This window comes from Pleuronectes platessa, chromosome 6 (genome assembly GCF_947347685.1).
Source record: "Pleuronectes platessa chromosome 6, fPlePla1.1, whole genome shotgun sequence".
NCBI classification, from domain to species: Eukaryota; Metazoa; Chordata; class Actinopteri; order Pleuronectiformes; family Pleuronectidae; genus Pleuronectes; species Pleuronectes platessa.
The window spans coordinates 11,462,137-11,527,199 of NC_070631.1; the positions used below are offsets into that span (position 1 = coordinate 11,462,137).

The following is a 65,063-nucleotide window of genomic DNA, read 5'->3' on the forward strand; positions in this document are numbered from 1 at the left end:
GCAGAGGTGAGTGAAGAGCTCAGATGTACTGACTCTGAATCAGTGAATGGTGCTGCAAACTCAAATAGGATGCTTGACTCATTCTGTTTCGATAGAAGTGTGCCGCTCTTAAATCATACCAGTTTCTGACCTGCTCAAAGAAATTGTCATTGGTGCAGCCTGTATGGGTCCATCAGGTGCCACTGCCTCTGCGTGTGTGTGTGTGTGTGTGTGTGTGTGTGAGAGAGAGATAGAGAGAGTGTGAGAGAGAGAGAGTGTGTGTTTGAGACAATCAAATCAGCAGCCTTTTATGGGAAGCTGTGAGAAATTGGGTTAGTTCTTCCAACACATTGTCCTCTCTCGCAAGAGGGAACAGAAAGCTTGTGCGTCTAATTAACAAGCACAGAATCACAGGCACACAATGTTCCAAATGACAATACGTTTTAGAAAAGAGCAGTCACAAGAGAATCAGCCAATGTCTTTTTAAGTTGTATTACTGTAGAAAGAGAAATCTGTCCTCCGTTGCAGAACTAACGAAGCAGTGACAGCGAATGGTTTCTGCTGCCATTGGACTTCCTGGTGGTGAACACCAGTAATAACAGATTAAATTACATGGAACAAGTGATGAGTTTATCCTCCAGCAACACTCAAGTTGCATGAAAACTGTGTGACGAGGGAATTAACGGTAAAAAACGTCCCCCTCAGTTGGAAATACAATTTCCTCCAAAATTCCCCTTTTACTGTAATTAGTGCCAGACCTTCCTTCATCTTAATTTCCACTGTGGAATCACTTAAGAGCACGGCTCAGATTCGCCTGTCAGAGGACCCTCTCTCGTTACTGACTAGAAAACTTCCTCTTCCTCATAGAGAAGACTCTCTGTTCCTTTCTGACACATAACTCGTGTGATGTTTGGCAAGAACACGTTAATGTTCAATGCTGTTCAGTGATCTTTCCTGTTTCAGTCATGTACTTTCATTCGAAGGTCTACTGCACAGTCATTGGGTTTTGTGCTATTGACTCCTGAGTGTGAGCATTTTCTCTCATACCATTATGAAATAATCATAAAATAAAATATAAATATCAATTATTGGTTACAAGGACAATAATAAGAATATTGACTTCCATGGTTATATATTTCAAACTTTTTTTCACGGTGATAATGTCTCATGTTTGTCACAGGTTCTTGTAGGTTTCACTGCAGAAACCCCTTACAATGCAGATGTTGTCATTATCATTGGTCCGAGTTAAAAATAGATCTCAATTAAATATTGACATTCTTTCCAGCATGGTGTGATTTTAAATACAGTTTAGAAAACGCAGATGCCTTGACGTCAGGATTTATGTGACACGCACACATTTAAATATGTGTTCTCTGATCACAAGGGCAGAGATTTCTAAATGCCACAACTGAATAATTTATCAAGTCACCTTTCAGAGAGGTCAGGGATGGGGGTGAAGATGAGGAAAGGACAGCAGATGGGTGTGTTGAATGAATGACCGGCGAACAAGAGCAGAACCAAAATGGTGGTGGATAACAACGATAATGGACACACACACGCACAAATACACATCACAATAAAAACACTTTTTTCTTCATATGATGTCACAGTTGTATTGTTTTGTGACTCTGATTCAACACTAAACAAATTAAGTGACAGCTTAACTAATTACTGTTTTTGCAATTGTGCATTAAATAATTGACATAAAATGTAAAGGTAGTTAAAATGATCAATTAAAGAATATGAAAATCCCCCAAGTCATGACACACACAGATTATTTTGTTCTTCAGCCCAAATCAAACCATAACGATGATGGACTTGCAGATGAGTGAAACCTTAAGTGAGTCACCAAGAGTTCTGGGTCAGCATGAAGAGTCTTTAGAGTCTGTAGGGCTGCTGTGTGCCTGTTATCACACCAACTTACAAATTATCATTTTAATCTATAGCAAATGTCTTATTACAATTTGGATAATATTATAGTATATTACATATTTAAATTGTTATTATTAAAACATGCAGAGCCAGTTTAACAGATTGATATTATGTATTCATCTGTCCAACCTCATCATCAATACACTGGGCCTGTTTAACTGTCTTCATGAGCCAGAGAGGTATACTAAACAATGTCTGCCCACACTAACAGTAGCATAGTCAGCAGACATTTATGATTTTTATTGACCACAAATTATATCTATAAAAAGAAAAGCAATTCAAAGTTAATCAAATATTTATCCTCTTAATTTGCAGGCCTGAAAAGACCCAACATCTTTATTGAAAGGTAGCAGTTTATCACGTAAAATTACTGAAAGTCATTACACTCTTTTAATTACTAATACCATTAATCAACTTTTTCAGACTAGGAAAAAGTGTGTTCAAATGTGATGACTTGTAGTTTGCTGGTGTCAACACTTTCCTTTTTAAAACCTCAATAGGAAGTCATACGACATCCACCTTTTTAATTAAACACTTATTTGCATAAACAGTCATTAGAGTGGGTTTTACAAAGACCTTTGTCAGCTGTTTAGATGACAACAGGTCTCGGGTAACAAACTCCTCATGTGTCTTTTAATAAGTTAATGAAAGAAAGCGGCTGCTGAATCTGCACCATAGTCATGTTGACTGTGTGACCTTGCACTCAAGGGGGTTTACAATTGCCTCTGCACACAGACATACGTGCACATTTGTTGAGGTAGCGAGGTCTACTGCAGAGGGATGATTATTCAGGACTTGATCTTAATGTGACACAAAACATTTTAACAGGTGAAGAAAGAATAAGAATAAGAATAAACTCAAGGAGAAAAGTGAACGTTCGCTCGCTTGCTTGCTGTTGGCAAAGACAGGCTGGCCCACTTACCGTGGATCTGTGGCCTAAGAGAGAACACACGTGGAGGCCAGAGAGGCCACCAAGGAGCTCCAGCCACAAAGTGTGTGTGTGTGTGTGTGTGTGTGTGTGTGTGTGTGTTTATGTCTGTGTGTCTGTGTGTGTGTGTGTGTGTGTGTGTATGTGTGTGTGTGTGTGTCATCTTAGTTTTGCTAATGACTTATTGCCTCTGCCTCTGTGGGGTCCATGCAGGCTTTGAAAAGGTGTTGGACCTCCCACAGTACCATCACTCAAGCACACACACACACACAGACACGCACACTCACATTCTCGGGTGCGAGCACCTTCCTCTCCCTCTTTCATCTCTCTGTAAAACACAGCAGGAGAAATCCACAGAAGGGAAGTATGGAAAATGGGGATGATCAAGAGTTCATACTGGAGATGGATTCTGTCCATTCCAAATGATTCTTTATAACTAGACCGTTTCACATAATGATGTCATTACTGCAAAAAAAATGCTAAAGATAAAACTGACATAAATGCAGTCGGAGCAGATGGGATTTTGTCTCCATGCTCGTTCAATCGAGTGTCAGTCCTGCTATGGGTTTGTTGGATGAGAGTGAAATATCTCACCAAGTGCTGAATGGTCTCCAGAGGATGAATCCTGACCAATCAAAGTTTCTATTTTATGTGAAATATCTCGATATCTTCTCAGGGGATTTGAACAATATTTGGTACAGATATTCATGGTCCCCAGTGGATGAAGCCTAATGATTATATGGTGGTCCCTTGACTTTTTCTTTTGCGCCCCTGTGGGGTTGACATTTACATTTCAGTGTCTCAACGACTTTATGCCCAGAGTGTTGTTAAATTTAGTGCAAACATTCATGTCCCCCTTGGGGTGAACCGTCATAACTTATTCAATCAGGTTTATTTTATTTATCAGGTACGAATTTTAAATCTGGCCAACACTTTTTTTAACGAGCAAACATCTGCAGATCTGATGACGACCCCAGCAGCCTCAGCTTCTCAATGCAAATTAGCCAGCATTAACATCCTACCATACTAAATCACCATCATTAACACAGTGAACGTCACAAGACAACATTAGCGTGTTAGCATTGTCATTGTGAGCACGTTTAGCTCAAAGGTCGGGTCACAGAGCTGCTATAGAAACTTGTTTTGGTCCATCGTTGACTCAGCTGATGTCTCAAAGCTGAATCTGAAGTGGCACAATTGTATGGCTCCATCCTGCATCAGAAGGAAGTGGTTTTCATTTCCTGACATCATTATCTAAAGGTCATGTGACATCACTTAAACTGTGGACCTTCTGTTAATGTTTCGCAGTGGAAAACCGATCTCTTGAGGAAACGGTTTTGTGTTTCCCGCTGCCTCGACTCTACACGTTATTGATCCGGAAAACCAGGGTGATCCATCAGCATCTTAATTACAGGAGATGGCCTCATGTTCTTTTCTTGTTTTGACCACAATCGGTTATTTAGTCTGAGTAAGAATTTGCAAATACATACTGCGAATTAACCCTGTAAATCCTCTCGCCTCTAGCAAGACAAAACAAACAATTAATCCAAAAGCAATCGTATTAATCTGTGTCTGAAACGGTGTCACGTGGTCGCTGACAGAGGAAATCGACCCTGCAATGTGCAGGACAGTGTCTGGATGCACTGGAGCATATTGCATGGCGTGAAACCTACAACCATCTGGACCAACTGGGGACACGGTGGCTTTTCCTGAGCGAAGCCGGGAGAGTCAGACAGCAGAGCAGAGAGGAACGTGTCAAACAGAGATGAACTGTAAACACAGATGGGCACAAATACGTTCCCTTTATAAACACATTCCAACAACAGATGCATTAAAATACATAAACAACAGATTGCAACAGCCAAATCCAATTCAGGTAAAATTTATAACCAAGCTTTGATTTTGCTACATCAGTATACATATTGAAATATTGCATAATTTATCCTTTAAACACTATTTTTTCTTCTTTACAGATAATAAGGTGCTTCAGGCTCGGTACGAATTGCACCTACTTTTTCAAATTAGTGACAAAGAGATGGCAGAAAAGTGATTCCATTACTAATCCTAAAATATATCAGAAAAAATGTGAATTTCCATCGCCCGTCCTCTCCATGGCAGCAGCAGAAGAAAGATAAAGCCGTGGACACTTGCTGCAGGCAGAAAGGAAAAGAGATTAAATACTGCGCCCCTAAGGAGAGGGCTGAAATATTAAAAAGTTGGGAAGATGAGGAGGGACAAGATTAAGAGGTGTGGAAAGTGATGAGCGGAGGTGAGAGACATGGTGGGGGAGAAAAGCATGTGAAGATGAAGAGGAGGAGGAGGAGGAGGATGCAGGATGGAGGATGGAGGATGGAGGTAGGGCTCTCATACGTCATGGCCTCCCCACATCTCTACAGCCAGAGCTGCCACCGAGAGACAGAATACGCACCCTTCTTCATATTTAATGGACTGACATGTGAGGTAACACGTGATGCAATTATTCAGCAGCTGCTCTCGTGGCTGCGACTCTCCAGTTGTGAGAAAGATAATTTTTGTAAGTATGTTCTAACTAGGACAGAACCCAGAGACAAACACTAATTAATAGATCATTACAAGGCTTTATAATTCATCAGAGTCCTGCGTGGTCTCCAGAGCTCCGATATGTAGAACACAGTCCTCCGCCTCCATCAACCTTGCAGTGTTTTCTCCTGCAAAAGGGAAGTTGTTGTTTTTTCGGTTGCTGTCCTCATTCTGTTTTTTTAAATTGAACTGATGGTCGGCGTGCACGAAGCAGGGAAGCCCCGTCTCTCTCACTGCTGCAGCTGATATGCTGTGTCGGGACCACATCAATTATGCATACCTATCGCCTGCCTCTACATATTCATATTTATGACATTCCTGTCATGGTGGAACTCTCCGACAACTTACCGACTGAAAGCAATTCTACGTGAAAAGCAGATGTCTCGTTTTTTTATGGTGTTGGGAAAATAAGATGGAGCAAAGGTCGAATGGGTCATGTCTGCAAATATACTTGCTCTTTTTCCTTTTTTTTCCTTTTCACCACATGTGGTGGTGCACATGCATGAGTTGCCTGTATCCCCGCTGTGTGTGTCATCCAGGTTGCAGACTAGATCATCAGGCTCAGAGAACACTGGGTGTCAGACGTGTTCTCTCCTCTCCACTCGTACTCTTTCCACATCCCTCCTCGTTCTGTTGCCGGGGTTACAGCGGGACCTGATCCGGCTCCTGGCCAGACAGGCTTTGTTGTACAGATGGCCCCGTCTCTCTCTCTCTCTCTCTCTCTCTCTCTCTCTCTCTTTCTCTCTCTCTCTCTCTCTCTCTCTCTCCCTCTCTCTCTCTCTCTCTCTCTCCATCTCTGCCTCCTCTGTGCCTCTGTCATGTGCAGCTGCACCCTGGCCCCGATATGCTAATATAAGCAGTTGATTAATTAGTACACACACACACACACACACATTGTCTATTGGGCCTCCTCTAAATTTGTTAATAGTACATTCAGCACCCCTGTGTGCTTTTACTGTTCATGTGTGAGTGGAGAGTAAGGGGATGTTGGATGTGGGGGGGTATAGAAGACCCTGCTTGTAAAGGTGGAAGACTATGGTTGTCAAAGTATCTTCGAATGACAGATCACTGCATTACATGGCAGTGAAACCTTCACAAGGTTTTCAGTTGGACTCCCAGGTCTGTCTGTGTTTGCATGCTCTCGGGTCTGCCTGGGTTTTCTCTTGGTTTTCTCCTTCGGCTTTTTCCGAAATGAACTGACCTCTACAATCCTACATATTTTCTCCGGAGGCCGTGCATGTGTGAATGCAAATGTCTGAGTGGGAGGCTTAGGATTATCTGCGGACCTTCTCCACCTGGCCTCTTAGTAGAGAGTCGGTGGAAAATCATGAGAATCAGATGTGTGAATCACTGTGAGTGAGTTGGCGGCATTGATGAAGCGTCTGTTACGCGAGAAACTCCGGCGAAGATGTGAAAGGAGTTTGTGGTGATAAGAGTCAACAACAACGTTGTCTAGAAAATGATGTGACTTCCCCAGCGGAAACAATAGGTCACTTCCTGCCTCTGTCTGCTGCACCCGGCTGCTCCACCTCTCGCCAGATTAATACGAAAGATTTGTTGCTGATTTGAGCGCGTCTCTGATGAGAACCTCCCCCTGTGTTGTGCATATGTGAAAAACAAACTGCAGGTAAACCCGAGACCCAATACTTCAGATTTTCTAGATAATGGCAGGAAGTGGAGACTTGTCAGATATCTTTATATACCGTCATTGAGCTGGACTATAGACTAGGTGTCATTCCCTAACGTTCTCTCCCTAATTGAAGAGCACTTGGTTTGGCCAGTAAAATAATGGATCACCCTTATGAATCACTGCTTGTAAAGATATGGTACAGACCTAATATGTGTACAGTAGTGTAGCCTACATGGGTAGGTCTTATGATCATAGCCTGAAAATGACACTATAAATGTTTTTATGGGAAATTTAGGATTTACTTTCTCTCAAGTATACTCTAACATAACTTAAACATGTTATTATAACATTTCCAATTTTGTAATAATAACATTTTATCATATGCATGCAATGAAACCTTATAATTAAGGTCTAACTCCCTGTTGAGTACAAAGTGGTTACCATGCACCTCATTCCCAGTCTTCTTCATGAATATTTGTCCTTGTATTGGAACCGGTTTGATGTGAGAGCTGTGATCAAAACCATTACCCCTTAATCAGTGGGATGAGGGGTAATGGGTTAAATTTTCCGTTATAGCTGTACTGGCAACATTGTGGTTGTTTGGCAGATGTTAGTATTTCCTGATAAGATGAGGGTGCATTTTTTTAGGGAAACTAATGCTGGTGTAATCTACTTGTGAGGTCAGCGTGTGCAACCACAATAAAGGCTGACCTGTAGGCGCTGGGGCAGGTTGTCTGATACATCATCCCAATCCTAAATTTTCGCTTAAGGACATCAGCGTCACCCTTTTTCCAGGAACTGTGTGAATGGAGGCCGCTGTGCATCCATCACAGACAGATCCAAACCAGCCTATTTTCTCAAGTGCAACCAGATGTCCATGATCTCAGCCAGCTGAGCTGTTCATCCTGCAAAATGACCCATTTCCCCCTCACTCTCTGGACGTGTTTCAATGCCTTTCAGTCAGCCACCTTCCAGTTCGAGACATTCAAGTGCAGTGCGCAAGGTAACCTAATTCTGTAGGTTAATAAGGGAGTTGGGGTGGTCCTATATTTAACATGGAGAGTGGAAACCACATTAGAAGGCCCTTTGGCCGTCCCTGAGCTTTTCCTCACAGGACTGGCTGGCCCTTTTATTACAAGACAGCTTCAATGTGGCCTCAATAGAAAAACAGACTCAAGATTGTCATGAGTCACAGACACCCTCAGTTATTATATGAATAAAGAAACCCTATACCGATGACAAGGGTGTAATTGTAAATACTGCCTTTCCATATTGAAACTCATTTCACTTTCTTCTCAGTGTTGCCTCTGTAAAAGGGACAATACGTATTTTATTTCAAAGATAAACAAAAATAATGAACAGAAAGTGAAGAAAATACGGTTTTGACATTATGTAAAATACTTCTTTATATTATGTAGTGAAGTTAGCATGCTAACCAGCTAGCTCAAGCCATCAAGCCCATCCCATCTTGTAATATTACCTCAAAAGTTGATGGTTAGTCACTGTTGTGTTCAGTCTTTCCTTGGTGCATTAAGTGAGTCCAAATACACTAAAAACACAATTTGCTCCCATCTTCCCTCAGCATCATTCCTCCACTCTTTCCTGAAGCTACTATTTCTGCTGCTCCATCTGCTCCCCCTCTTCCATCTTGACCCTGTGTGGCTCCGCCTCTACTCCTGCCAACGTCTTCCCAGTCTCTCTTTAGACATGACCTCTGGGTAAAATCCAAAGAATTTGAGGCGAGAGGTGGAGCAGCCGGTCGCAGAAGACAAAGGCAGGAAGTGACGTTTTAACTCCCCTGCGTAGATCACGTGATTTTCACCACAAACTCTCCAGACATCTTCGTCTGTGACTTCTATGTGTCTTCTGTTGCATGCTAGAAGCGTCATCACTGGCTCACTAGCTGGAACCACTGTTTTGAGGTTCCACCATTACAAACTCTTAAACAATCGCGAGTCAGTCCCCAATATCATTCATGAAGTTTAATCACGAATTTAAAGCATCGAATAACTAATTAAAGCCAAACTTATATGAAAACATATTTCATGATTATATATCCATCAGTATTTGACATGTGTTTTGACTTTTTAGTTTGGTCCATGTCCCATCAGCTAAAATTGAGGATATGGGGTCTCTGGAGTATACTGAAGCCGACCACCAGGAGGCAAATAAGACACTTTGGCTTCACTTTGGGGGAGCTATCATGTCTTCCATCTTCATATACAGAATAGAAACAAGTAGAAGTAGAAGCTAACTTTAATAACCTTAAACTCATGATATTTTTTCTGCTACTGGGAATATAATACATTTTCTAAAATATAAATTATTCTTAATAATTGGCACAGTGCAAAACACCACCCACACTATGAAACATTTTGTTAGAATAACTGTTTGGGCCCTCTAGTTGTAATAGTTAAAAAAATCCTTTGTGACCACAATTAGCATTTCACCTTAAAGTTAGTGCATCAGTAATGCTGCATTGAAGTTAAGGCCTGAAGGATGCCAATGTGATATCCTCAATACTTACAGTGCATCAACAATAATCCTGCTTGTGTGTGTGAGGGTGGGGCTGCATGTGTTAGGTTGGGTTTTGCTACATGATGAGGGGAAACCTCTCAGATGAGTCCAGCCGTCTGAGGCTCATTTAATTTAATCTGGAGGAAGCAGATGTTCATGTGCCGTAAACACAGTCATCCCTCACAATTAGCCCACGGCCTCTTTCCTCCCTTCTAAGTTTTGTTCCTTCCACTTGTTGATATGTTGTCTGAGACTGTGTGTGCACGTCTGACCGTAATGTAAAGAGTGTGAAGGTAAAAGTAGTGAGTCGTAACTTCTGTTTAAGACATTAAAGGGAAAGACTGAGTGATTTTTTAGAGCCCTCTTTTTTTTTGTTCTTTTCTTTGTTGGGCCGATTCAGTTTTAGTCAACAGTCAAATTTTTCTCTCGCATTTTATTCTCAGCACACACCGCTCACACACGCACACACAGAGAGAGAGAGAGAGAGAGAGAGAGAGAGAGACATTCCATATCTCCCCAAACCCACAAGTACACCTGTCCTGACCTCGGTGTATTGTTCCTGTTTCTTCTGACTTTGTTAGGAAGTTTCAACTTATAAGGATTCTGGGAGATTCAAAACTAAAATTTCCAGTAGTTTTGAGAAGCCCTGGTTCAGGAAAGTACAGGGGACATTAAGTGTACGTGGTATTTGCCGATTTAGTCAGAGCAGTTTCACTGATGCTGCCCTTTCAGAACGCTGTCACTCCAGCTGTGTCGAGTCTTTATAGGTTAAAGGTCATCAGTTAGCATATCAGAGTTGTTTTGGCACGGCTTAGTGACAGGGCTGCTCCTATAGGTTTGTTAAGCTTGATTAGTAAATACATAATTTGGAATGAATTTTGAGACATTGAGGAATTTATTACTGGAAGTTTCAAAGGATTCTTCGCTGTGTGTGATCACCTTGTAAGAAAAAAATAAACGTTTGGCCTCAGGGAACTTTCGCTTTTTTTCATTTCAGCACCTCGGACAGCAGCCTCCACCAGCATAGCTCAGAAAATCCCTCCAACTCATCAAGAAAATCATAAATAAAAAATGTAACCAAAGAGCAACTACTCTTTGCAAAGAACACATTTCTGGTGCCTATTTGGCACCAGGGAAATCTAATTTAATTACCTGAATGCATGCACCTAAACCATAAAGTTCCACACACAATGTGTCACTTTTATTGTCTATCAATCTATCTATCTGTCTGTCTATCTATCTATCTATCTATCTATCTATCTATCTATCTATCTATCTATCTATCTATCTATCTATCTATCTATCTATCTATCTATCTATCTATCTATCTATCTATCTATCTATCTATCTATCTACCTACCTACCTACCTACCTACCTACCTACCTACCTACCTACCTACCTACCTTTCTATCTATCTATCTATCTATCTATCTATCTATCTATCTATCTATCTATCTATCTATCTATCTATCTATCTATCTATCTATCTACCTACCTACCTATCTATCTATCTATCTATCGATCTGTCTATCTATCTATCTATCTATCTATCTATCTATCTATCTATCTATCTGTCAGTCTTTCTGTCTACAGTTGCCCTTTTGACATTCACAATATTAACCTTTAAATATAACATGGGACTGGTGTGTGTGTGTGTGTGTGTGTGAGGGGGGGGGGGGGGTGTCCATCTCCATCCTTTCCTCCCTCCCCTCCCTCCCTGTTTGCTCCTCTTCACTTTAACACGTACCATCGCCACTTTGGGACGCAGGCATCACTTAGGATCTCAGCCAGCATGCAAATCTGTGTCTATCACAGTTTCTCCCTGCATTTCAGTCATGATAGAATTGTGTTAAGTGTTCAACTTCAAAATGCATTCCATTTTACAATGCCACACCCATGTGTGTCCTCCGGATGAACACAAGATGTGACCAAGGGTGGCGCGTAATGTCCGTGCGTCCTGCAAGAGTGAGAGTGAAAAGTGAAGCTCTGATACCTTCTATATTTATAAGAAGCCTATCCATATGAAATACCCATATTTCTCTGTGCAATGACCTTGTTTCAAAAGGATATTGTTGGGACTGGTAAGTGTGTGTGTGCAGGAGCGCGTCTCTACAAGACGGAGGGGGGGCAGAGGGAGGCGGACACGCCCAGACCCTGGTGTTGAATGACGCCCGTCTGTTGCTTCTTGTGTACATCGGTGCGTCCTGTGATTGGCTGAGGACAGTGGAAGGCATATAAATATGGTGGAAGGTACCCAGCGCCGGAGCGCCAGGGGCGGGAGGAAGGCCTGTTTATAAACCCAGATCTCCTCCCGTGGGCGGGAACAGCAACAGCGGGGAGAGTGAAAGTGAAGCACAAGGAGAGAGTGAGAGAGGGGGGGGGGAGAGAGAGAGAGACGGTGGAAGAGACGAGGCTGTGGCGGCGGCTGAGGTTCACCGGGGTTCGCGGAGGGGGCGAGGCGGCCGCCCCTGTTTGCTCTCCTCAGCCGCGCATGGACGACCACCTCAGCCTCCTGCAATCACCCCCGCCGAGCGTGACCAAAACTCGGGGTGACAACCTCGTGAATCACGGGTACACGGAGACAGAGACCGACGTGATGACGGTCGTGGCGTGCGACAACATGCTGGAGGAGTCGGCGGCTCTCCCGGGCCACCACTCTCTGGACAGATACGAGCCGGATCACGAGTGCTGCGAGAGGTTGGTCATCAACATCTCCGGGTTGCGCTTCGAGACGCAGCTCAAGACTCTTTCCCAGTTTCCAGAGACACTACTTGGGGACCCCAAAAAAGAGGATGAGGTACTTCGACCCTCTCAGGAACGAGTACTTCTTCGATCGGAACCGACCCAGCTTTGATGCCATCCTCTACTACTACCAGTCTGGCGGGCGCATCAGAAGACCCGTGAATGTGCCCATTGACATTTTCTCCGAGGAGATACGCTTCTACGAGCTGGGCGAGGAGGCTATGGAAAAGTTCAGGGAGGATGAGGGCTTCATAAGGGAGGAGGAGCGGCCGCTACCAGAGAATGAATTTCAAAGACAGGTGTGGCTACTGTTTGAATACCCGGAGAGCTCGGGTCCCGCCCGGGGGATCGCGATAGTGTCTGTTCTGGTCATCCTCATCTCCATTGTCATCTTCTGCTTGGAGACTTTGCCGGAGTTCAGGGACGACCACCGGGATCCGATCCCCATTGACCCCTCGATAAATGGCACACTCACGTATTTCATCAGCCCCTTCTCTGACCCGTTCTTTGTGGTGGAGACGCTTTGCATCATCTGGTTCTCCTTCGAGCTGCTGGTGCGCTTCTTCGCTTGCCCGAGTAAAGCCACGTTCTCCAAAAACATCATGAACATCATAGACATTGTGGCCATCATCCCGTACTTTATCACCCTGGGCACGGAGCTGGCGGAGAGGCAGGGGAACGGGCAGCAGGCCATGTCATTAGCTATTCTGCGCGTAATACGGCTGGTTCGCGTATTTCGCATCTTTAAGCTCTCGCGTCACTCCAAGGGGCTTCAGATTTTAGGACAGACTCTAAAGGCCAGTATGCGTGAACTGGGCCTGCTCATATTCTTTTTGTTCATTGGTGTCATCCTCTTCTCCAGTGCTGTTTATTTTGCCGAGGCAGACGACCCAGATTCGGGGTTCAGCAGCATCCCAGACGCCTTCTGGTGGGCTGTTGTCACCATGACCACTGTGGGTTATGGGGACATGCACCCCGTGACAATCGGGGGAAAGATCGTTGGATCTCTGTGCGCAATAGCCGGTGTGCTTACCATTGCCCTGCCCGTGCCCGTCATCGTCTCCAACTTCAACTACTTCTACCACAGAGAGACGGAGGGCGAGGAGCAGGCACAATACCTACACGTGGGCAGCTGCCAGCCCCTGACGGACACGGAGGATCTGGGGAAGACTCGCTCCTCTTCCTCACTCAGCAAAAGCGAATATATGGTGATAGAAGAGCATGGGATCAACAGCGCGTTCAAACAACAGCCCAACTTCCCCACCACTTTGCACAACAACTCGCAGAATTGTGTGAACATAAACCAAAAGATTTTCACCGACGTGTAGCCAGTTTTTAAGAGTTATGGCATCTGTATGGACACAGGCGGGGGGGGGGGGGGGGGGGGGGGGGGGTGATGTGTCAACACAGCCGGTTCTGTTGTTGGAATCCCCGGTTTAGAGAGAGGGAGCGAGGAAAAGAAAGAACAAACCCTGTCTGTTCAGATCCGCGGCTTTGTGCTCCATTTAATCCAGAGATAATTTAACATCAGTGATCTGAACTCATAACTCTGTATGTATCCATGCGCAATTGGAGAGAAAAGCTCCTTGAAGTATTAAGCCTATACTATTCCTTTCTTAGGGAGGGGGAGGGGGGGGGGGTACCTGTTCTGCGGTGTGCAAAAGCCAATATATGATCACAACATTCCTAGACATAGAAGCCGTAACTGTGAACGAAGAGCGCAGATGTATGCTGCTCTGAGAACACTCACATTGTATTAACATGCGTTATGAGTGGTGATTCGTCAGTTATATCCTGTGTATATTATTCAGAATCATTTAAGTGTGCGTAATGTCTGAAAACACAGTTCAGGATATATAATCTCAATTAGACCGTGCTGTGCTATTTGCCTTTATCGTGCGTTAAAGTCCAGTCCGGGTGCTACTGTCTGGCACCCGGTCTAAACCCTCTTTGTTTCCCGATAGGCTGTTTAATGCGTAAACGGCCCGATGTAAACACAGGGGCCATGCAGCCAAGTGTCAGTGTGTCGTCATCGGTGCAAGACGCACGTGAGAGAGGAAAACCACAGACAACACACTCAGTCGCGCACGCACACAGCGATCAGAGATGGAGCGTGCCTCTAATAGAGCCCGCTGTGATGTAGTCTCCATGGCGACGTTCGTTTCCGCGGTAACCCCTAATCGCCGTTGCCATGGCACCACTTGTTTCCACAGTAACCTCGGAGATGGCTGGGGAGCTTCCCGTGGAAGATTCACATCTGAACAGCTGATCTCCGGTCTGTAATAAGATCATCTTATTACAGTCATCTTTGCCATCGAGCCCCTCAGACGTGCTCGCTCCAGAGCCAGGAGAAAACAAAGAACAACAAATTGGAGTAAAGGAGGTCTGTTTACAAGTTGCAACCACGAACCTTCCCCTAAACATCACCGCTACACCAGGAGACAGCGTGTGAGGAATTATGAATGGGACTGGGATGCACGATATCCACGAGTGCGCTACTGCGGGTGCTCACCAGAGGCCGCTGTTGTCCAACTGATTGAAATGGTAAGTTGTGGTTACAGTCGTGCCCCTGTCTCTTTGTGGAATATTGATTTGTCTTTGTGTACTGTTTCAAGATTTACACAAGTGTGTCATACACGAATCACCTCAGGAAATTCAGAATGACTCTTTGAAGAATTGCACTTATTGAAAATGACACGATCTCTGCAAAGATGTGTAGTAGATCCAAATACTTTGACTTGCAGAGACACACATGTGTGTGTATGTAGTCTGTCCTCCTTTGTGCACTGGGCGTGATGCTCCTGCTGTGAGCCCAGGTCGACTTTCACCTTCATCTGACTTTGTCACATGAAATAAGGGCACCAACAGCATGCCCATCCAGCTTGTCTCACTGCTGCTCTCTGGTGGCCAATAAAGCAGACGACTCACGCCTACATTGTGAACTATGCCCTCCTTTGGCATCGACCTCCTACCAACCCAGTGTTTCAAATAACAGGGGAATACCAGGTAGCTAGAGTAAACGTAGATCTGCTGGATTGTCAATGCTTTGATCTGTTTCTCATACAGATGATTAATTCTGTATTTATATTAATATTAATAAATAGTATATTTTCTGTCATAAACATTGGGTTGAAAATGGTTTTACAGGCCACAGGATAACCCTATACTGGATTCCTATCTGCTACTCTGCTATTCTCACAGATTTATGTTTAGATTTATGTTCAGTGTCTTCTCTCCCTGTGATTACTCCAAACTGAACTGAAACACAGGCGATGGTGTGAAGGAAACAACTTTAAAAAAAGGCAGGAAGGGGAATCTACCAAGCAGCTGGGCTCTGAATCTTTTTAATGTTGCACTGTGTCCATCTGCATGTGTGCTTTTGAGCATGTGTATGTGAGTAGACTGATAACATGTATACCTCTGCAGTTACAGTTATAGGGCAGGCTCATTACCCATGGTGCTCTAAAGTGGGACATCCCAGTGAAGGACTTCTTTATTGATTATTCCTTCCCATGTTGACCCTGAACCTTGACTTCGTACAATTTAGGTGAAAATCTCCATATTTGTCATCAGTTAAATCCCCCCCGCTCCTTTCTCAGGTCGCGTAAAAGTCCAAGTGACGAGAAACACAGGCCTATTGATCAGGAAGCCAGATACATTGTCGAGGACATGGGAGCCGCTCGTTCATCATCTAATAAGATTGGTCAGTCTGGGAGCTGCTCTCGTTGGCCCTGGCAGGATGGATTGTCAGAGACAAAAGCATGGACGTAATGCAGGATCATGCAGAGTCATCTTTTCAATTCCTACTCTGTCCACCTCTCTCTGCTACTGCGACTCCCTGCAGCTCCTTTGAATTTTACAATTATTTATCTCGGACTGTAATCGCATCTCTTTACCTCTGCTCCTCTCGGTTTAGGTTTGCCACAGTGTAGTTGATGCAAGCATGTGTGTAGCTCTGAAGTTCGTGAACTGGACATTATCCAGGACCCCACCCTCTCATTGCATCCCAGTCTGTCACCAAAACATCCTTTCAGCACCTCCAAAACATCTCCAGACTCTGACCTTCACTTTCAGACTCTGTGGCTGAGATTCTAATCCCTGGAACACTGCAATTGAGTCCTCTCTGGGGTCCCCAACAAAGCCCTGGACAGACTCCAGACTTTTGGGGACAGGGCTTTCAGCATGGTGGCCCCCACCCTCTGGAATGCTCTGCCAATGGAGATTCCCAATGACACACCCCCTCTGGACATTCCAAACTCATCTTAAAAAAATAGCAAAAGACCAGATTTGATTCCACCTGTACTTGTCTTTATCGCTGTCACCTTAAATATGTCCTCTCCTGTCCTGTCCTCTCCTCTCCTCTCCTCCTTCCTGAACTGACAGTGTTTACAGTTTGACTTTTGCATGAGCGGTAATTAGACAGCAGGGAGAAGAGGAGCAGCCTTGCATTGTTAATAAGACCACAGAGCTGTGTGATGGGGATGTCTGCTTTGGCTGGCTCTAACACTTTTTTTTTATCTCCCATCTCTCTCTCTTTGTCTCTCTCTCTCAGGTAAAGCTTGTTCTGTTTTTCTGCTCAGAACTCCTGGAGCCCCTGACGACCCCAATTAGACTACATCCCATACAGGTAAATGGACTATATTTGATAAGGAGGTTGAATCTAGGTGAACTTCAACTGACATCCACTGATAATTACTCTAAGAAGTTTCCTCATTTTAAAGCTGTATCCATTAACCTGCAGTGACCCTGGTCTTTTCTGTAGGGGTGCAATGAGTCTTCCTGTTGGGCCGGATTGGCCAAAATTAAGAGCTGAGACCGAACACGAACTGGATCTGATTTTCTTCCCCCAGTCCTCGTCCTCCTGACTCTTCAAACCTTCTAACAAGTGGTGCCTCGCATTTCTCCTCCTCCAGTGGACCCCCATTCGATCCAAAATGGAAAAAGAAAAATGCAATCACAACAACGACAGATGAATAACATATTCCACTTACAGCTTTGTAGCTGCAGCTTTATGACTGTTTCTGTTGTTGAGTTGACACAGTGTGAGTGTAACCATCACCGGATCAGAAGTGGTTGAGACAGTGACAGAATTCAGAGGGAAGTGTTACGGACTCTGACGTTTCTCCAAACTGCTTCTGTGGAACAAATCAAAAAGGACTGCTTCAGGATAACAGCCAGCAGTTTTGCAAAGCACATTTGCATTTCTGGACTTTCTACTTTCTGTTTCCATGTTTCTGGCACTTGATGATCATTACAGACGAAAACTGTCAAACAGCTTTTGCTTCAAGTCAAAAAGTGGCAAAAAATGAAGCCAAATCGTGATTTGCTGATATGAAACTGTGATACAAATCAAAGACTGTTAGCCATATGCCTTTGTTAGCTCTGTGTGCCCCGTATATTGCTAACATGTGAAAAACATACTGTACGTGTGCTGGTTGCTGCTACTCCCCTGTCCTACACATGAAGAACAAAACCAAGGAGTGCACATACACACACACACGCACACACACACAGACTGGCTGTTTCTTCAATCCCAGAGTGCACTGGTGTTTTTCTGGGACGGGGCAGAATGTTTTTATGGGGAAGGCAGTATTTGTTCCATGTTATTCTGTGCTGTCTTAAACATGACCCACATAAAGAGAACGTGAGTTGTACTGTCCTTATTTAAGAAGAGCTTTGGTAAGCTTCACTTTTCTTGGAGAATATCTCGGCCCAATCGCAGACCTACACTATATATAAATTACAGAAAACATGACAAGAGGAAGTTTGAAACAATAATACAGTGTTAAAAAGTTAAAAACTTATTTTATTAAATCTATATAAATTTTGGGGTAAAAATATTACTTTACATGATAAAGGTGAAATAAAGGCAGGGCGACAACACATTGAATGGTTCAGCGCATTTGAATAAGTAATCCCATGCAAATAAGTAATTATGTAAACCTTGTACTTTATAAAAATGTGATTCTGCTGCTTAATCAGAGAATTATATAAATGCTGTTAACACACAGGAAATGTCACTGTATAATAAGTGTTCCCCAAGCAGAGCATTGCACAGCTGCAGCTTTTCAGAAGTGAATAGCAGCGTCTGGCTCGCAGCCCTTTAGAAAAATCCTCATACAACACAAGTCTTTTTAATGCTGCTGTGCATGAACAGAAAGAACATCCTGACCATCACAGGGTGATCAGGGTCAGCCCTTTTAATAAGAGAATACTTCATTCACGTAAACATCAGCGAAAATTGTCAAACCAAAAAGACAAACATCTAAAGTACCACTGATTTCACACATTCATTCTGTGAGAGAGTGATACAGCAAACTACACGATTAGCTGCTCCCTGGTCTGGGCCTCAGAGGGAACTGAGCAGCGACCGAGTTCAGTGGAAAACTTCTGATCATCTCTGGTCTGAGGAGGTAAATATTAACATTCTAACAGGGTTTTACAGCCATCACAGTGTCACGCTGTGTATGAGCAAGTGTGCTTTATTGTTCCAGTAAGCCCACCAGCTCGCTAATAGCTCTGCCACCATTGTGTAACTACCAAGCAGCCTTTCTATTGTTCTACTAAAAATGTGGGGAGAGACCTCTATTTTGTTTGTGTCTAGATTTACGAGATGTTAGTGAAGGTATATTACTGCCTTTGTGATCCCTTAAAAATACCTATGATGTCATCGAACCTCGCAATCAGCCATGGTGCGACAGCAGGAAATCTCCATAGCAACAAGGAGGGTTGTTGGTAAGACACAGAGCCTTAAAGAACAGATCCAGCTCTCTGCAGGTGCACTGGAGAGATGGCCACTTGAGCCGTCAGTATCGCCTGCTGCAGCATTAACGTGGCTGTGCGTGATTTTGCCGGTGCCAGTGTGTTTATGTGTTTTGTTTATGTGTGTTTTAGTGTCTCTGGCAGAGGGATCAGTGTAGCGCCCCACAGCGCAGATTGAGTCTCAGGGACTCCATTTGGATGGCAGGTCTAAGTGAGAGTAGAGACGATGCCAACAGCCATTCATGAGCCAGAAAACCAGATTATAAGAACACACCAATACCAGTTGAGGCTAAATGACAACAACAGCTATAGATTCAAGGGAATCCCAGCATCTCCAGGCAGATGGAATTATTGAAACTTCCAAGAACTGATTCTTCTGTGCCACTTGAGGGCAGCAGAAATAAGTTTGAACACTGTTTGAGTTGTTTCTCTGACCATCCCGCAACTTTTAGGCCATAGGCTTTGTTATTGGTCTCTGACATCTCCTCAGGCTAATACGATTCTTTAGTTTCTTCTGTATATGTCTTCCGTTTGTCATTAAGCAGTTGGACTATACCGCTAAACATTCTGAAGCCAGGATCAAGGCCCGTTCTGTGAGACCAGGGTTGAAGGAGGGATTCACCTGTCTGTGCCAGGGGAGGAGTTTTGAAGGGGAAGTTATTTAAGGTCTCTAGTGTATCCGGCAAAATCCCTTTGTTTGAGACCATGTGACCGTTGCACCAGTCAGTGTAAGTTTCTATCCCTTGTATTACATCCGTCTATCATACATATCATCTCATTTTATGTTTTTAATGTTTGTAATGGTCCCTAATCTGGTGATTTATGTGAGAAATTTCTGTTCCTGACCAAGAACTCAGCTGCTTTGATACAGACTGCAGAACGTATTTAAGTAACTTTATGTTTTTGTTATTCATTGTATTATTGTTTTTTAGAACTTGCTGTCTATGTAAATGAGGTAAATCATGATGTTTATTATCCAGAAAAATAATCATTCATCCTCCATTTATTCATCCATTCCTCCATCAACCTATTGTGACCTCAATAAATGGTTGAATCCAAGGATGTAAAAGATGTTTAATGTTGTTCAGGGTGTAAAGCCTGGTGAGACATTTTTCTGATTAAATTCAATCTTGAAATATACTAAAAAAATGACCCAGCATACATTGCATGACATAAAGAATGATACGTCATTTATTCTTCACACCTGCCTCCTATAGAGGATCACCTTTTCCTTGTCACTTTCAGTTATGTGATATTTCCGTGTGTCACCAGCAGTCTCACCACTGGCCGTGCAGCGAAGGGTGGTTGCTAAGGCGGATGATGCTGTTGCTAGTGCTTTGGCAAAAATCTGATTATTTCTTGCTGCTGATTGGCTAACCAGCTCCAGTTTCTAGACACAGGCACAGCATACAGGTGGGACTCCCGATCCACATGCACAGGGTGCCCCACATGCACAAACAGAAAACACTCACATATACTCTGATGCATATTTACTCACACAGGCACATACAAACACACAGTATGAATTATGGATGTATCATATTCAGACGCAGACTTGAGGCACCTTTTTTTCCAGCTGTTTGAAGAGGTGATCTGCTGCCTGTCAAAACAAAGAAACACATGTTGGAGAGGGTGAAGGGGATAAACGTGGAAATGGACGGAGCGAGTGGTGCTGCTGTGCTCTAACGGATGACTCATCAATCTGTCAGTGCGACCTTTCTCCTCTACCTTCTCCACCTCTATTGTTTTTCATTTTCTAACCACCTCTCTCTAGCAGCATTTCTTGATGATCTTACTCTTCTTACTCTCCCTCCTCTACTCGCCTCTCATTCTCTGTGCCGCAGATCTGTTCTTCCCGAACGAATTTCCACCCGTTCCTCCCTTTTCTTAACCTTTCCGCCCCCTCTGATCCCATCAGCATCAATGTGTGCTGGCTCTGACCCAGCGGTGCTACATGTGGACTGTCATACAAGACAAACAAACTACGGACAACGCGATAGCCGATACGTGTGGCTGCCAGACTGTGGTATTATACATTAACTGCTGATTTGATTTGAACTGACTAGACAGGAGCACTTAACTGTTGCCTGCAGTGTGGGATGAAAACATTTGCAGGTGGAGATTTCCTTTGTCGGTGCAGTGCACATTCATAGGATATTGCAAAGTCAGGCCAAGCTTAGCATATACCATACGTGTTCAGTCTTGCATATATACTCATGCAGTGTTGATATCATTAATATCAACCCTCAGATTTCCTCTCTTAGCTGCACCACACCCCCAAATCAGTTAAGCCATTGATTTTTCCTTGTTTTTCTATGGCGGAGAAAAACAACAGAAAGTGAAACCACATCCAGAATCAATACGCACAGTACTCTACTCTGAATGTTAGGACATATCTCATCATACAATTAGGGATCATCGTCTGCCTGGCAGCTCTCAACAGGCAGGTAGAGATCTTCCAAGGTCAATCTCTAAGTAAAGGAGGGCAGGGGGAGAGTGTAGGACATGTGGGGGAAAAGTGGGACGAAGGGTGAAAATAAGCTGCTAATGGCAATGAAGTTCCTTGGCTTGTTGTCATAGTTGAAGATGTGTGCTGTGGAGAGTTATTATGATGCCTGCATGACATGATTATGCGGATGAGGAATAGATGGATTTTGTTCTGGTCGCGGGGGAAGGAAAGGTTATGAGGGCATGTGGTGCTGTCATTCAGGAACTTATGGACATCAGTGGAAGAAACAAAGCAGCTGTGTGTGTGTGTGTGTTTGTGTGTGTGTGTGTATGTGTGTGTGTGTGTGTGTGTGTGTGTGTGTGTGGGGGTTTGTGTGTGTGTGTGTGTGGTTGTGCATTATGTTTTATAGGGGCGTGATCACCTCCAGCAGAGGTCATTCAGGTCACCTCTCCTCTCCTCTCCTGCAGTCTGCTGTCAAAAGTTGCATCAACACCCTCCTCCACCCTGCCTTGTCCTCGCTCTCCTCCTCCCTCTCTCCCTGCTCCACATGGCCTGCTGCATAGAAAAGGGTGGGGATCTGAGGTGTAGGTCTGCTGACTCACTCACTCATGCACAAATCAGCCGTCATATCTCTCGATATATCATCTTAACTGAACAATCTGTGTTGGACTGCATTGAAATGGCTGAATATGAGGATTTAAAGCTAATTTAAAGAGCGTATTAACTGAGAAAGTTGCTATCAAGAGAGGGTTTCACACAGAGAACAGAGGTTTCTGTCTTTCTGACAAATGTTCGGAGGGGCCCTAATTGAAGGGCACAGCTGCCATAGTGCACCAATGAGTCACAATCAAGAAATGTCAAAGAGGTTTTGTTCAGTGAACAATGCACTGACATGGTTAACACAGTCATGTTGTGTCATGAGTTTGAAAGCATTCTTGTGTTTCTCCATGAGGTTCCATCTGGTCTGCTCGCCTGAACACAAACCAGAATCAATCCTCCCGTGCTGCCGAGACTTGGCACAGCCATGAAGGTGACAAGGAACTGGAGACGGAACGGGAGATCCTAAAAGCTGGGGTGTTAGTTGGCCTCAAACCTGTGAATCTATTCTCCTATACTTTAAAAGTCTTTATCGTATAGAATCCTCAAAGTCTTACAATTTGTCCCCTTATTCAAGTTTGTGAGGATTGTTTCTTATATGATTTATCAATAGCTCCATTCACAAAAAATGTTGCAACATAATCACATCATTGGAAAGTATCGCCAGTATGGTTTCTGATATTCAACTCCTACAGGTTAGATGACAGTAAGAAAATTATTGAAGTCAGTCTCATAAATAGTGAGTTTTAACAGGAAATAATGTGTGCATGCTAAATGAAATAAAACATAAATCAATAGAGGAAATGACCCCACCCTGTTCCCCCAATTCCAACAAACTCAATCTCATATCCCGTCATCTAAGTGCCCTCTTCTCAGCCTACTAGTAAAACTGTTAGGGATAATTGCTGTGAATGTGGCAGTGGATGATGAATTGTTACACTGCTGACATCGAGCATTGGATATCGGTTGTTTCATGGGCTCTCAGCCGCCCTGCCTTTGGAAATGGGGCTTCCTCATTTACATTCATGGACGAGGGGGATTTAAGAGTTCCTGGCCATCAATCAGGCTGCTTATGCACAAGTGCCCATGTGCTCCTCGTCGAGACATTTAGCCGGAGAGGAAAAACAGTTGCACTCTCTGCAGAGGATGAGCCATTGTTTGCACTCATTTTATGCAGAGTGATCTGCTGTAATCCCAGTGGTCCGATGTCGTCATCTCAAATCGTGCTTTACACTTTATTGGAAGAGGATGGCAGTGTTTCACCTTGGACTGTGGCAAGGCAAGGAGAATGCACGGGGGTGCATAGGGGCAGTTGGGGGTATTCCTCGTGTATTTCATTAATTTAGTCTCTTTTTTCTTACATATGCAATTCTCGCTCTCTGCCTTTAGACAAAGCTGGATTTTTCACCTGGCCCACTTTCAGTCAGTAGGAGGAAAGGAGGCCATAGGGAAACACCGTCTGCGAGAGAATTTCAATGCACCAGTCAATTTCACCGCATGTGATCACCAAAATGTAAATTGGTTGCGATTGTATTACCAGCATCAGTGCAATCTTGAGTATGGATGCATGCCTGTCTTAGGTGTGTCCAGTTATTAGTGCATGTGATATACAGTGCAGGTCTGTAAATGGTCAGAATCAAATCAGCAACTCAAGGAACGATATTTGAGTATCTCTGTATTTGGCCAAGATTTAAGACCTAACAGGTGGCAGACACATTTCAAGGTACTATCCCAGAGTTGGTAGGGTTGTATTTGTACAGATAAAACATAAAGTAAGCACATAGAAGCACACAAACAGATTATTCCAACGCAGGCACAGGGGTTTAGAAACCTGCACTCACATCATAAAACATGATAGAATTATGATAGGAATGACTCATTGGTTTCCAAAATACAGCTCTGGCATGAAGACTCGGGACTTTCTTGTTTTGTTCTCACAGTGTATGAACACATATTGAATAATCTGCCTCAACAACCCTTCAATTCAGTCTCCTTATTTCAGCTCAAGGAAAAAAATGTCCCTGTTGTAATGTTCCCCTGCTATTCTTCTACACCATGAAAACAATACTGCACGCGCACTGTCTATCTTTGGACCAGAACTAATTTGCTTTATTACTGGCACTGACAGTATTTATGCTGTAAAGTGTAAACGCAGCCCACGATTCCTATTAGAACCATTTAGGAAACGCTCTTTGCTCATTCGGTCGCAAGGCGCGTCCCCCACATGCCATTTTCTCGCGTATCCTCTCCAGACGCACACGCTTATGTTGAGACCCAGTGGTGGGCGATGCTTCCCCTTTAAAGTGGAGCGGTGTTGGACAGTAAGTGTCGGGGGGGGGGGGTGGGGGGGGGGGGGGGGGGCGCACGGACGGGGCGAGGCGCGCAAAAAGGAGCTGTTAGTATGCGCCGCGATGTCCAACTGCAGCCCACGCACCTCAACTCTGCAGAATCATGGCGAGATATGATCTATCCGTGGGAAGAGCCGGCAGCTAATGGACGGGCGGTCGTGATGAGATGACACAGCCGCTGGACACATCAGTCAAACGGGGGAAGCGGGACAGAGATGAGGGACTCACGACCTCACGGCACCTTTTAGGAGGAGACCGGGAGAAACGGGGTGAATGCCTGCATGCCGTTTATCTGAAATTGTGCGTTATGCTCCGACGGATGATGCTTCTGTTTAGTTTAGTGCATGGAGTGTAGCGTGGCTGTCCACGACCCACGAGCATGTCTGGCACCTGTCACTCCAAACTAACCCAATAACGCGCAACTATACAGCCCTGCCATTAAACATGTGAATAACCCAGTGCATGGAACTTGGCTGCTTTGCCTCCCCCCCCCCCCCCCCCCCTCACCACCACCTTTATTATCAGCGACCACCAAAGGACTGCGTGATTATTCATCCACGTAATGTGTCGTGAAGATAACAGCCGCTGTGCATCATTGGTGTGTGTTCATATGGAATAACGGAGAAAAAAAGATGGTGGTTTGTAATATTAGAATCATACGGACCTGCGTGGATCAAACAGGTGATTCCGCCTCAAAGATCCGCTGAAGCATCTTGAGAGCGTCAACTCAGTTTTTGTTTGCACATGGCGGAATATTTGTGAGAATAAGCCCCCGTCAACACCACCATGGATCCATCATCACAACATGCATCTGCCGGTCACTGAGGGTAGGGAGGTAACCCCTGCGTCCTCACGCCTTGTCCCCCTCTCCCACTGATGCGTGGCAGCAGAGCCGGAGCCGCGGGTGGTGATGTATGGTGGGCACAGGGGAGCTGCTTTGACCTGTGGGGACTGACTCTGGATCGGGGGCAACTTTCTGCTCAATGGGCACCTGCAGTCACACATACAGGACAGAGCGTAAACAAGCCCAATGCCAGTGAGAATAGGTAGGACTTCTCCACGTCGCTGCTTTTATTAGCAAATTCCTCTGTGGTTGTGTCTCTTAGGTCAAATTAATATTCCTTTTATAGCTTGTATGCAATGGCTTGTGAAGTTTAAAGGTTACAGCTCTGCAGTATCACAGTTTAAATAACCGGCTGTGACAAATATCCCTGAATATAATCGGCTGATAAACTATTAATCTGTGACTTGATGACATGTTTCTTCTTTTTGGGACCCCACCAAGAAAAGAGGACATTTATCACAGAGATTGTATGGAGCACTCAGCATATAATCAGATTTGTTTGTTGTAATTGCACCCTGCGAGAGCTGATACAGTATTACTGCTGAGCATATTGATCCTGCAGTGAGCTGAAATGAGAGGGAACTCATAACCTAATACAGATAGACACAGTGGAGCCAATGTGCTGAAATGGCTCGGCCACTCCTGCCTGTTATTTTCAACTGCCCTGCTTGTGCTTGTTTGTAAGAAGGTCGTAAAAACATCACAGCGTTTCTGTGAATTACTGACAATTTAGAACGGTGAATTGTATTTGAAGGAATGAACAGACAAGAAATACGTGCTAAAGAATCCAAGTTGTTGAAAGACTTAGTTTTCTTGCTTGTTGCATATTAAATAGAACAAAACATATGTTGATGATATTAATATGTGCAGTCTTCCCTTGCTTTCTCTCCTGTTCCTGCAGCTCCCCACTGGCTAATATCCCCGAACCCACAAGTTTGGGGAATCGTTGTCTCCTTGAGCCCTGACGTGGCCCCACCCTGTCTGAAAGCTGCAGGTCCCACCTCCCTCCATCATGACGGTTGCGACCAGTGACCCCTCGGATGAAGCAGCAGCGCACCCGGGCGGGCCTCACGACCACTATGACCCTGAGCCGGACCACGATTGCTGCGAGAGAGTTGTCATCAACATCTCTGGCTTGCGCTTCGAGACGCAGCTCAAGACCCTCTCACAGTTTCCAGAGACGCTACTGGGTGATCCCAAAAAACGGATGAGGTATTTTGATCCTCTCCGGAACGAGTACTTTTTTGACCGCAATCGACCAAGTTTTGACGCCATTCTGTATTATTACCAATCAGGAGGGAGGCTGCGCCGGCCCGTTAATGTCACCTTGGACATTTTTTCTGAGGAGATCCGGTTTTATGAGTTAGGCGAGGAGGCGATGGAAATCTTCAGAGAGGATGAAGGTTTCATAAAGGAAGAGGAGCGACCTCTGCCAGAGAATGAGTTTCAGAGACAAGTGTGGCTGCTGTTCGAGTATCCAGAGAGCTCAGGTCCTGCTCGCATCATTGCCATAATCTCCGTCATGGTGATTCTGATCTCCATTGTCAGCTTCTGCCTAGAGACACTGCCAGTTTTCCGAAATGAGGATGAGGACATGTACAAATATCCATCCCAGTCCATGGACAATACCACCTACATCTATACTGGCTCTTCATATTTCACAGATCCCTTCTTCATTGTGGAGACCCTTTGCATCATCTGGTTCTCTTTTGAGTTCCTCGTCAGGTTCTTTGCCTGTCCCAGTAAAGCTGGGTTTTTTGGCAACATCATGAACATCATCGACATTGTGGCAATCATCCCGTACTTCATCACACTTGGCACGGAGCTAGCAGAGAGGCCAGAGGACGGCCAGGCCGGTTCGCAGGCCATGTCTCTCGCTATTCTCCGTGTCATCCGTCTAGTCAGGGTGTTTCGTATCTTCAAACTCTCACGTCACTCCAAGGGGCTCCAGATCTTGGGACAGACTCTGAAGGCCAGTATGCGTGAGCTTGGCCTCCTCATCTTTTTCCTGTTTATCGGTGTGATCCTCTTCTCCAGCGCCGTCTACTTTGCAGAGGCAGACGAGCCACAATCCCAGTTCAGCAGCATCCCTGAGGCCTTTTGGTGGGCCGTGGTCTCCATGACCACTGTAGGCTATGGAGACATGGTGCCAACAACCATCGGAGGAAAAATCGTCGGGTCTCTCTGCGCAATCGCAGGTGTGCTGACTATTGCCCTGCCTGTACCTGTCATCGTGTCAAACTTCAACTACTTCTACCACAGAGAGACGGAGGGCGAGGAGCAGGCACAGTATTTGAATACGCCGAGCGTGCCTAAAGAAAGCTCAGCTGACGATCTGAAGAAGAGTGGTCGGAGCGGCAGTGGGTCCACTCTGAGCAAATCTGATTACGTGGAGATCCAGGAGGCTGTGAACCACAGCACCGAGGACTTCAGACCCGAGGGCATGAAAACAGGAAATTGCACACTTGCCAACACGAACTATGTAAACATCACTAAGATGCGTACCGATGTATAATGTGAGCTACTAGGGATGGTTAACTTCTGTGAGAGTCTACAGGGATTGTGACAGGAATGTCGGTCCCTGCGTTGACCAATGTATGGAGCCCAGTGTGGGAGTCCAGAGCAGATGAGTGAGATTATCTTGGAGAAAAGGTCAGTAGAAAGACCTCCTATTCTCCCATTATCCTATAAGGACCTATCATTGCATATCATAGAACTGCTCCCTCTCGCATTTAGGACATTGTCAGTGTCTGCATGGAGTTAGTCGTACCTATATGAAGTAGTGGTCGTGCTCGTAACAGTAGCCAAATAGTAGCCTAACCAGTAATAATCAATATTAACAGTGTAAAGGGACCACAAGTTTCTACCTTCTCGCTCAAGCTGCCGCCTGGAGAAGATGCAAGATGACAATAATTCAAATGAGCTTAAAGTTTGTTTATAAATGTTATTAACTCACTTCTGATTTAAAGGAAAAAAAACAGGCCATACTATCGGCATACATAAGCGACTTTCATCGGCTGCTCAAACTGCCAAGGTCGTGACTCTGAGAAAATCCAAATCTCTGAGATCACCGCTGTTCTGTCAGGGGAAAACCAAGAGATGGAAAGAGAGCATTTGTTGCTTTCTCTGTGGGAGAAACAATCTGAGTGCACTAGCTTTACTCTCATACCCCTCACTAGATATTCTAGTCTAGTCAATAGTACAAGCTAGGGGCCTCTGTGGAGATATATTAGGATTCTGTTGTGTAATTCAGGACCACAAGAGCACACCACCCTCTTTTTCCTGCCAGTTATTCCATCTTGACGAAACTCAAGTAGATTTATCGTACATATGTACTCTCTTGCCAAGACTCTGCCTTGTTTTTCCAGTAAATGCAGGCTAGGGGGTGGACAGAAGAAACGTTCCTCTGAACAAAGTTTATGTCTGATGTATTGTTGAATGTTTCATTTGATTTCTGGAAATGTGTGCTTTTTTTAATCAACATGATGAATGTGTGCGTCTTACCAACTTTTTTTAATGGTTAAAACGTCTGATGTAGAAGGAAAGACTGAATAGATAGTGTTCTGAGTGAGTGCCTGTTTCTCCATCCTCTTGACTGTACCTTCAAATGTCTCTCTGACTGCCACCTGCTCCACTGTCACAGTGAGCACTAGTTTAGTTCGACTACACTGCCCAGCATTAACGTTGCTCTCCTTGACTTCACAGCATTCCATGTTTGTACCAACAGCTCAGACGAGATTTTTGGACCAAATTTGGTTTTAGATGTTTATTTAACCCAGACCAAATGTAAGCAATTTAAGGAAGAGCTCATTGATCAACCCAAATGAAAATGTCCAATCATTTTAAACCAGCGATGTCGGCCACTGCAAGTCTTCTTACGATATCCAGAGTCTCACTAGCAATACTTGAAAATGATTGATCTTGCCCAATCAAACTGAGAGCTCAACACACTACCTTTTAAGAAAGCATATGCAAATAGACCCAATATATACAACGGAGAATCATATCCATCAATTTGGTAGCACATGCATGGCAAATGGAAAACATACTGCTACTCTGCCAATTCTGAAAAAATACACTAACATCATGTTAGTTAGCTATTTAACATGCTAGCTCTGTCGTTTTCAGATCAACATATCTTTACTGTGGCGTTGTTGATCTGGTTTTGGTTTTGTTGTCAGTATTTGATTGTGTTGTGAGCATAGGGTTGCGTTGTGAGTGGTTGCAGCACATACTTTATTTGCCGCACATGTGTTTTCAAATTGATGACGATTTTTCTCCATGAACATGTGATGTGACCATTTGCATATGTTTTTTTTAGGTTACTGTACGTTGAGCTCTCGGCCGTCATATTGAAAAGTCATTCCATTGGGGCATTTTGCCCAAATAATGCAGGACCTAGCGTAAGTGCTAAGATGCTATTCTGCTATCGTAGAGCTGCATGTCCTGAGTATTCATCATAGCATGCATTAGTATGAATAGTATTAAAAGGGCAAATCTCCTTAAATATATACATATTTATAGATACTTGCGCTTTACGCGATATAAGGGAGATAGGTGTCTCGTTTAAGAAGTCTGAGTGATGCTTCGCATATATGCATCTTTCTACCATTGCTATTTGAAATGTTGTTGAATCCATGTGAAGTATGTACCCAATGAGGCTTGTGTGTCCATTAGAAGATTTAACTATATCTAATCGGGGGGAAAGGGAACAGGTTACATGTACGGAAACAAGGAAGATATGATAGATTCAAAAAAGACATGAGGATTGCCAAACTGACAGAATGATTCACAGCCCAGATGTTAACTAATGTCCCGCCCCAGCTTTATAGTCTTTACCATCTGTTGCAGTCACAACCCACTAACTGTGTGTCATAGTGAAAGCACAACAACAGCTACTACTCTGTATGAGCTGCCAAACCCAGTGGACGCGGACAGACTCAAGCAGTTGGTCAGTGAGACTTTATGCTCAGCCAAGTGTATCATAATGCTCAGAGGGACTGTCTCTGACATGCAGGTCCATCATGCTAAGTGTTGTCTGTGTGTGTGTGTGTGTGTGTGAGAGAGAGAATGAGAGAGACAAGGAGATTGTGAGAAAGATCATTTAGATACAAGCTGCTAGTGTAGCTTTTATAGACAATGTGGCAGCAGTTATCCAAAACACTGCTCTCCTCGACTCCAGGCCTGTGCTTCTCTGTATGTTCGACACCATCTCAGCACAGTGTTTACAGAGCGTGTTCATACTCAACACATGCATCTAGTATATTAAACGAGGAAAACTGAAGGGAATGTCCCGCTACACTCGCCAAAGGTGAGATCTACGAGCATTTGTTTTCGAGATACACTGTGGTATCAGCTACTGGGACTTGAAGAGAGGAAATAGAGGGAAAGTGAGGAATGATTTGGAAGGAAAATATGATGATGGAAGTAAATCAAGCACTGCCCACACCCTCCTCTTTACCAGGGTCGGGTCTAGACAGGCATGTATGAGGGGGCAGCCACAAATCTTGAGGGGGCATTGTGCCTAACCCTAACCCTAACCCTATTTAGTTTGAGGGGGCACAACATTTATTTGAGGTGGCCAGGCCCCCTCTTGCCCCTGCCTAGACCCGGCCCTGCTCTTTACTCTGGTGTATTCTTGTATTTCTCCACATTGTACTGGAAGACCTATGTGACTTTATGTGAATCTTCTGGACCTCCGTCTTTTCCTCTATTGTTACCAAGCACAAGGTTGAAGTGACGCGCTCTGTCGAGACAGGGAAGTTCTCTCAGAGAAACCAACACGATCGCACATCAGGATTTGAACCAAGGAAAACACATCTTTGCTGTAATTTATTACACACAGCTATTGTACACGTGTGTACACACACTGCCTGTGTGGTGACTTCTGCTGTCAGGAAAGACATGTTCCTGTGGTTATATCATACTTCAATACACACAAACTGACTGGACTTAAAGGCCACAGGTGGTGGTGAACACACATAGCCATGTAAACAATGTATTTAACAGTTATATAAAACGGCTGCTTTCAGTGATGTCTTAAAATGCCTAAAGCTTCTGCTTTAAAACGAGCTCCTGCCATGTACAGATCCCTATGTAGCAGGGAATCGAAGTGTATGCCTGCTGAACTAATCCAAGAAGCTAACGTTTCATAGATGATGAATTAGCTCTTAGGTTTGTATGCTCCAAGGACAACGAATGGAAATATGTTAAGAATTCACAAAGGGAATATTATTTCTATGAGAGCTTTAATTTATTTGTGTTGTCAGATGTGTAACTGATCTTTTGTTTGATTCCTCCATGGTTACGTATTGATTGTCATTATTAGCTCTTCTTTGAGCCTCACACGTTGCATGGGCAGAGGATTAACTGAAATCCATATGCAGGTTTTATTCTGTCTGTACTGTCTCAACACATATTTACCTCCAGACTACTGATCTCAATTACTCTAAATCATCTGCCTTCGGTCAGAAATAAGTTTGAATGTGCTTTACATAATCCACAGTATTCACTGTATTATTATTCTTAAGGTGGATTCTGCTCAGCTCCATGTGTTTGTTTACAACCTGTTGTTTTTCTCTACCATTGTAAAGAAAAAGACTGAACCATGATGCAAACTGTACGATGTAACATGCAAAGGAAAAATGGACCTGAACGCTTGCCATGCCGGTTACAAGGACTTACAGTGACTATAAACTGAAAGAGGCACTTTTGTCATTGAAAACCATTGTAAATGATAAAACTGTTATGAATAATAATACTACTAATGGTCTGATGATACTAATGGTCTGATGATTATATCAATAATAACATCTTTACAATAAGCTTCTCTTTTGCTTCTTCTTGTGGTTTATGAAATTGGAGTTGGCTTAGATCAGTTTGTCCCATCCATCCATCCGTCCATTATCTACACGTCTATGTTCCTTTGAGGGTCGCAGGGGCAGCTACAGCCAAGCTTGTTGCATGTTCATTTAAATGTGTGTCCAAATCTGCTCTTTGAATCAGTGACATTCAACTACAATGTTGTTTATCCTAACCATATACTTAACGCTTGATGTTCGGAATCCTCAGTATTGAGCAAAAATGTTTTCCTTATATCTCAGTCAGAGATTATTTATAGTGTGTGACAGATTAATTTCCTCTTCCATGATCTTAAAGCAAAGAACATGGTCATCCCGAGAAAGAAAAACGAAATATTTCATCTATCATTCAGTATAAATGAATGAAAAGCGGCCGCTCTCTGGTCCATTACAGACGATGTCTTTAAATCGACAATCGACCCTCACCTCCTGGATGTGTCCTGCTCCGCCCCCGTGAGTGAATCTTACGAACATTGTGGTTTACTGAGAAAGCAAAGTGGTCTATTTATAAAGCCGGCGAGGGGCAGTGGCAGAGAGGACGAGGCAGACAGAGGAGAGCAAAACGCTCTTGATTCGCAGTTCAACATATTGTGGGACAAGCACAGACACTTTGAGTATCTTGTTTTCGAGTCGAACACCTCTCCCCAGTTGCTGGAAATGTTTGCCTCTCCTCTTGTTCCCTGAAACGCTGCTGCTTGAGTTTGTTCTCACTTTCCCTCTCTGTCATTTGCCCTTCTCACATTTCCTTTCCCACACATTTCCCCTTGTGTTCATCTCTCTTCCCCTCCAGCAGCAAAGTGATGCACAGTGAGTGATCTGACTCTCCCCTCAGACGTACATTAGCAGGAGTATAATGCTCCCTCTGACCATCTCAGCTCACCATGGTTCTGGTACATCAGCTGAGCTCAGATTCGAGGCAGCCCTTCAGCTAACTGATTGTCATTGAATTGCATATTGACGTTTGCGATGTATTAAACATGAGCTTCAAGTTTTCCACTAGGCCAGCCAGACGTCCAATATTTATTTATTAGATTACCTAAAGTGGCCATGAGAAAATAATGAAATTCATATGTTACCGATGTCTTTTACGACCCAGTTTCTGCCATAACTCCTGTCATTTTGATGGACAAGAGTGTACTTGTGACTGTCGTATGAGGCAATGCCCAATGGGCCAAGTGCATAGCCGATTGCAGTATGAGATGATTTACAACCTAATATACAGCCCAGTTCATGGCTTGTCATCCTGAACTTTCTTTATAGCGTGCCGAGTTTCACAAGGGAAAACTTGTGTTCATATTGTGTGCAAATTTTTTTATGAATGTCTGTGGTGGAGGGGGAGCGCTTTCTATATCGTCCTGTTCACCCAGTGGAGGCTCCTTACCTATTCTATTAATAGCAATAGGTTTCCTTTCTGGTTGAAGGGAATGCCTGCTTCTGGCTGTAAATACTCAAACAGCCGGTGGATTCTGTATATTCCACGGTTGATTTTATTGGATTTGTAGTAAATCTTGAACACAACTGAAAAAAAAGGTTATTTTTAAATCAGTATATTAGATGCGGGGATGAGGTGACCGAAATGGAAGGTGGATAATAGGATGGGTGGACTGGGAGCTGGGTTGGATTTTGAGTAGATGAGAAGGTGGACGTATCAGTAAAGAATGTCACTGGGGAGCTCCGGCCTGTCAATGAGTTTAATGAGCTGAATTGATTTATGGGTTTGGCCCACATTCTGTCGGCTGCTGTCCATCATAAACCTTTACTTACAGCAAAACACAGCAATGCAACAGTCTTAAATATTGTCTTGAAATATATTTATAGTAAAAGAAATAGCTGTTTATAAAATGATACATTTTTTTAATCATATTATTTGGTATGTGGTTACACAAATATTACATTTAAAAAGATTTGGAGTGAGGCTCAGACAGTCGTTACAGCTACAGTATATACATACATATATATATGTATGGGTATGTTTATGCATAGAGAAGTTTGCAATTCACAAAATTCTTTATTTCATCTGATCGTTGCAGGTGTTGTAGACACACATTCATACAGAAAATAATAAAAAATATAAGAGAAAGGAGGCATTCCCCCTAAACATAAAAGAAACCTATAGCTCATAATCTTTTCTGCAATTTTTGTTTCTTGCCTTTATGTATCAGTAGGATCCTGAGAGGCATAAACAGGTGATTTGCATACAGCTGTTTACTTAGCGCTGCTGTGAGCTTAACAGGCTAAAACAGTGTCAAAGATTGTGTACATGTCTTTTCAGCAGGTTTTATAATGTGTGACGGAAACAGACCGCACCTTTCTCAGCTAATGGGTATTAATAAAGAAAAGAGCAATGATGATATATCTACAAATATAATAAAGCTTTAGCAAGTCAGCCTGGACTGACATCTGCAGAGATGAAACTGAACCCTGTGCATGTACGTTGCTTCACAGTAAAGACAGATATGAGGGCTTCTTTACTCTCTAAGTCTAAACAGTTTATAGAATCATCTGAACGGAGGTAAACCTGCAGTCCCCTCCATCAAACAGCTGCACAAGGATCTCTAGTGGAAGGGTGAGCAGATGGAGGACCTCCTTAAAAGTTTCCACTTCACTGTCGGTCTTTATGGAACTTTCTGGTCTGACAGGTCAGTCTTGCAGGAGCCATATATTTGATTTGTATTTTCCAATTCTTTTTCCTCCTGAGCTTGAGGTGTGTTTGTGTTGAAGGCCAGAGGACGTTTAAGATCATCCTGGTTATCACAGACTTACGGCTGAGGTAGAGCAGAAACAGTTGTTGACCATGTTCTAAAAGCCTTTACATTTGTTCCATTCAATTGAATTGAATTTTATTTTATTTTATTTTATTATCAAGGCACTTAACATAGTAGGGTGAAGACCTTAGAAATTGTAGTTTATAGTCTCTGCGGAAAGCATATTGGGAGTGACGGACACCAAAGAAAATAAATGCAGTGTTTTATAAATCAGCTAAATGAACCTGCAGGTTCTGGTGTTTCACATCAGCAGACACCTGGCAGCGCCACAGACAACTGATTGGTATCGATTCACATTTTGCTGTTAGATTGTAGGGCAAGGTCTGTAATTATATCTCACTTTTCTCTTCTTGTTAACCAACCCCGCTCTCTCTCCTGATCCAGAGCAGCAAACAGAGCTCATTCAGCAACCAGTGGCCTTCCAGTATTATTGAATCCTCATTCATGAATCCACAAATCCACTTGCTCTTAGCCTTTCTGCCACCTAGTGTCCACGTAGAGACATGATTATATCTGCAGATTCTGAACTGGAATAAGTTTCTCACCCTCCTCGTGTGATACTGTGCAGCAGGATCTGAACCTTGATTCTGTGTTTTTCAACAAACAAAATTAACCCAATTCTTATGCAGTAAAGGCTGAACTGTGACTGCTGCATTATACAGTTTATAATTGGTACACTGTGATATTCAAACTTTGAAAAGCTCATCTTACAAAATTTCTTATTTTGCTTTTTGTAGAAAGACAATGGTTTTGGTTATTATGCTTTATCACAGTAAAAAAAGAGCCCAGAGCCCAAACATAGGACGTGTCACTACCAAAAAAGATAAACTGTTCCCGTAATGCATTCACAAGCAGCCGGACAGGCCGTGTCCTCTGATGGTAAAACGTGCTGATGAATACTAAGGATTCTTCTACTGCCGACTGACTGAGATAATGTGGAGAGGCAGGGTTGTGTGTGCGTGAGTGTGCATGAGGCTGAGTACGATAATGGTCACCTCTGTGAGGACGCAAGCAGATGATATCCACTTCCTCTCCCCCTCTCCCCCTCTCCATACCTCCACCCACTCATTTCTCACAGACATGAAATTGGGGGCTTAAAATATCTCATCCGTATAAATAATTCATAAACTCAAAAAGAAACCCACATTCTACAATCCATTCTAGTTTCCTGTTCTCTTTCCCATCTTTCCCCTGCAGGTGGGATTTTACTCCTCTGTTTTGCAGCTTCATTCTTTGTTGAATGAATGATTTTCTACCTAAATGTTGCTTTAAAATGGTAAATACACAGATTTGCATATGCGCTCACACAGACACACTAGACAAACACACACACACACACTCTCTCTCCCCTGCAGATTTGCTCTTAGCTTTATTCCTCTCAGCGTATTGATCAAGAATGCATCAGAGGTGAATTAATGGGTGGTGATTGGAGAGCATTAGCAGTCAATGGTTACTTAGCTAAAGGTTGCATTTACTTTCCCTCCATCTGCCTGGTATCCTGTGTTCAATCCCAACCAAGGAAGAATATAACTTTTTTTTTTTTAAGAATAATTATGTTACGGCATCTTTTTATTATATCACTAAATCTGTGATACATTTAAAGCATGTAATATCGAATTACCCATTCAATCTCAACCTTTTGGATTCCACCGTAGAGTAGAGTTCACGTAAGGTTCACATAGAGCAACAAAGGAAAATAAATGCAAAACGAATTTAGCAGATTTACAAACGAAAATCTTTCAGATATTATCTTTGTTGTCGTCTCCCTTGTCATCTCGACAGCTTTGTCTCTGAAGATGCAAAGCCGCCGTTCTCTCTTTGGCATGTATTTTGTGACTCTAATGGGAAAGAAGAGTAGACACAGAGTGTTGGCAGTACAACAGCTTTGGGAGGAATTGGAAAAACAGAGAAGATGAGAGAAGAGCAGGAGATCAGGCCTGTGTAGTGGAGGATTCCTGGAAGGAGACAGCGCAACTTATGAATATGGATGGAGGTGGAAACACAATCAGAAAACACAGTGAGAAATATGCAGACTTGTGTGGCTGCTTAAACTGGGAAATAGCAGTGCGATACATGGGGAGGAACAGATGTGGAGGTGAACGACTTAACAGCAGTCACCTCCACCAAGGCCGGACAGTGGCCTCATGAAACCACATTTACTGTAAATCAGCTAGAGCTTGATTCTTATTTGGATCCATACCAAATTGCTTGCATTCATCCGCATCAGTCCACAATTCAAATGATTATGTTCATAAATATTCATTATTAATATTCTCTAAGTAATCTGTGAAAATGTCTTTGTCCAGATCTGTGTCAATATTGACAGCCATCTTTCTTGGCCCATGTCCCGTCCAATGCCATCTACATTTTATGGAAATCTGTTTTGGATGGCAATGTTTTGGAGTTTTTGGATAACGTTCATGTGAATGGCATCAAACAATTGATATAAAGAAATTTTGACTTTTTTTTTTCTGATTTTAACCAAATTAATAAAACCTGTGTGTTAGATAGAGAAAACAATTGGTGGCAGTGCAGCTTCAATCTAAATCAGTGGAAATATCCTTGCACAAAATGAAGGGGGATATATCACAATCAGTCAGTGATTCATTTGTTCTTTCTTTTACCTGGCAAAAATTATTTTATACCAAACACAACTTAAATAAGTCAGACAAACAAACAATCTTAACAAAAGCCTTCTGGAATTAAGGCCTGGAGAGTGAATTTTAAAAATGCAGTGCCACCATTAGCCTACAGAGGGAGACCTATCCACATTCTAAAGTCATCTCCATGTGGCTTTGTAATGATCCAGGTTCCGGAGCATCTCAACCCCCAAGAGGCTGGATGCAGGTCCAGGGGTCAGGGGGTCATGGTCAAGGGGAAACCTTGATGCCGTTTAAAACAGCGATGATGGGAGATGAATATATAAGCAAGGCAGCGTATTGATCTTCTTCAACCACAGAGAGTTTGACCTGCACTTACTTAATAATACACAATAGATGATAAAGTGGTGCAGGTAGAACTGTCAGTAGATGAAGGGTTGATGGCTCGCAAGAGTATTAATCTTAAAACCACACTACCATTCCCACTGTGCCCACTGTGAGACTTTCTGGTTACTTAAATCACCCCTGGCCCTGAAGTAATGGATGTGGGGAGGCACAATCCACAATTCTGCACAGTTCAGCATTAAAGAAAAATGATCATCATCCATAGGGTCTTTTAAGCAGGAATTTTATTGATTTAACAAATCAATAGCGTTCACAGGTCTTTGGGGAAGAGTTTCTGTGTTTGAGTCCGCATGCCTCTGATATGCACCTCTGGAGCCGCGATCGCATCTGGATCACAGCGGATATTTAGGCTAAAAACTTGGTGTAAATTACCTCGTTCTGACTCAGATTTGAATACCGGGTCTAACGGGCACTTGGGTGACACCATGAGAGCAGAATGGAGGCATTTCATGTGTATTTCTGTTGTTTTTTGACGTTTGCAGAATCGGCCACCATTTAGACCTATTTTGGATTTGGCAGCATCGCCGTTTACCCCTGCAACAAAAAGTAATTAGATAATGAGTGCATTTTTATTTTTCGGTGAACTATCCATTTAAAGTCCATATTGTTGTAAGATGGAAATTGTGAATGTGTCCTTCGAGCATTGTGATGAAAAATGAAAGGATATATTGAAAGATAGCATCTCTCTCTCTCTCTCTCTCTCTCTCTCTCTCTCTCTCTCTTCTCTCTCCTCTCTCTCCTCCCCTCCCTGGGGATAAACAGATATCCACAGGCTGCAGCTTTGGTTGGAGGACGAAGAAAACCAAAATAGACCAACAGGGCTTTTGCCAGCGGGGAATTGGCCAAATTAAAACGTAAGCATGCAGTGGTTATATCATTGTCACATCTGGCCGGGCCACCTCCACCGCGCCTGCTGTCGGTGCGGTCAACCCGGGGGCGACAGGAAGTACGTGGGGGTCAGTGGATCCGGTGCGCACTGACCATGCCTCCGGCCCGGCCCGGAGCGCACACAACTTTCGCCAGCCAAACCCGGGCATGTGCGGGGATCGTGACGGGACTGAAGGTAGGTTCCTTTTTTCCCACTTCTCCTCCGTGCGTCCGTCCCTGACTTCTCATGTGTGAGCCGTCACCACCGTGCGCGTTGTCTTTCATACAACCAGCTGTTGCACGGTCGCGCTACTTAAGTGTGTGGCTGGAGCAACAGAGAAAGCACACCCGCCTTCTTTCACTGCAGAATAAAGGATGGAAACTTTATTCTTTATAAAAAACAGACCAGAGGAAATAGGGGCTGCTCTTTCCTTAAAAACAATTAAGGAATTATTCTTCCATCAATCTGGACAAAGCTCTCATGTTTCCCCTCCCTGATTTAAGGAGGTGCTGAAAACAAATCAAACCCTCCTCAGTGAAGTATTTAGCCTAAATCATAGTTCTTTAATTGGTAAATTGTACCTGTGCAGTTCTCTGTTAATGTTTCTCAATAATAATTCAATTTAAGAACATGTATAAAGAAACAATGAATGAAACCGTATGAAGTTATTAAGGATCATTCATTTTATGAAGTTGGCTTTTTATTAACGGATAGTAAATTTGTTATATGTGATTTTTGAAAAGAAAGGAAATCAAAAAAGTTATGACCATATATATTTATGTTACACTCAAAATATAATTATGCCTCTAACGTTGACTTTGTGTAAGTCAATTACATGTTAAATCTCCATTTAACTTTATAACATTAGTTCAATGTTAAGGGCCACTTGTTTTCTATCATGTTGAGTTAGTGTGGTTAAATCAAATAATTCGAGAACTTCTACACAAAACATATGGAAATGTAATAAATGTTATAAATTGACATGAAGCCAACTATTAAGGCATAATTATGTTGTTATTAAGAGGATGATTGTTTTCGATTTTTTTCTTCCTGCTCATTTTTTGTCTATAAGTGTGTATGTGTAAAGGTTTTATTTGTATAATTGATTTGGACAACACTGAAATGGACGATATAAACTAATATCACGTAGGCTGCAGGACAGGCATATAGCTTCCTCTCCTCTGATACTGAATTAGTATCAAGCACCTCGGCTTGATTTCTTTCTCAAAAAACCGGCCTTCTTAAAAAGTAAAATACAGCTGTTACAGAAACAAGTAAGAAATAGTTGAATTGTCGGCTCTGTGATGGAGACCGAAAAGTGAAGAGCTCCTCTAATACCTACCTGAGATGACGTGGCCCTGCAGAAAGTGCAACTGCTCTTTGTTCAATGTGTGCTTGTCGAAATTAATGGAATTTACAGTAAATATCCCATTATGTTGCTATGAGTCTGTCCATGTCAGTAAGCTGATACTGTGAGGGGGAAAATTCGTCTTGAGGGTTCAAAAGTGCACAGTGTGTGTCATTTATAAGCAGATGTGGAGCTTCACTCAATGTGCACCGTGTATTTTGGAATCTGTGTGTGTGTGTGTGTGTGTGTGTGTGTGTGTGTGTGTGTGTGTGTGTGTTTGCTCACGTACATCACTTGTTAGTATGCTACCTGGGATTAGTGACATGTGGAGAGTCAGACCAGATGGCCATATTTTATCTGTCTGGATCTGGCACCAAAAAAGCTTCTAAAAAAACATAACGTCATATTTTTGTAAATAAGACCGGCTTAATCCTCACTGGGAGAGAGGAATGCCAGGGTGTGTGTCTGTGTGTGTGTCTCTGTGTGTGTGTGTGTGTGTGTGTGTGTGTGTGACCTAGGTAAGCAGTGGAAGGGATAACACTGCGTGAGTGTACTTCATTGCTTTTGAGGTAAAATGAAATGTTCGTTTCATTTAATTCAACCTGCTGCAAAACACCTAGTGACTTTCAAATCCCCTCTGACGGACCTATGACCTTTTGAATTTCATTTAGCAGTTAAAATAATAAAAAGCCTGTGTGTATTTGATTGATAACTTTGCTCTGATAGTTGCTGGCCACAGCTGCATGTGTGGCGTGTAACACTTTCATCCAGACAGACTCACACTGGCACATCAATCTTTTTGTCATGGCCAGTAATGTGACATGTCTTCATTTTTCTTTTTTTTGACCAGACACATTAACTAGGAGCGTTCAGTCTTTGTCCACATTTGGAAGTGATGCACTTTAAATGACCTGCTCCTCAAGATATAATATACCTGCATTTAGATTTGATTTAAACCAGAACATCAGCAGTCGTCTGTTTGTCTGTCTGATTCCATCAAACTGCGTTTTTATTTATCCCTCTGCCTGAGTACATAACACAAGTCGCACCTTCAGCCTTATCAGTTTCATTGCCTCCAGTTAAGTCTCTGTGCTGTTTTTAGCTGCTCCACTGGAAGTTTTTAATTCATCAGGAGGATTTTTGGCTGTACTGGGCTCATGCTGTTGTTGCCGTTGTTGTGTGCGTGCGTGCGTGCAAGCGTGCGACCGTGAGTATGTGCGTTTGTGTGTGTTGTCAAAAAGCCAGGGGAGGATTTTGGTCCCAGCTGCTGTGCACTGGGACTTGGCCTGGAGCCTGCAGACACCCATGTCAGCATCAGCAGCAACGAGAGTGCACGTAGACAACAAATCTCCTCCAGACAGACATATGGAGGAGGCATGGGTGATATGAGCAAACTTATATTAAGATGTTTTATTTTACATTTTTGGGCAGGATATTGAATATCAGCCATGTTTAATTTAGTTTCACCACATTTAAATTGACTAGACGTGGATTTTTAATCTGCACTAACATTTTATGGTTTATTCCATGGTTTAAGTATATTGGAAAACTGTCAAGTACTTTTTTTTTGCGATTCTGCTAAATGACAGACAATCTAACAAACCATGACGAAAAACACAACCTCTTCTGTGGAGACAGAAGAGATCTGAAAGTCAGGTAACAAAGACAGTTGTAGTTCGCATCAAAAAAACAACTTTTATCCACTTGAGTCCCTGGGGCCTGGTCTGTATTGTTGCACTATTTTAATGTGTTTAATGTGTGTGTTTGTGTGTTGTGTCTGCACTTGCTCTACTCTGTAATTGACCTGTCCATCAAACAGTCTCCATCACAGCATCATCAAAAGTTATTCAGCAAATTAGTGAAGCAATAAAGGACATGATCATTTTCAGGCTGTAGAATTCACACACGCACACACACACACACACACACACAAATAAACACACACATGCAATAAAACTACAATCTATTTTTAGCTCCATTACTGAGAAGCATTGTTGGCTCTGGTTGTGCGAGCTGCATTACCAAATGGACATTTGTAATTCATATTTTAGTAAGTGATGTAGAAGCTCAACAGAGAGGGCTAAGGTTACGATATTCGGATAATAGATGTTTGATAATTAAAAATGTATCTTCAATTACCGTAATACTGGGTTTTTAACTAACAACAATTTGAATCCCAAAATTGTAACTAGCAATTATCTTGAATAAAAATTATTATTTGCACAATTAATATGAATCCATATTATGCTTATCAGATCTTTTTCCTTTCCTTTATTGTGGTATAAAGCTTTTTATCTAAATGAAGCCACAATATCAACTCTGATCACCACATAATGGTCGATACATTTCTTAAATGAGTACGATTTCTCTCTCTCTCTCTCTCTCTCTCTCTCTTCCTCTCTCTCGCTTACACACAGACAGCCTGACACACTCACTCAGACACACAAACATCGTCATCGGACAAGTGTGAACTCTGACTGGGTGGACATGGCTCAGTTTGGCATGGTTAAGTTGGCAGTGTGCAGCGCGAATGATAGAGACGCAGAGAGGAGCAGTAAATTACTGACAGAGCCGGTAAAAATTTAATTTTTGAAAAGATCCAAAATGATAACTGTAAGCAGTCTTGTAGTGGAGCTGTGCATGGCTCCCTTTTGAAGCTCTTGTGCATGAGTTATCATGGAGTGGAGCTTTAGTGTGAAGGGCCTGCCCATACCTGTGCCCAACCACCTGTCAATCATGATGTTTATCTAGTTTTTACAGCATCAAATAACTAATTAAAACCAAACTTACCCTTCAGTAATTTTTATATTATAAACCTGCCCAAATAGGGGCACTTTAAAATGCCACAATACTACATCAAATCTAAAAGAAAAAATGAAACTTCGCGAAAATTCTGTAAGGAAGCGACGTACTTTCAATCCCAAGCACAGTTTTCAACTATGACAAAGCTCCACCACCTCATTCTTGTCTCATCCAATCACATCCTGACAATTTGCCTTTAGCCTTGTTAGCTGTCACCCTAATGTTGTCTGTTTCTTCGGTTGTCATCCATCTGTCATTTCAGCAACAAGAGGTTTTGTGTCTCACCTCTTCACCTCGACTGTGGATGCCTGAACTTCTACCTTCTGTTCAGAAGTTTCCTCTCATGAAGTCACACTTTATGACGTTTTAGTTCAAGCTCATATGTGAAAAAGGAAAGAGTCAACTATGCACATTGAGAATCTGGACCCAGAGAATTATTAGCATTTCAATTGAAAAATAATCATTGAATTAATCTTTTTTTAACCAAAATATACATAAATCAACTACTCATCCCAACTCATGTAAGTGAAAGTCGTTTTAGACGCTGAACCTTAACTTTAGCTTTAATATAGTTTCGTTTCTATACATGGATTCTGAAGTTAACAGAGAACATTTGGTCGTAAATCTGCACATTTTTGTGTGTGTATCTGTGATGGCTCACTATCATATCTGTGTTGATCTGACGGAAGAGATCCCTCGGCTTATGGCACTGAGCTGCCCAGCCTGCATTAATCTGCTTAATAGGGTCAAAAACTCCGGTCCTAAAATATCAGCTCCACCAACCCATGCCCTCACACAGTCACACACACCACCACCACCGCATCCACCAGCGTGATCACAGGATCATAACAAATGCTGCAGCGTGCAAGGTCAAACATATTGTATTTACTTGCCTTAATGTGAGAGTATCTCCGGTGATAGCACTATATAGTACCCCCCCCCCCCACACACACACACACACAGGGAGCGCACTTAACAGATACGCCAACTGTGCTCAGCTGCAAACATCTGGCACACTGCAGATTTATTCATGTGATAATGAATATTAGTCAGTCAAGTGTGTTGGAATTTGGATTTCAGTGTGTTGACGGGAGTGAACAATCATTTAAAGACAGAGATAATTTAGGTTAGTTTGTCATTTATTGCACAGAAGGCACAGGCATTGAAAATACTGCATTGGAAGAAGCTTCAAGTATATTTACATCACAATATGGAGGATGGTGTAGCAGTGTTTGTGTGGAGCAGCACACTGAAGTACTTAGAGGTTAAAGAACTTGTCTAATGAGAGTCTCATTTCTGTGACAAAAGTGGACCTGACGACCAGTTAGATTAAATGTGAAATATGCACCAGGATCAGCTGCAAGCAAAAGATCACTTGAAACTTTAATGAAGCCTCAACCCTGAGTGGAATTACTCAGGGATCTCTCTCACACACACACACACACAGACACATGATGAAAAAAAGAAAGTGGAAAACCCCCCCATAACATTGTACCGACTAATGTCAGACAGACATAATGGCCGTAATACACTAAGCTTGATCTCTTTAAAAAACCTTTCATGGCTATAAAAGATCTTAAGTGGGCAGTCTTGATCCGCACCAAAAGCAAAATGGCGAGAATGTGTTGTCTCTTAATGAGGAGCAGGCAGAAATGTGAGATCAGCTGGAGAGAGTGAGTGTGTTGCTGTCCGTATCTTTTTCAGTGATGTGTGTTAAACTTTCATAAACGTCGCTTCAGATTAAACACGTTACTGGAAATTAATGAAAGTTGTTACTGCACTCGTCTCAAGTTGTTCACGTTTGCATCGGTTAATGCAGCAAATCCTCCGCTGCATTAATCAAAACAGAAAAGGGTTAATTGTTACTCAGTGTAAATACAATGTTGTGATGTCTGATGATGGCATTTCTTGCTGACCAGCTAGCAAAGCCTTAGCTCGCGGTTAAGCTAGATCTGCCTGAACATCTGCCCATGTTTACGCACATGTGGTAAAGTCACAAGGTCAAGCTCACTAAACTGCACAGCTGCTCAGCTCTGCATGTAAGAGCATATTTCTGATGGAGATTCCCATGTTGGCCCACACATTAAGTTTCCCCCCTTAATACTGTATGTGTGCAGGGCTTTCCTTTGTTTATCTTGCATCAGAGCTTCATATGTAGAACGACTTTTCATGGTTTTTTTCCACCATGTCTCCCCGTGTATTAATAGAGTGGTAAGAATAGTCATGTGTTGGCGTGGGCCCCATATGACACCTCTTTTTTTCGCTGTCCTACCACGAGTCAAGGTCACGCTTCCTCCTCGGAAGCATTTTGTCCTCACTGCTGCGATACACAGCTGCTACTGTCTGGCCAAGGCTTTTCCCTTCAAAATATGAATGTATTACACTGTATGGTACGTGTAGAATAATGTAAAAGTTTATCTTAGATGATTTAAATTTTTTAATTTTTTATCTTGTCATTAGTTTGATCTTACGGGATAGTTCACCCAAAAATGAATATTCACTTATTATCTACTCGCCACTATGTCGATGAAGGTGTTTGAGTCCACAAAACACTTTTGGAGTTTCAGTGGTAAACAGCGTTGCAGCCAAATCCAATACAATTGAAGTAACTGGTGACCACTTCTTCAAACGTAAAAACAACAACAGAATAAAAACATAAAACGTCTCTATACTGCTCTTGTAGTGTCATGGAAGTGTCCGTAAGCCCCAACCTTCAAATTCGACTTGAAGCGTCATTTACACAAGTTCTCGCGAGATTAGATCAGCGAGAATTTGGCTGCAGTAACTATAGGAGAAGGATAACAGCGGACATTTCGGCAAAAAATATGGTTTAATGGACACAGTTGAATGTTAAACGCCATATTGCTTTTAATCTCGGCACAATCAGAGTTTCTGTTTAGTTGTTTAAGTTAGCCATTTGTTCCACTACACCTCTAATTCAGATTAAAGTAAAAAGTACTTTTGCCAATATGTTTACTGTGATTTATAAACAGATTTTCAATGGATTTTAGAAAAAGTTTTATATCATCCCTACATTTACTGTTTCATTGTCCGTTTAGTTTAGTTTGGTTACTTTCACTAGAACTCAGTAGAGCATTAAAATTTGTAAGATCTGAATTATTATTATTTTTAATTGACAGATATCAGTTCCCTTAATATGCCTGATTTCCCTCTCATCAAGATCTATGAATTATTACGCAGTGTTATTGGATATCCCCTATATTTCAATCCTTCCACCAAGTTTCGTGGAAATCTGTAGAGTGGTTTTTGCATAATCTTGCTGAGAAATAAAGGAACAGATGGGGAGGAACATAATCTGCTTTCTAGAGGTAAATATGCAGCACATTTGTTGTGATTAATTGACAGTAATTTAAAATAGAATCATGATCAAATGTCTAAACACTTTAGAGAAAAGAAAAATCCTGTTTCAAGAGGGTAAATAAATATCAAATATCCAAATAAATATTGATGTGAAGTTGAATGAGCCATAGTTTAGCAGTGTTGACATGACTCTCCACAGTCGTTGTTCACACATACTCGTGAAGTGGAGTGGCAGCTTCCCGGCATGCCTGTGTGCACAAATACATTTTACAGCGTGAAGACAGGGAGGTATGTCAGAAAGGCAGCTCTCTGACTCTGTCACTCGCTCATCGTTCTTTCCCTCTCAGCCATGTCAGACACGTTAATGGATTTGTTAAGCGTCAATTATTAATTGTGTTACTGTTATTAAGTCAGATATGGATACTGTGTGTGTGTGTGTGTGTAAGCATGTAGAAATCGGAGGATCTTATCGCACTGTTCCACTCCATTGGGCCTTGAAAACATCACCCAGATCAAGATGTGAGACAGTTTATAGGACACCTGGTCCACTGCAGTCACACACAAGCACATCCACAAAATGAACAGTGTTTAGCATCAGATTCTTTTACACCGTCTCTCTTTTTGTCCCTTTGTTCCTCTGTGTGCAAGCCTGTTTAAATTCATTGGTGAGTGTGCTTGTGTTCACATTTGGCCTTTGCCACAGCTCTAGTTTCTACTTCAGCGTAAGGTTACCCAATGCTGTCTGTGATAGATTAGTCATTGTGATCCTGATTGTGGCCTTAGCAGAGAGCAGCCGCCGTGGCAGAACATGTGGAGGAGCCTTTTCTCCGCCTTCCGTTTGACCTTTTTACAGAATATTATACACATGTGCCTCGTAGGCTTCTTCATAGGTCAGGTAAGGTGTGTGCTGCTGCTTGTAGCTTTGTCTGTTAGCATGCCTGGGCTGTTTGTACTGTATTTCTATTAGTGTTTCTTTCTGCAACAGAAAGAGTCTAAAGAGCAGATGAAAGTAAATTCCTAAACCAGAAAATCTCGATAGATCTTGGTAGAGACCGATCGATATGTATCGGTTGGGAGATAATACTGCCCAATATCACTGATCTAGCTGTGTCAGCGTTTTTGCTGAAATTGAAACTTTTAAAGAATATCCAATGCAGAAGAGTTGTGCATTTAAATTTTAAAAAGATTCAGATTTTAAGTATTCGTTGTGTTTATGTTTTCCTTTTATTTACTCCCGAATATCGGTATCGGCATCCCCCCCCCCCCCCAAAAAATGCACATTGATCAGCTGGAGTTCTCGGCCACGACTGTAATTATAGGTAAATGGCTAAATCAGTGCAACCCTCTTGATTCGTTTCAGAATAATGTACCTTTTTAATTACTTTTAGAGACACAAAAAACAAATTAGGAATTCGAACGGCAGAGAAATATCATTGGCTAATTTCTATATTCTGATCTATGAAGTCATTCCAGTCAAGGGTTGAAGATCGGAGGAGAGAGGGGTTGGATTGATCATTTTAGCTGAGTGGTGATCTGTCATCAAAGCACGTTTTTTTGTTTCCATCATTCTTTCCTCTTACATACAATTGTCTCTTTCCCCCTCATCGTCATCTGTTTCTTCTCTCCTTGATAAACCCTCTGTCCAGTCGTGCTCTCTCATCATCCTGTCCCTCCATCCACCCACCTATCAACTGCCATTCTCTGTCACTGTCACTTTCCTTCCTCATCTCATCCCACCGACATCCTTACCCCCCAACAATTTTCATGTCATCCTCCTTATTCACTCAGCTGGACTCTCCTTCCCCCCAGCAGGATTGGTATCACTGGAGTTTTAGGTGGTGACTCATCTCTGGAGTCTTTAATTAAACATCTGCAGGCGTCAGCACTCGATCACACACATGCACACGTGTACAGAGTAAGAACAACGCACACACAGATCCACACTCAGACGAATGCCTCCTCACAAGTCAGCTTGCATATGATTCATGTCTTTATGTTAATGAAAGATGCATTAAAGAAAGTCGTGAAAACAAACAGCAGAATAGAAACAGTCAGACTAATGTATTCTGAAGGCGAGAGGACATTAAGGGGCACGGTCTAGCTTATAAATGAGCCCTGGTGTCTGGAGGAAGTGAAGTCCATGCTATCGCAGCTCAGACATTTAATTATGCACTAATGTATGCACGGCCTCGGTGGTCCTGTACTACCCTCTCCTCTAACAGCCGGACTTCAGGTCACTCTAACAAATAAGCCCTCCATTAGCTACACTTACGTCCAAATGTTTGGTCACTGTTTTATTTAATCTTCTTTTCATTTTCACAGTTACATGACTCATCACCGTATCTCCAGAATAACAGACTGTGGAAAGAAGTTTCAAAGACTTCACTATTACGTCTGTCTTTCCAAACTGGTCAAATCTCCTCCTCATGCCAGCGTTACTGCTTAATCTCTTCTTTATTTATATCATTCTCTAGCAAACCTCTTCTTCCTTTTTCTCCCCTCATTTTTCCGTATCTGCAATTCTCACCCATCTTTCTGGTGCTGGTCGTTTCCAGAGAGATGGGTGTCTAGGAAATGAGGAGTCATGATAGTATATGTACTTCCAGACATAATATGCTTGTCAGCCGATGAGAATTTTCACAAAACAAACCCTTCACCATTGACAGGAAGACACTAAATTTATTTTTCTCTGTGTCTCTCACTCCGCAGGATGGAGAATTCGTCCTGTTAGTGTAAGTTCTGCTGACGACAGGATTCTCTGGTTCTCCACTGCTGAATCCTGTGACTGAGTCGCCAACCTGTCCACTTGTGTGTTTGTGATTGTCTTACTCTGGGGTATCAAGGCTTGGCACTGGCTGAGCTGCCGCCATGGAGGTGGCCCTGGTAGACTTTGAGAGACTGGAGGAACTTGACGGCAGTCTTGAGGATGAGGCGGACACCTATGCTGATGAGACCACAGCTCTCACGGTGGACCTACCCCCAGAGGACAACAGCTCAGGCGGCAACTACCTTCTGCGAGCTTCTCAACTTTCCTCTACACCCTTCCACCACAGTACTGTGCCCTCCTGCATTTGGGAATCCACCTCATCTTCACCCATTCAACAAGCACAGACACTGGTGGTGCCCCAGTCCCCTACGATACCATCCCCAAGCAGGCAGGGGCGCAGTAGCTGCGCCAGCCTAATCTCCAACTGGAAATTGCTGCTAAGTAGTGAGGGCACTAAGGAGAGTGAGACTATCTTCAATCGGCTTGCTAAAGAGTGCTGCGAAGATTTATTCGCCGATAAACCTGGGTTCGATAATGGAGAACAGAAAGTCATCATTAACATTGCTGGTCTCCGTTTTGAGACGCAGTTCAAAACATTGGACCAGTTTCCTGAAACCCTGCTTGGAGACCCTTTGAAGAGAATGGAGTACTTCGATCCGATGAGGAATGAGTATTTCTTTGATCGGAACAGACCCAGTTTTGACGGGATCTTGTATTACTACCAATCAGGGGGTAAGATCAGACGACCAGCTAATGTTCCCCTTGATGTGTTTGCAGATGAAATTGTGTTTTATGAGCTTGGAACTGAGGCCTTGGAGCAGTTCAGAGAAGATGAAGGATTTATAAAGGATGTTGACATACCTCTACCTTCTAATGACGTGTTTAAGCAATTCTGGTTACTGTTTGAGTACCCAGAGAGCTCCAATGCTGCCCGGGGTGTAGCACTTGTGTCTGTTTTTGTTATTGTCATATCCATCATTATTTTCTGCATGGAAACTCTTCCGGAATTTAGAGATGACTCTGACCCAGTTGTACCCACAGCTCTACAACCTTTCAACCAATCCAGAGGCAACACGGCTCCACCTGGTGCCAAGACCACAACCTTCTCTGATCCCTTCTTCATCATTGAGACCGCCTGCATCAGCTGGTTTTTCTTTGAGCTCCTAGTGAGGTTTTTGGTCTGTCCCAGTAAAAAGGAATTTTTCCACAACATCATGAACATCATTGACATTATATCCATAATCCCCTATTTTGTTACTGTGATTACAGAAATGATCACAACGCCAGAAGTGAACTCAGGGCAGAACATGTCTTTGGCCATTCTTCGTATCATCCGCCTTGTCAGGGTGTTTCGTATATTTAAACTCTCGCGTCACTCCAAGGGACTGCAAATCCTGGGACAGACTCTGAAAGCCAGTATGCGTGAGCTTGGCTTGCTCATCTTCTTCCTCTTCATTGGAGTCATCCTTTTCTCTAGTGCTATCTACTTTGCTGAGGTAGATGAGCCTAACACACAGTTTGTCAGCATACCTGATGGATTCTGGTGGGCTGTGGTTACCATGACCACTGTGGGCTATGGGGACATGTGTCCCATCACCTTGGGGGGCAAGATGGTGGGCACCCTGTGTGCCATCGCAGGTGTGCTGACCATCGCTTTGCCTGTTCCTGTTATTGTCTCTAACTTCAACTACTTCTACCATAGAGAGACAGAGGCAGAGGACAAGTTGCCGTTGAAAGATGCTAATGAGAAAGACATGAAGGCTGAGACAGAGCAGGGTAGCAACACCTCGCTCAATATACCCAATGGCATCTGGCAGACATTCAATTAACTGAAGGACTGTTAAGAAGAAGAACAAACTTCCATAAAGCAGTGTAATAATTTTTAAGATATAGAGAATATGCAGAGATTTAACTTTCATGATTTGTCTTGAAGAAGGACTTAGTGAGGTATCTTGTTTGTATACTTAAAAAATATGTTTTATAGTAAAATACAGGGAATACCCTAATTACCTCTTTAGTGTCTATTATGAGAATGACACATTGTAAATATCAGAGAAGTCATGTTCAAGATGTCAACATATTACAAGTTTACTTTGTGTTAGGACAATTTGTTTGTTAAGCATAAAAAACCCTTATTGTCATTCTTCAGCAGTATATATGTTTAAAGATGTTTTTTATAATTGTGGTCTTGTTTGTAGTATCTTGGCCATTAATCCTAATGCTTATAACATTTTGCGCACCAGCTTGACTGCTGAGATTTTGGACACACGGACTTGAAACACAACTTTAAAAAGAGTAAAATGTCTTCAAGGGCCATGAAAGTACAAGAGTTATACAGGTTTTAACCATACACATTGAATGAAAGTAAAAGAGAAGAGTTAAATGCCACCTGCCCGCTTGTTATTCAGAGCCCCTTCTTGGCTCAATTTATAGGAATGACCTTTCTAAGGCAAACTACTAGTGTAAAGACTTTAAAATGTTCCGTATTGGTTTTCCACAAGATTACAAAGACTATACTGAGAGTCAGTTTTTGATGCTTGAGACATACTAACCCTAACCCTAACCCTAACCCTAACCCAACAGATGATGCAGCTTCCTGTAGATGTGCAAAATCATCAAGTGATAGGACTGATGGCCAATCCTACTCAAATAGGACCACGGTTGTTTGAGAAAACATTGCAAAACACAAATATCTCAAAAACAATTTTTCCGTAAAAATGTGTATCTTGTATATATGTTGTTGGATATAGCCCTGCTGTATTTATTTATTTATTTTTAAAAATGTCTCACGATTTCATTGTATTTATTCATACTCTCTGATATGTATCGTGGGTAACAATACTCCACTAATTATGTTGTCTGACTTCACACTATGTATTTAATGGAGTGCCTTAAAATACGTATTTAGGAAACTGTTAAACTCGCCATACACCCATCATCATGCATATATACTTCTTGTTTTTCCTTTCAGCTTGGTTGAAATTGTACAAGTTGTTCTCCATTCTGGCATTTGATTGTGAGAGTTATTTTCCAAAATGCTCTCCGACACAGAAATGCATTCTGACCTGAATACAGTCTATTGGAGCCAAAGTACAGCAAAGATTGAATCTGTTTGGGAAGCGGATACCTTTTGGATATCATGCAATAAACATCATCACCATCCATAATTGGACATCATATTGACAAAGTAAAAGTTTCAGTTACAATGTGATCAGAAAAAAAAGAGAAAGTAGAGAGAACCCAAAGATGACTGTGAATACAGGGTACAAAGGGAACTGTTACAGGGCTGTTGCAGGACTAATTGTAAATTATGCTGTGTTTATTGCAATGTTTTTTTTTGTATCTTGTATTTACTGATTATAAAATAAATGTTTGAAAGTAAGTGGCATGTAATTATAGCTCCAGGATGATATTATCTCAAAATAGCTTTATTCTTGTATAATGTCTGGATATCCGGTTGAGCATAAAATCGAATTAATATTCACACAAAAAAAGTAAATTTACCACCATCCTAAAAAAATGTTCATTGTTTACAAACACAAGTTATTTCAGATTAAAGTTAGCTATTGTGTAAGTTTTTAACCTTTATTTGAAGTTAAAAAACGTCAGTTGTCTGTTACCAAATAAAGTCATATTTTTAGTTGGTTCATCAATTACATTTTTCAGTGTTATATGCGTCTTCAAGGAGATGATACTTCAGCTTTATGGATATAAAGATGATTACAGTGGTTATACACTCTGTCCATTTTAATGATATGAATGTCAGTCCCTTGTCTGTAAAGTCACAGTTAAGTAGCTACTCAGAGGTAGACTGGCCTGAAGTGATGACCTTGTGATGTCACGACTACATCAGGTGAGAGTTTATCACTCCAACAAGACCATTACACTGTATTTGTATTCGTACATATCAGCATATGACTTAATGTTATATTAATGCAATATATTCTGGAATTTTGATAATGTGGTGGTCTGATGTTCTTTAGAAGGGTGTGTGTGTGTTCTTGTACAGCTATCTTTGGGAGGACCAGTTGGAGTCTACAACCTACAGAGTGAGGACATTTTGTGAAAGTGAGGACCTTTTGGCAGGTCCTCACTTTGTGACCCCAATTTAATGTACTGTTTGGGGGTTAAGACTTGGTTTTATGGTTAGTGTTAGAATAAGGGTTAGGTTAGGTTAGATTAAGGGTTAGGGTTAGGCATTTAGTTTTGATGGATAGGGTTGGTGTAAGGGGCTAGGGAATGCATTATACCAATGAGTGTCCTCACTAAGATAGCTGTACAAACGTGTGTGTGTGCGCCAGGTTACAGAAGAAGAAAGTAAGAGGTGTCGGTATTCTTGTAATTTCTCTCTATCTCTGTTGATGTTTACCTCCGGGGAAGAAAATGCCCCATGTTTTATACGATTTCGTCATTACTCTCAGTAGTGAGTCTCTGCTTTCACCGTTATGTGAGTGCCACACGCACACACACACACATGAAAAGGTAGAGGTCACATTAAAGCAAGTGAATCAACAGTGTCACTGGAGATCTTCCAGACAACAACAGGATGCCAGTCTCTGGATGACAAGGAGTAGATGGGCTGTTAATGGTGGCCGGCTCCACCCGATACCCTTCTCTGAGGACTGACCTCAGAACCTTGTCTCGGCCTGAGGAGGCTCCTAAAACCTAAGGCTATAGATTCACTTCATAGACTTGAAGCGATAAATTGTGGAATAACTCCACAAACAGTAAAACTGCTTCACAGTCACCAACAAGACCCTAAAATAAGTTTTTTTTCTTGCTTCAAGTTTGATGCAGTGTGAAAAGCAATAGACCACCCGAAGAGGGAACATGTGAATTAAATTTCTTAATACAAAATAACAATAAAAAATCGCTGTCATGCACTTTCCTATGAAGTAGCTGGTGGGACAAAGGGGAAGATCTCTTGTTGACAAAATGTTTAAGGATACATAATCCGCAGTCGTACGACGGTGTCTAATATCAACATCTTTTTCTGTGACTAATATCTTGATATTCAATTCCTCTAAATTATGGGCAAACTTAGAACATAGCAACTTATGAAAAACACAATCAATTAAAATTGTTAGTATCAGTGTCGTCTTATATTGTGCACAAAAATCTAGCAGTAGGTTTTACTCAAAGTAAGGGGTTTCTAAAATACAACTTTCACAACAATGTTTTGCTAAAGAAAATGTCTAATTAACAAAGACCTACTCATAGTCAACTTTAGAGCGAATTTATTCCGTACCTCAACAAACTCATTATGCAGAGTTGGGAACATTAACAAAAACATTTTTCTGGCTCTCATAATTCTCTCGATCCCAGTCTTGTTTTCCAACTGCTGCAGTAAAACAGGTTGCATTTCCTCTAACCTGAGAACAGGAACCCTACACTATGATAGGATGTATGTCTCAGATTATGACCATAGGACATGCAGGACATCCAAGGGCAAAGAGTGAAAACAGAGCCACTGATGAAAAGAGAGAAAGGAGGGATGAATGACACTCGGGAGGAGACGGGATCTTCGAGTCCACACTCTACCTGTTGTCTGGTAATGGACGGTCAGACACACGGATAGGTTGCAAGTGGGTGTGGAAATAGCCTCCAGGTGAAATTGAAATCTGCCACCCACATAAATCTGTATGTTCACACGCCACATGCTCTCACACACAAAACACAAGTGATACTGTAATTTGAAATAATGTATAATTTATAATACATTTTTTGTATTATAAATGTGTCATATAGTAGTAGTGTTATTGTAATTTGACAAAACAGAACAAAATTGTTACATGTTACTTTTGCCCCCCAAAAAACGGGTGCAGGTCAATAAAATACGTGCTATACATTTATAAGATGACAACTAAGATGTCAAATTGGAATAACAGAGACTCGAGAGGAGATACCTCTTGCATGCCTGCATTTTCCTGTTGTTGTGTCCAAATTGAAAAATCTCGAGCTGAGTTCTGCATAAGTGAAACACAAAATCCAGAAAAGGGAGTGATTCTTAGAATTTTCTGGTGGCCTCATGGGATTCTATCTCAAATCTAAAAAGGACATAGCCAACATCTGAACATTTTAATTCCAGATATCATCCATCATATCAGCGAGGACTAAAGCAGCTTTTGATAATAATCCCAGTGTTTTTTATGCATGTGTGTCTGTGTGTGGATTTGAGCGTCCCACATTCTCATGGCACTGTGAGGTTTTAACTACAGCCAGTCAATCTGACTGGCTCCTTAACAAGTTGCAGGTCATAAGAGGTCACTAAAATTGTATTCCATTACAGTCACCAGATACCTCATCAAAATTGTAATTGGTAATGTAATCCAAGGGATTTCCAAAACTCTGTAATAGAGACTACCAGATTACTTTCGGTATTTTACAAGCAGTGACCCGTGATCTTTGATATTGTTGCTTCTTTCTGGTCTTAGTTGTCCAGTTAAAAGTATTTTGTTCCCCATTTAAAATTGATTTAAATTTTAGAAAGTAGAATCCATGTCCACCACCGACATGTGCTTGATCCATTGCCACAACAGACCAGCCTGCGTGGGTGAATTTGTTTGTTCAAAGGACTGAAACTGCACAGTGGAAGATACTTGTCAAGTGCTTAAAGATGCATGAGAGTGCTCCATCATTAATGAGATGCTTTGGTGGAAAGTTCCACACCGGAGTGGAATATATGGGCAGCAAGTGAGACGACAGACAGAGGAGTTCACAGTAGGTGTAGTAGAGAGAGAGAGAGAGAGAGAGAGAGAGAGAGAGAGAGAGAGAGAGAGAGAGAGAGAGAGAGAGAGAGAGAGAGAGAGAGTTTCTGACCCTCAGGACACAGAGGAAAGCTCTGGCACAAAGTTTATTTATTGTTCAGTCTGGAGCCTAAATATGTTTACAGTCACATTTTGGAAATTTCTTTCATTGTGGCAAGAGGAGAAACACATATCTGGGAATTTTAAGGTGAAGACGTGCTTGAAGTTTAGGGAAAGGTTAAGGTCGGTTGGGAAAGTAATGATTATTGTTAAGGGGAGTGTATCGTTACAGGAAATGAGTTTATGTCAATGTAACGTGCTGAAGTCCAATCTGATCTTTTCTTATCAACATGAAAAGCATAAATACCAAGGATAGACATTTATAACTTCATCACACAAACAGCAACTTGTTTGCGTTACCATGACAACAATTCAATATTTCGTACAGTGTTAGAATTGTTTCCCAGCTTTGGCCAACGTTATTTAGAAACTGCTACAATTAAGGACAAGATACCGTTTCTAAAGACCAGGCCTCATGACTGACAGCAAACACCATCATTACAACCGCTGATGTGTCCTTTAAGGCCTTGCAAGCAGCATTATGTTTCTATTTTTACATTTAAATTATAATTATAATTATTATAATAAGGAAAAGGAAAAAGTTATGGAAACATTTCCTGAAACAAAGAATTTGGACAACATTTCCTTTTCATTCATTCATTCATTTGTATTTATTATAAACATGTAAATAACAAAATAAATTATACAAAGGTATTATCGAAAACCAGTGATGAGGAAAAATATCAAACACCTAATGATTTAATCTACGTATTCAGAAAGGAGTGAGAAGAAGTACAAACTCATTTAATCTCACCCCTTCTCCATAAATCATTAATTTATAATTATCTTACACTTAACCAACTTCCTATGCAGCTATAAATATGATGCTGTGCTCTATATCTAAATTTCCCACAGGATTAATAAAGTATCCATCTATCTATCTATCTATCTATCTATCTATCTATCTATCTATCTATCTATCTATCTATATTGTATATTATGTACACAAATTCTATGTTGTAATTAAAACAGCATAAATATAAATTTTGAAATGATATTTGGGTTTGGATTGGGCTCAGTCATATCTACTTTTCTTTTTTTTTTACGCTGCACGTGCCTCTAATGTGAAGAAACATCCGGCTCTGGTTGGGTTCGGAGGCCAAAAAGAGAATCCCTGATGGATTTGGGTCAGGTTTGTCTACTTTTCTCTTTCTGAATTGCACTCTTTCATTACCGCTCTGTGCTGCTAACGCTTGCTCTTGCACCACGTGTCTTGGGCATGAGCTGGAACAAGACATGTGTAATTCTTTATGGCTCTCTGTCACACAGAGGCAGAAGTGAAGAGACAAGCTCCTACAGCGTCGACATTTTAGTGAACGGTTGCTGTGGGTTCACATGACTTCAGTCAATCTAAAGAAATGAATGCCGACTAGCAATGAGTGGACAGCTCAGCTTCTGGTTTGTGCTGAGGTGATGATGTTGTTTTCTGTACATGAACTTGATTGCTAAATCTCAACAGCATCCTATTATTACCACTTGTGGCTGCAGAGGCCACTGCTGCCGGTGTTTAGTCTTGCTTTAACTTTGAAATACTCCACACTGGAGCATCTGAGGCCAACAATTACCCGAGACTGTGGTTGTGTTTTCTGTGAATGTTTTGAACTGTTTACGTGGAACAGGGGGAGCTAAGAATGACACAGGGCTGGAGGTTTGCATAATTATAGCCAACTCAGAACAAAAGTGTGATTCACTGCAGCCAGTCATGGGATTCAATAGAGTTGTCACCTCCAATCGGTTTCATTTGCATTTTAAACATAATTGTGTAACAGGCTGTTAATGATGACTGTATCTACCCTGGTTAAAAACGCTATATGCCTCATACTGATGTCCACAATCACTTTATTCTTTGAAGATATGGAACACCGTGAAAACTGCAACAACATAAAACACATTTCACATACATTATTTTCACGGACGTTTCTAATTCAATACACAATACATACATACAATATTATGAATAAGTACCGTTTCGCCTGCTTAGCCAGTAGTAGATAGTCCTATCTCAACTCTTTCTGTCTCTTTCTCTCTCGACGTACTTGGGTAAACAAAGTGCGTCACTTCCAGCCTCAGACTTCACTGACTATTTCCGGTGGCGTTTGACTTTGACCATTAATCATTTAGATTGACAGCAGAACCATGAACTAGACTCAATTTACTTTCCATCATTAACTTATTTAACGTAATAAAATAAACATAATAAATAACAAATCAAATGACAATTGTACTTGTACTTCCGGTGTTGTCACAATAACACATTGCCGTAGCCATAGCAACAGCTACACTCCCACCAAATTACGTTCAATAAACAAATGGAGATATGAAATACATTTACACTCTTCATTAATGGTAATTTCCAAGCTCTGATCTGTTTGTTGTTGTTTTTGTTTTTTTTTTCGAAAATGAACCATGTGACCATAATCACCATTTCCACAACAACAATTCAACAACAGTTAGACAACACCTAAGAATACTCATTTGAAAATGAACCACAGTATAATGATCACCTTTAACTTAGAGAGGATACATTTAATCAATATCTGACCTTTCTCAATCTATTTTTCTACCACTCATTGCTCTCTACCCCTTATTCACTACTCTTCACTAGAACCACTAGCTTCTGAATGGGTCTTTGAATGATGGATGGTTGATTGAGACGTTCACCCCTTTTTCCTAACTTCCGTTCTCCAACTTGTACTGTCACTTTCCGTACCAGTCCATCATCGTCCTCATGTGCTTCGACAACCTTGGCAAGTTTCCATTCATTGCGAGGAACGTCCTCCTCCTTAATGATCACAATGTCACCCACATCCACGTTACGCCTTGGCGCATGCCATCGCTGACGCAAAGTGATATTTGACAGGTATTCCTTCCTCCATCTGTGCCAAAATTGCTCGGACAGATATTGGACCCTTCTCCACCGTTTTTTAGCATATAGGTCTTCCTTGACAAACTTTCCTGGCGGAGGAAGTGGAATCGAAGATTTCATTGTTATCAAATGATTCGGCGTGAGCGGCTCTAAACTTATGGGATCACTGATGGTGTCGACAGTGAGTGGACGATTATTTACAATGGCCATAGCCTCGTAAAAGAATGTTCTTAAGGAAGCATCGTCCAACCTTCCTGCGCTGTTGACAAGGACTGTGCTCAGTACACTCCTTACTGTTTTGATTTGGCGCTCCCAGACGCCGCCAGTGTGACTTGAATGTGGTGTATTCATCTGGAAGTCGCATTGATTATCTAATAGGTATGCCGCAACTCTTTCCTTATCGAGCTCTTTCAGAGCCTTTGCCATTTCATTCTTCGCTCCTACGAAGTTAGTGCCCTGGTCCGATCTTATGTGTCTGACGCTACCACGAATAGCGACAAAGCATCGTAAGGCATTGATGAACGCGTCAGTCGTCATATCCTCCAACATCTCGATGTGCACTGCCCTGGAACAAAGACATGTGAAGAGGAGGCCATACCGTTTTTGTTCTTTACGACCCTGCTTGGTGTGGAAGGGACCGAAGCAGTCCATGCCGCAGTAAGTGAATGGTGGTGTAGGCTCAACACGGTCACTCGGTAAGTCCGCCATCCGTTGTTCCTCTGGCGGTGCACGCGCCCTCCTGCACCGTACACACTGCCTGATGTGTTGGGCTACCGCTTTACTTCCGCCAACTATCCAGTAACCATTGGCTCTTAATCCATTGAGAGTTTGTCCTCTGCCTTGATGCTGTATTTGATCATGATAATGAGCAATGATGAGCCTTGTGACAGCGCCATCTTTAGGAAGGATTACTGGGTGTTTCAACTCCAGAGGCGCAGATGCCTTCCTCAGTCTTCCTCCCACTCTCATTACTCCATCTCGGAGGAATGGGTCAAGCGGATAGAGTTGGTGAGTGCAAGGCAGCTTTCCTGACTTCTGGCTGAGCATGTTCAACTCCTCTTGGAAGGCATTGCGTTGTGTGAGCTTGATAAGAGTCAGTGCAGCTTGCCTTTTCTCTTCGACGTTTAAAGGTTCTGTGGTCTTGATTCTCTTAGCCAACCGTTGGATACGAGCAATGACATTGACTGCTATGGTCCAACTTGAGAACCGTGACAGGTGTCCCTGGATGTCAAATTGCCTCACAACCTCAGTTTTTAGCACCTGTATAATCCTTACCTCTGGATCTCCCACCAGTAGATCTGATGTAACCTGGTTTGTGGTTATCTCTCTTTCCCATAAGAACTTAGGACCAGAGAGCCAATTCGAATTGATGAGGTCGGCCACCTTGAGGCCTCTGGAGGCGTGGTCAGCGGGATTCTCTCCTGTGTCGACGTAGTTCCATTGTCTTGCTTCAGTGGTTTCTCGTATTCTCTCAACGCGGTTCGCGACAAAGACATGAAACCTTCGCGCTTCATTGTTGATGTAGCCGAGAACCACTTGAGAATCAGTCCAATAATATTCTTCATCGATCTTAAGCTCTAGCTCCTCCCTCAACATGTTGCTCACTGCTGCTGAGGTTACTGCAGCAGTTAGCTCTAACCTCGGTATGGTGACTATTTTGGTTGGCGCGACTCTCGCTTTGCCCATGACCAGGGAGCAATGCACTTTTTCTTTGCTCAACAACCTGATGTAAGAGCACTGGCCATACCCTTGACTGCTTGCATCAGAAAAATGATGCAGTTCAGTTCTCTGGACCTCACCAAAGCCGTCAGGTGTGAAGCATCTTGGTATCTCGATCCTCTCAAGGTTTTCCAAATCCTTCATCCAAGTCTCCCACCTTACTTCCAACTCCCTGGGCAGTGATTCATCCCACCCCGTACCTCTCTGACACATCTCCTGCAGCACCCTTTTACCCTCAAGTATGAATGGCGCTAAAAACCCTAGAGGGTCATATAGAGAGGCCACGATTGAAAGAATCCCTCGTCGTGTTGCTGGCTTCTCATCGAGTGTCACCTTAAAGGAGAAGCTGTCGCTTTCAATGTTCCATCTTACACCAAGCACTCTTTGCACTGGTAATTCCTCATGGTTGAGATCGACATTTTTCACCTCTACAGCGCGTTCTGCATTGTTGATGGAGTCGAGTACCTCTCGGTTATTGGAAAGGAATTTGTGAAGGTGCAACCCTCCCTTGGCACACAGAGCTTGAGCTTCCTTTACTAACTCAATTGCTTCGCCAACTGATTTCACGCTTATGAGGCCATCATCAACGTAGAAATGCTTCCTGATGAAGCTAGCTGCAGAGGGGCATTCTTTCTCATTTTGACTGGCGAGTGTTTCATGCCATAATTGGCACAGCCAGGGGAAGATGATGCTCCAAACAGGTGCACCTTCATGCGGTGCTCTGAGGGTTCTGAGTTTGTGTCCCCATTTTCCCACCAGAGAAATCGCAAATAGTCTCTGTCTTCTTCGCTGACATGAAACCTGTGGAACATTTTTTCCACATCGCACATGACTGCAATGGGATGTTTACGGAAGCGACACAGTACAGCTGTGAGACCATTTGTAAGGTCGGGTCCTGTTAGCAGATGATCATTTAATGAGGTGCCTTCGTACTTTGCAGAGCAGTCGAAAACCACCCGAATCTTGTCTGGTTTCCTGGGGTGGTAAACTCCTTGATGTGGGATGTACCAGACTTTCCCAGGCTCTGGTTGGATGTCTACTTTCTCTGCATCACCATCCTTGAAAACACCTTCCACAAACCTCACATAGTCATTTTTGAACTTGGAGTCTCTGTCCAGCTTCCTTTTGAGGTGCTTCAACCGAGCCGAAGCCAGCTTCTTGTTATCTGGTAGGTGAGGACGTACTTTAAAGGGAAGAGGCATCTCCAGGTGGCCAAGCTCGTTTTGCTGGATTCCTCCCTTTAAGATCTGCAGGAAGCGAATATCTTCTTGAGATATGCTTTTGTCACCTGGTTTGGTGTCTGCAAAGTTGGACTCAAGAGCCTTAATGATAGAAGATGGCGTCACAGGTGGTAGCTCTCTTACAGATACCCGATGACAAAGTCCAGTCACATCTTTAGCATTCACACTCTGTGGCACGCTTCCCACAATGCTCCAACCGAGGTCAGTTTTAATGGCGTAAGGCTCATAGTCACCCCCAGTGATGACCCTTCTTGGCATTAGCGCTCTGGAGCAGTCATAGCCAATCAATAATCCCACACCACAGTCCATTAATGGGGGTATCTCCTCGGCCATGTTGACAAGGTGTTTTCATTTTTTGGCTGTTTGGCAAGTGGGAATATGAGTGCGTTCAAGAGGAATGAAGTTTCTCGTGTAGGCTGGAGGTAAGCTGATGGAAATGTTTGAGGAGAGACCTCTGACTTTGAGATCACATACTCTTTGACTCTTCACAACTGAATCTTTCCCCATCATGGTGGAGAGCTTCAGCTTCACAGGTTCCATCGCTGCCTGAAGCTTTTCACACACCTCTTGATCCACAAATGTGTGACTGCTTTGAGTGTCCAGTAGGGCATATGCCAAGGTTTCATTATGAGGAGCGTTAGGGGCTGAAATCCACACTGGCACAATCATAGATGTGCTCCCACCTTCTCCATTCACGCAGCATGATAATGAGGATGTACTTTCCTCAACTGCACTTTGCCTTGAGTCTGCTGAGAAACGATCTTCATGCAGTGGAGTTGGGTGATTCTTTCTGCATATGCCACACATGGCTCTGTTTCTACAGTCTTTAGAGTTGTGACCTTTTCTTAGACATGCAAAACACAGTTTGTTTTCGTGTATGCATTTTTTCTTTTCTTCTTTAGACATTTCGGTTAGCTTTGTGCATCTATGTATGGAGTGGTTTTCTCCACAACAAATACACCTGGTCGTGTTTGAGTTTTGTAGTGGTGTGCTCCATTTCTTTGACTTCTCCGTATCTCTCAACTGGATTTCACCAAGGTCTGGTTTGGATGTGAAGCTTGATAGAACTGGAGCTTTCATATTTGTGGCAAACGTGTTTGCTTTTGAGCGCTTCACCTCTCTTACTGGTGTCTCTGCAGAGTGCCTTAAAGCATGTAAGGATGACACTGGATTACATGCAATACGTGCCTCTTTGGCGATGTATGAAGCAAACTCATGAAAACTTGGATACTCCTGGCCTCGATCCAGCTGCTCCGTGACGTAGCGGTTCCACCTGGACATCACCCATTCAGGAAGCTTGGCCAGCATTTTCTGGTTCTCCTCGCAGTCATTCAGAACTTGTAGACCCTTTATAAGAGACATGGCGCTACTACATGTTTGCAGGAAGTCACTGAATTCTCTCAGTTTGAGGAACTCTTTTCCACCAATCCTTGGCCACGTATTAAGTTTTTCTCTAAAGGCTCGTTGCACTACAAAGGAATTACCATATCTTGTGTTCAACCTATCCCATGCTTGTTGATAGGCTTCCTCATCTTTCCTGTAGAAGCTGCCTTCTAGAAAGGATTTAGCCTCCCCTGCTATGTACCTTTGCAGGTAGAACATCCTATCTACAGGGTTGGAGCATCGTCTCCCTATAAGAGCCTCAAAGCTTGTGCTCCATTCTGTGAACTTCAGAGGATCACCTGAGAATACGGTAGGTTCTGGGGTTGGAAGGCGAGTGAGAGCTAATGATTCCTGTAATGCCTGGACTAAGGATGTCTCATTTTTTACAGCTTGCTGTTCTTGACTTGAGATGGGGTGAGTGAATGAGTTTGTATCATCAACTTTGCCGCATACAGGACTGTGTGATCCATCCATTCCTTTTCTTTCTTCTTCAGTGTAAACATTTAGCCTTGCTTGAATAACATCAATGTCTCTCTGATTCTCAAGTTTTCTCAACTGCTGACGTTGAACTTCGATAACAGCTTCCTTGTCAATTTCAGCTCTCTTTGCAGCCAGCTGAGCTGCTGTTTCTGCCCTCTTAGCCGAAATGCTAGGTGATTCTGAGAGTTGCTCTGAATGGTGGCAGCTGCGTGCAGTAACTCTGGAGGCTGTGGATCCATATATGGACCTAGCATATTCATTATCAAGAAGCATGCGTAACCTTGGTCTCTCTGCCTCAGCATCAAATTCAGCTTCTGAGTCCTGCTTCTCAGCTTCATCCATCATGTTATACATGTCACTTTCAGAGCAATCTTGCTTCAACCTTGTACGAATGTCTCTTACATTACTTTTCCATTTCTCATATGTTGCTTTAAATTTCTTCTCCCTTGAAATTAACTCTTGTTCTTTCAGTTCTTGCATTTTAGGTGTTAATCGTCTTTCACGAGAGGATTTTCTAATTTGTCCCTCATCTAGCTCCTCTGCATCTAGCTCCCCTGCATCTTGCCCTTGTGACATGACATCAGACTGATTATCACCATTTTTAGACATTTTTAACCTTTTAGAACTACCATATGGAGAAAGTAAGGTAAGTTATGATGGCTGTAATTAGCAGAGATTAACCAAATAACACCTACAGTAATACATGACACCCTTAATACCTAGTTAGCACTTGAGATTAACTTTCTTATGCAATTTAGCAAACAACAAACAATTGCAGTTATCAGAGCATTCAATATTACGATTAAAAACCGTAACCTTCTATCCATCAAATTCCTGAGGCATTATAATTGCACTGTCTGACCTGTGGACCAAGTTGTAGACTGAAGCTGCTCCACTTAGTGTCCAGAGACCTGTAGCTTGCTGCAGGACGTAAAGCAACGATGTCGCCTTTTACCGCAGCAGGATGAACGCACCACCGCTCGTAGTAGCTCCTAGCCGGTGGCTTGTTGCGGGATGAAAACACCGCCGCCCGATGTAGCTCCTGGCCGGTAGCTTGTTGCGGGATGAAAGCACCGCCGCCCGATGTAGCTCCTGGTCGGTAGCTTGTTGCGGGATGAAAGCACCGCCGCCCGATGTAGCTCCTGGTCGGTAGCTCGTAGCCCGTTGGAGGATGTAGACACCGCCGCTCCTCTTTGCCGGGACGTGAAGCAACGTTGCACTCGGAAGCCTCGTGATGGATTAGGACACGTTTTCACTGTATCTACCCTGGTTAAAAACGCTATACGCCTCGTACTGATGTCCACAATCACTTTATTCTTTGAAGATAGGGAACACCGTGAAAACTGCAACAACATAAAACACATTTCACATACATTATTTTCACGGACGTTTCTAATTCAATACACAATACATACATACAATATTATGAATAAGTACCGTTTCGCCTGCTTAGCCAGTAGTAGATAGTCCTATCTCAACTCTTT

At 42.6% G+C, this 65,063-nt stretch overlaps 3 protein-coding genes and 1 long non-coding RNA gene across 5 annotated transcripts; all 4 read left to right on the plus strand.

The window, feature by feature from the left end:
* Positions 1-12,034: 12,034 nt before the first annotated feature.
* Positions 12,035-13,628, plus strand: LOC128442334 (potassium voltage-gated channel subfamily A member 3). Its single transcript, XM_053424750.1, is given in 2 exon segments — positions 12,035-12,325; positions 12,327-13,628. Coding segments are annotated over 2 exon segments (1,578 nt in total). The 5' UTR covers positions 12,035-12,037; the 3' UTR covers positions 13,617-13,628.
* A 340-nt stretch (positions 13,629-13,968) lies between these two features.
* LOC128442349 (uncharacterized) lies at positions 13,969-17,931 on the plus strand. The gene is made up of 3 exons (XR_008338827.1): positions 13,969-14,832; positions 16,841-16,915; positions 17,051-17,931. It is a non-coding gene; the product is annotated as an uncharacterized LOC128442349 (long non-coding RNA).
* Positions 17,932-26,300: 8,369 nt separating this feature from the next.
* kcna2b (potassium voltage-gated channel, shaker-related subfamily, member 2b) lies at positions 26,301-27,917 on the plus strand. Its single transcript, XM_053424736.1, has one exon. The coding sequence runs from the start codon at positions 26,301-26,303 to the stop codon at positions 27,801-27,803; it is 1,503 nt and encodes a 500-aa protein (XP_053280711.1). The 3' UTR covers positions 27,804-27,917.
* Positions 27,918-49,125: 21,208 nt separating this feature from the next.
* Positions 49,126-51,468, plus strand: kcna10a (potassium voltage-gated channel, shaker-related subfamily, member 10a). 2 transcript variants are annotated; one of them, XM_053424731.1, is made up of 2 exons: positions 49,126-49,188; positions 49,369-51,468. In XM_053424731.1, the coding sequence occupies exons 1-2, from the start codon at positions 49,126-49,128 to the stop codon at positions 50,851-50,853; spliced, it is 1,548 nt and encodes a 515-aa protein (XP_053280706.1). In that variant the 3' UTR covers positions 50,854-51,468. The 2 variants fall into 2 exon arrangements, with proteins under 2 accessions (XP_053280706.1, XP_053280705.1); XM_053424730.1 differs by having other exon boundaries at positions 49,126-51,468.
* Positions 51,469-65,063: the final 13,595 nt, after the last annotated feature.

Coding starts and splice junctions, on each gene's coding strand:
- kcna2b (XM_053424736.1), top strand. CDS start 26,301: ATGACGGTTGCGACCAGTGACCCCTCGGATGAAGCAGCAGCGCACCCG.
- kcna10a (XM_053424730.1), top strand. CDS start 49,126: ATGGAGGTGGCCCTGGTAGACTTTGAGAGACTGGAGGAACTTGACGGC.